The sequence below is a fragment of the Triticum aestivum genome, chromosome 5A, assembly GCF_018294505.1.
Source record: "Triticum aestivum cultivar Chinese Spring chromosome 5A, IWGSC CS RefSeq v2.1, whole genome shotgun sequence".
Classification (NCBI taxonomy): Eukaryota; Viridiplantae; Streptophyta; class Magnoliopsida; order Poales; family Poaceae; genus Triticum; species Triticum aestivum.
In genome coordinates, this window is record NC_057806.1 from 309,541,154 (window position 1) to 309,609,482 (window position 68,329).

The following is a 68,329-nucleotide window of genomic DNA, read 5'->3' on the forward strand; positions in this document are numbered from 1 at the left end:
AGGAGGAGGAGGAGTGGGACTCGGACGTTGCTGAGGATGATGATGACGATGACGACGATGACGGTGATGAAGATGACGCTGAAGACGAGGAAGAAGAGGAGGAGGAGGTCGTACCACCGCGCTCAGAAAGGCGGTCGAAGCTTGTCCACGACCCTTCGACTGAACGTGGCAAGGGAGTTGCGACCGTTGCACAGTCGACCAAGCGCCCTCGGACCACCTCTCCGGCGCCGACTGAAAAGGCGTCGAAGCAGCCCAGGGCGGCTTCGTCAAAGCCGACCAAGCTCCTGCCGAAGATGAAGGTGTCCATCCCCACCATATCAGGGTAATCATGCTGCTTAAGGCTTCCTATTTTGTGTGAACTTTGTCTCTGGTTGGCGCTGGAGTTAGTCGACTGATTCTTTGGAGTTGCAGTGCTGCTACTTCTGAGACCTCAGCACGGGCTGATGACCATGAGATGGAGGACGCAGCAACCTCAAAACCAGGTACTATACTCTTAACGCCGTTTTTAGTCGACTGACTCATGATCTCTAATCCTGATTCTTTTCTGTAGCTCCACCGAATGTTGTTATCACTCTCCCTGATGATGAAGATGAGGAACCGCTGAAGCACAGAAGGAGTAGGAAAGCGTCTGCCAGTAGGGTGCCCCGGGATGTGACGGTGCCTGAGACTCTGGTTGTGGAGGAGGAGAACACCACTCGACACACTGTGTCCTTCGCAGATCCACTGACGAGTGCTCAGCAGCCATCCCTCTTCACGACGCACCATGTCCCAGAGGACCAAGCTGGCGCCGCGAAGGAGGCGATACGCCAGGCAGGGATCATGATGAAGCAGTTAAGGACCATCCGGGATGCGAGCTAGGCAGCTTACGATGCTAGTTCCGCCCTTCAAAGCAATGTTCAGGTCAGTCGACCACCGCCTGTTGTGTTAAGATATGCTATCAAAAACTTTTCTTTCCAGAATTTATAGTAGTCACCTAGTGGGTGTGTCGACTTAGACTCCGTGTTAGCGGGGGCACGCTGAGTGCACCCGCTGGGTGTAGTCCCCAAGGCTAAGGTCGACTGCTGGCAGTCGGCCTTAGGCTTTATAATTTCAGTCTTTGCGTCATTCGACTATGTCGACTGGATTTCGCAAACTGGTCGACTGGTCGACTCTGTCTTCAATAGGATTAGTGGGGGCACGCTGAGTGCACCCACTGGGTGTAGTCCCCAAGGCTAAGGTCGACTGCTGGCAGTCGGCTTTAGGTTTTATAATTTAAGTCTTTGCGTCATTCGACTATGTCGAATGGATTTCGCAAACCGGTGGGGGCACGCTGAGTGCACCCACTGGGTGTAGTCCCCGAGACTGTGGTCGACTGCTTGCAGTCGATTACAGTCTTAAAGAATACATCTCTCTCTTTTTTTTTGAGGTCGACTGGTCGACTCTATCTTCGATAGGATTAGTGGGGGCACGCTGAGTGCACCCACTGGGTGTAGTCCCCGAGACTACGGTCGAATGCTTGTATTCGGCTGTAGTCTTAGAAATGTGTGATTTTTCCTTTTTCACTTGGAAGTGAATTATATTTGACATTTAGTCGATTGGTTCTTCGCAGAACTCCTGTGATCTTGTGGCTCGCTACTCTGAGCTGGAAAACAAGCACGTTCAGCTCGAGCTGAATTTGAAGCTGGTTCAGGAGAAACTGACGAAGGCAAAGGAGGAGACCGAAGGTATGTTTGGTGAGACCTTGACGACTGATCTTCCCCTTCGTTTGTTTCAAAATCTGATCTTGCTGTAACTTGCAGGTAAGGTAAGGGAGGCCCAACAGAAAAAAGACCTTGAACTAGCTGAGAAGATCAAGCTCACTGACGAGAAGCTAGCTTCAGTCACCAAGCTTGAACAAGACAATACCAATCTGAAAGATGCTCTTGGGATCGCCAACAAGGAGGTCAGTCGACTGAAAACTGATAAAGCTGCCCTGACCGACCAAGTCAGTAAGTTGACTGGGAAGAAAAATGATCTGGAGGCCTTCCTGAGTGGTCTTGCCAAGAAGCTGTTTCTTATGCTTGAAGGTAAACCTCTATGCTAGGCAATTATTTCCAATCGTGGTTTTTCCATTCGACCATCGCCTTGACTCGGTGATCGTCCTTGCAGAATTTTGTCAAAACTTTGAAGAAGAAACTAGCCGGCTGGAACCAAACCTCGACCCCGTCAATTCTCCGGTGAACGACGAAGTTGCCATGAATGTTTTCCGACTGGAGTCCCGTGTTGCAGCTGCCGTGGACTATCTTGCAAGGCTGAAGGTCGCCACATCTCGCATCGACTCGACGCTCTGGCTCGGGGAGACACTTCAGAATGACCTTGAGTCGCTGATGGCTCGCTTGAACACGATCCCTGGTCGAGTGCAGGAGTGGAAGAAGTCCTCGGCTCGGTGCGGTGCAGATGTTGCTCTGTGTCTGGCCCGAGTCCACTGCAAAGATGCGCGAGAAGAGAAGCTGGCGGCCCTCCGGGTGGCCAACACCAAGAAACACGACTTCAGGTCCTTTATGGAAACTTTCCTTGCGGCTGCCACTCGGATCACAGACGGAATTGATCTTGATGAGTTTGTTGCACCTTCCAGCCCTCCGCAGGAGGGGTAAAAAACTTCTTCTAAGCTCGACGCTTTAAATTTGCCTCGGTATGCCGAGTGGAATTGTAACCGATAAACCTTAACGGGCTTAGCGCCTGAGCACTTTCGGTTCCTTTAGATATCGATTCGAACTTGAATTTGGTGCTTGAATATGATTGCTTTTGGCTCAAAATGTGTTTTGCAGGTTCAAAGCAGGGCGCCTTTATTGCAATCGACTTATTCCTTAGTCCACTTAGGCGAGCACTGGGCTGCGGCTAAGCCTCCGAGTGGAAGTCTGGCTTACCACTCGGTAGGATTTTTATAACTTAGGCGAGTACTTGGACTGCAGCCAAGCACCCGAGTGAGAGGTTTGCTCTTCACTCGGTAGGATTTTGATAACTTAGGCGAGCACTGGGCTGTAGCTAAGCCCCCGAGTGAGAGGTTTGCTCTTCACTCGGAAGGATTTTGATAACTTAGGCTAGCACTGGGTTGTAGCTAAGCCCCCGAGTGAGAGGTTTGCTCTTCACTCGGAAGGATTTTGATAACTTAGGCTAGCACTGGGCTGCAGCTAAGCCTCCGAGTGAGAGGTTTGCTCTTCACTCGGTAGGATTTTCGATAACTTAGGCGAGTACTCGGACTGCAGCTAAGCCCCCGAGTGAGAGGTTTGCTCTTCACTTGGTAGGATTTTTGATTACTTAGGCGAGTACTTGGACTGCAGCTAAGCCTTCGAGTGAGAGGTTTGCTCTTCACTCGGTAGGATTTTTGTAACTTAGGCGAGAACTCGGACTGCAGCTAAGCCCCCGAGTGAGAGGTTTGCTCTTCACTCGGTAGGATTTTTGATTACTTAGGCGAGTACTTGGACTGCAGCTAAGCCTCCGAGTGAGAGGTTTGCTCTTCACTCGGTAGGATTTTTGATTACTTAGGCGAGTACTTGGACTGCAGCTAAGCCTCCGAGTGAGAGGTTTGCTCTTCACTCGGTAGGATTTTTGATTACTTAGGCGAGTACTTGGACTGCAGCTAAGCCCCCGAGTGAGAGGTTTGTTCTTCACTCGGTAGGATTTTTATAACTTAGGCGAAACGGATTCGCAGCTAAGCCTCCGAGTGGGAGTCTGGCTCACCACTCGGTAGGATTTTTTACAAACTTAGGCGAGTACTTGGACTGCAGCTAAGACCCCGAGTGAGAGGTTTGCTCTTCACTCGGTAGGATTTTTTTACAAACTTAGGCGAGCACAGGGCTGCAGCTAAGCCCCCGAGTGGAAGTCTGGCTTACCACTCGGTAGGATTTCGATAACTTAGGCAAAACGGATTCGCAGCTAAGCCTCCGAGTGGGAGTCTGGCTCACCACTCGGTAGGATTTTTACAAACTTAGGCGAAACGGATTCGCGGCTAAGTCACCCACTGAGGGGGAATTTTATTGGACAAAAATAAAAAGTGACAAAAATTATGGAGGAACTATGACACTATTATTTTGAGGTCCATGAACTACAGAAGTACTTTATTGCAACTCATCCGAGTGATAAACCTTAAGTGTAAAATGGGCGGAGTAGTTCCGCGTTCCAAGCTCGGGGCTCGTCGATATTATGCTCGACGTTGTAAAGACGGTACGCCCCGTTGTGGAGAACCTTGGTGACGATGAAGGGACCTTCCCAAGAAGGAGCAAGCTTGTGTGGTTTGTGCTGATCCACTCGGAGAACCAAATCTCCTTCCTGGAAGGCTCGACCTCTCACATTTCTGGCGTGGAAACGACGCAAATCTTGTTGGTAGATGGTCGACCGGATCAGAGCCATCTCTCTTTCTTCCTCTAAAAGGTCGACTGCGTCCTGCTGCGCTTGTTCAGCTTCTGCTTCGTTGTAGATTTCAACTCGAGGAGCATTGTGGAGAAGATCACTCGGCAAGACTGCTTCAGCTCCGTAGACCAAGAAGAATGGAGTTCTTCCGGTCGATCGATTAGGTGTGGTCCGCAGTTCCCAAAGCACTGAGGGAAGTTCGTCGACCCAAGCTCCAGCTGCATGCTTGAGATCACGCATCAGTCGGGGTTTCAATCCCTTGAGAATCAGGCCATTGGCTCGCTCCGCCTGTCCATTCGACTGCGGATGGGCGACTGAAGCGTAGTCGACCCGTGTGCCTTGAGAGTTACAGAAATCTCTGAATTCCTCCGAGTCAAAGTTTGACCCATTATCTGTAATGATGCTGTGCGGGACTCCATATCTGAATATTAGTTCCTTGATGAAGCTAACAGCAGTACCGGTGTCAAGGTTCTTGATTGGTTTAGCCTCGATCCACTTGGTGAACTTGTCGACTGCCACCAGTACATGCGTAAAGCCGCTTCGCCCTGTTCTCAAAGGACCGACCATGTCCAACCCCCATACCGCGAAAGGCCAGACGAGTGGGATGGTCTTTAGAGCCGATGCAGGCTTGTGCAACATATTCGAGTAGAACTGACATCCTTCGCACTTATCCACTATCTCCTTTGCCATCTCATTCGCCTTTGGCCAGTAAAATCCGGCTCGGTATGCTTTGGCCACGATGGTCCGAGAGGACGCATGATGACCACAGTGTTGGAAATATGCCCTAGAGGCAATAATAAATTGATTATTATTATATTTCCTTGTTCATGATAATCGTTTATTATCCATGCTAGAATTGTATTGATAGGAAACTCAGATACATGTGTGGATACATAGACAACACCATGTCCCTAGTAAGCCTCTAGTTGACTAGCTCGTTAATCAATAGATGGTTACGGTTTCCTGACCATGGACATTGGATGTCGTTGATAACGGGATCACATCATTAGGAGAATGATGTGATGGACAAGACCCAATCCTAAGCCTAGCACAAGATCATGTAGTTCGTATGCTAAAGCTTTTCTAATGTCAAGTATCATTTCCTTAGACCATGAGATTGTGCAACTCCCGGATACCGTAGGAGTGCTTTGGGTGTGCCAAACGTCACAACGTAACTGGGTGGCTATAAAGGTACACTACGGGTATCTCTGAAAGTGTCTGTTGGGTTGGCACGAATCGAGATTGGGATTTTGTCACTCCGTGTAAACGGAGAGGTATCTCTGGGCCCACTCGGTAGGACATCATCATAATGTGCACAATGTGACCAAGGGGTTGATCACGGGATGATGTGTTACGGAACGAGTAAAGAGACTTGCCGGTAACGAGATTGAACAAGGTATCGGTATACCGATGATCGAATCTCGGGCAAGTACCATACCGCTAGACAAAGGGAATTGTATACGGGATCGATTGAGTCCTTGACATGGTGGTTCATCCGATGAGATCATCGTGGAACATGTGGGAGCCAACATGGGTATCCAGATCCCGCTGTTGGTTATTGACCGGAGAACATCTCGGTCATGTCTGCATGTCTCCCGAACCCGTAGGGTCTACACACTTAAGGTTCGATGACGCTAGGGTTATAAAGGAAGTTTGTATGTGGTTACCGAATGTTGTTCGGAGTCCCGGATGAGATCCCGGACATCACGAGGAGTTCCGGAATGGTCCGGAGGTAAAGATTTATATATAGGAAGTCCTGTTTCGGCCATCGGGACAAGTTTCGGGGTCATCGGTATTGTACCGGGACCACCGGAAGGGTCCCGGGGGCCCACCGGGTGGGGCCACCTGCCCCGGGGGGGCACATGGGCTGTAGGGGGTGCGCCTTGGCCTACATGGGCCAAGGGCACCAGCCCCTAGAGGCCCATGCGCCAAGATATAGGAAAAAGGGGAGAGTCCTAAAGGGGGAAGGCACCTCCGAGGTGCCTTGGGGAGGATGGACTCCTCCCCCCCCCTCTTAGCCGCACCCCTTCCTTGGAGGAAGGGGCAAGGCTGCACCTCCCCCCTCTCCCCTGCCCCTATATATAGTGGAGGGGAGGGAGGGCATCCATACGTGAGCCCTTGGCGCCTCCCTCCCTCCCGTGACACCTCCTCCTCTCCCGTAGGTGCTTGGCGAAGCCCTGCAGGATTGCCACGCTCCTCCATCACCACCACGCCGTTGTGCTGCTGCTGGATGGAGTCTTCCTCAACCTCTCCCTCTCTCCTTGCTGGATCAAGGCATGGGAGACATCGTCGAGCTGTACGTGTGTTGAACGCGGAGGTGCCGTCCGTTCGGCACTAGGATCATCGGTGATCTGAATCACGACGAGTACGACTCCATCAACCCCGTTCACTTGAACGCTTCCGCTTAGCGATCTACAAGGGTATGTAGATGCACTCCCCTTTCTACTCGTTGCTGGTCTCTCCATAGATAGATCTTGGTGCTACGTAGGAAATTTTTTGAATTTCTGCTACGTTCCCAACAGTGGCATCATGAGCTAGGTCTATTGCGTAGATTCTTTGCACGAGTAGAACACAAAGTAGTTGTGGGCGTCGATATTGTTCAATATGCTTGCCATTACTAGTCTTATCTTGATTCGGCGGCATCGTGGGATGAAGCGGCCCGGACCAACCTTACACGTACGCTTACGTGAGACCGGTTCCACCGACAAACATGCACTAGTTGCATAAGGTGGCTGGCGGGTGTCTGTCTCTCCCACTTTAGTCGGATCGGATTCGATGAAAAGGGTCCTTATGAAGGGTAAATAGCAATTGGCATATCACGTTGTGGTTCATGCGTAGGTAAGAAACGTTCTTGCTAGAAACCCATAGCAGCCACGTAAAACATGCAAACAACAATTAGAGGACGTCTAACTTGTTTTTGCAGGGTATGCTATGTGATGTGATATGGCCAAAAAGGATGTGATGAATGATATATGTGATGTATGAGATTGATCATGTTCTTGTAATAGGAATCACGACTTGCATGTCGATGAGTATGACAACCGGCAGGAGCCATAGGAGTTGTCTTTATTTATTTGTGACCTGCGTGTCAACTTAAACGTCATGTAATTACTTTACTTTATTGCTAACCGTTAGCCATAGTAGTAGAAGTAATAGTTGGCGAGGCAACTTCATGAAGACACGATGATGGAGATCATGATGATGGAGATCATGGTGTCATGCCGGTGACGATGATGATCATGGAGCCCCGAAGATGGAGATCGAAAGGAGCAAAGTGATGATGGCCATATCATGTCACTATTTGATTGCATGTGATGTTTATCATGTTTATACATCTTATTTGCTTAGAATGACGGTAGTAAATAAGATGATCCCTTACAACAATTTCAAGAAGTGTTCTCCCCTAACTGTGCACCGTTGCGACAGTTCGCTGTTTCAAAACATCACGTGATGATCGGGTGTTTTATTCAGACGTTCAAATACAACGGGTGTTGACGAGCCTAGCATGTACAGACATGGCCTCGGAACACACGCGAAACACTTAGGGTTAACTTGACGAGCCTAGCATGTACAGACATGGCCTCGGAACACGGAGACCGAAAGGTCGAGCATGAGTCGTATAGAAGATACGATCAACATGAAGATGTTCACCGATGATGACTAGTCCGTCTCACGTGATGATCGGACACGGCCTAGTTTGACTCGGATCATGTAATCACTTAGATGACTAGAGGGATGTCTATCTGAGTGGGAGTTCATAAGATGAACTTAATTATCCTGAACATAGTCAAAAGGATTTTGCAAATTATGTCGTAGCTCACGCTATAGTTCTACTGTTTAGATATGTTCCTAGAGAAAAATTAGTTGAAAGTTGATAGTAGCAATTATGCGGACTAGGTCCGTAAACTGAGGATTGTCCTCATTGCTTCATAGAAGGCTTATGTCCTTAATGCACCGCTCAGTGTGCTGAACCTCGAACGTTGTTTGTGGTTGTTGCGAACATCTGACATACACGTTTTGATAACTACGTGATAGTTCAGTTAAACGGTTTAGAGTTGAGGCACCAAAGACGTTTTTGAAACATCGCGAAACATATGAGATGTTTTGAGGGCTGAAATTGGGATTTCAGGCTCGTGCCCATGTCAAGAGGTATAAGACCTCCGATGACTTTCTTAACCTGCAAACTAAGGAGAAAAGCTCAATTGTTGAGCTTGTGCTCAGATTGTCTGAGTACAACAATCATTTGAATCGAGTGGGAGTTGATCTTCCAGATAAGACAGTGATGGTTCTCCAAAGTCATTGCCACCAAGCTGTTAGAACTTCGTGATGAACTATAACATATCAGGGATAGATATGATGATCCTTGAGGTATTCGCGATGTTTGACACCGCGAAAGTAGAAATCAAGAAGGAGCATCAATTGTTGATGGTTGGTGAAACCACTAGTTTCAAGAAGGGCAAGGGCAAGAAGGGATACTTCATGAAACGGCAAATCAGCTGCTGCTCTAGTGAAGAAACCCAAGGTAAAACCCAAACCCGAGACTAAGTGCTTCTGTAATAAGGGGAACAACCACTAGAGCAGAATTACCCTAGATACTTGGTAGATAAGAAGGCTGGCAAGGTCGATAGAAGTATATTGGATATACATTGTGTTAATGTGTACTTTGCTAGTACTCCTAGTAGCACCAGGGTATTAGATACCGGTTCGGTTGCTAAGTGTTAGTAACTCGAAACAAAAGGCTACGGAATAAACGGAGACTAGCTAAAGGTGAGCTGACGATATGTGTTGGAAGTTTTTCCAAGCTTGATATGATCAAGCATCGCACGCTCCCTCTACCAAAGAGATTGGTGTTAAACCTAAATAATTGTTATTTGGTGTTTGCGTTGAGCATAGACATGATTGGATTACGTCTATCGCAATACGGTTATTCATTTAAGGAGAATAATGGTTACTCTGTTTATTTGAATAATACCTTCAATGGTCTTACACCTAAAATGAATGGTTTATTGAATCTCGATCGTAGTGATACACATGTTCATGCCAAAAGATAGTAATGATAGTACCACCTACTTGTGGCACTGCCACGTAAGTCATATCGGTATAAAACGCATGAAGAAGCTCCATATTGATGGATCTTTGGGCTCACTCGTTTTTGAAAAGTTTGAGACATGTGAACCATGTCTATTGGTGTATATGCATGAAGAAACTCCATGCAAATGGACCGTTTTGACTCACTTGATTTTGAATCACTTGGGACATGCAAATCATACCACATGGGCAAGATGACTGAAAAGCCTCGTTTTCAGTAAGATGGAACAAGATAGCAACTTGTTGGAAGTAATACATTTTGATGTGTACAGTCCAATGAGTGCTGAGGCATGTAGTGGATATTGTTATGTTCTTACTTCACAGATAATTTGAGTGGATGTTGAGTACATTTACTTGATGAATCATGAGTCTGAATTATTGAAAGGTTCAAGTAATTTCAGGGTGAAGTTGAAAGATCGTCGAGACTAGAGGATAAAATATCTATGATATGATCATAGAGATGAATATCTGAATTACGAGTTTGGCACAGAATTAAGACATTGTGGAAATAGTTTCACAACTAATACAGCCTGGAACACCATAGTGTGATGGTGTGTCCGAACATCATAACTGCACCCTATTGGATATGATGCATACCATGATGTCTCTTATCGAAGTACCACTATAGTTTATGGGTTAGGCATTAGAGACAACCACATTCACTTTAAATAGGGCACCACGTAATTCCGTTGAGATGACACCGTATGAATTATGGTTTAGAGAAACCTAAGCTGTCATTTCTTAGAAGTTTGGGGCTGCGATGCTTATGTGGAAAGGTTTCAGGCTGATAAGCTCGAACCCAAAGCGGATAAATGCATCTTCATAGGACACCCAAAACAGTTGGGTATACCTCCTGTCTCATATTCGAAAGCAATAAGGGATTGTTTCTAGAATCGGGTCCTTTCTCGAGGAAAAGTTTCTCTCGAAAGAGTTGAGTGGGAGGATGGTGGAGACTTGATGAGGTTATTGAACCGTCACTTCAACAAGTGTGTAGCAGGGCACAGGAAGTTGTTCCTGTGGCACGTACACCAATTGAAGTGGAAGCTTATGATAGTGATCATGAAACTTCAGATCAAGTCACTACCAAACCTCGTGGGATGACAAGGATGCGTACTACTTCAGAGTGGTACGTGATCCTGTCTTGAAGGTCATGTTGCTAGACAACAATGAACCTACGAGCTATGGAGAAGCGATGGTGGGCCCAAATTCCGACAAATGGTTAGAAACCATAAAATCCGAGATAGGATCCATGTATGAAAACAAAGTGTAGACTTTGGAAGAACTACTTGATGGTCGTAAGGCTGTTAGGTACATACGGATTTTGAAAGGAAGACAGACAATGATGGTAAGTGTCACCATTGAGAAAGCTCGACTTGTCGTTAAGATGTTTTTCGACAAGCTCAAGGAGTTGACTACGATGAGACTTTCTCACTCGTAGCGATGCTAAGAGTCTGTTGGAATTATATTAGCAATTACTGCATTATTTATGAAATCTTGCAGATAGGATGTCAAAACATTGTTTCCTCGATGATTCTTGAGGAAAGGTTGTATGTGATACAACCGGAAGGTTTTGTCTATCCTGAAATATGCTAATAAGTATGCAAAGCTCCAGCAATCCTTCTGAGGACTGGAGTGAGCATCTCGGAGTTGGAATGTATGCTTTGATAATGATCAAAGATTTTGGGTGTATACAAAGTTTATGAGAAACTTGTATTTCCAAAGAAGTGAGTGGGAGCACTATAGAATTTCTGATGAGTATATGTTGTTGACATATTAATGATCGGAAATGACGTAGAATTTCTGGAAAGCATAAAGGGTTATTTGGAAAGTATTTTTCAATGGAAAAGCCTGGATTAAGCTGCTTGAGCATTAAGCATCAAGATCTATAAGGATAGATTAAAACGCTTAATGGTACTTTCAAATGAGCACATACCTTGACATGATCTTGAAGGTGTTCAAGATGGATCAGTCAAAGAAGGAGTTCTTGCCTGAGTTGTAAGGTATGAAGTTAAGACTTAAAGCTCGACCATGGCAGAATAGAGAGAAAGGACTAAGGTCGTCCCCTATGCATAAGACATAGGCTCTACAGTATGCTATGCTGTGTACCGCACCTGAAGTGTGCCTTGCCATGAGTCAGTCAAGGGGTACAAGAGTGATCCAAGAATGGATCACAGGACAGCGGTCAAAGTTATCCTTAGTAAATAGTGGACTAAGGAATTTTCTCAATTATGGAGGTGGTAAAAGAGTTCGTCGTAAAGGGTTACGTCGATGCAAGCTTAACACCTATCCGGATAGCTCTGAGTAGAGATACCGGATACGTATAATGGAGCAACAATTTAGAATAGCTCCAAGTAGAACAGTTATTTGGAATAGCTCCAAATAGAACGTGGTAGCTGCATCTAGGAGATGACATAGAGATTTGTAAAGCACACACGGATCTGAAAGGTTCAGACCCGTTGACTATAACCTCTCTCACAAGCATTACATGATCAAACCCAGAACTCATCGAGTGTTAATCACATGGTAAATGTGAACTAGATTATTGACTCTAGTAAACTCTTTGGGTGTTAGTCACATGGGGATGTGACCTTGAGTGTTAATCACATATCGATGTGAACTAGATTATTGACTCTAGTGCAAGTGGGAGACTGTTGGAAATATGCCCTAGAGGCAATAATAAATTGATTATTATTATATTTCCTTGTTCATGATAATCGTTTATTATCCATGCTAGAATTGTATTGATAGGAAACTCAGATACATGTGTGGATACATAGACAACACCATGTCCCTAGTAAGCCTCTAGTTGACTAGCTCGTTAATCAATAGATGGTTACGGTTTCCTGACCATGGACATTGGATGTCGTTGATAACGGGATCACATCATTAGGAGAATGATGTGATGGACAAGACCCAATCCTAAGCCTAGCACAAGATCATGTAGTTCGTATGCTAAAGCTTTTCTAATGTCAAGTATCATTTCCTTAGACCATGAGATTGTGCAACTCCCGGATACCGTAGGAGTGCTTTGGGTGTGCCAAACGTCACAACATAACTGGGTGGCTATAAAGGTACACTACGGGTATCTGTGAAAGTGTCTGTTGGGTTGGCACGAATCGAGATTGGGATTTTGTCACTCCGTGTAAACGGAGAGGTATCTCTGGGCCCACTCGGTAGGACATCATCATAATGTGCACAATGTGACCAAGGGGTTGATCACGGGATGATGTGTTACGGAACGAGTAAAGAGACTTGACGGTAATGAGATTGAACAAGGTATCGGTATACCGACGATCGAATCTCGGGCAAGTACCATACCGCTAGACAAAGGGAATTGTATACGGGATCGATTGAGTCCTTGACATCATGGTTCATCCGATGAGATCATCGTGGAACATGTGGGAGCCAACATGGGTATCCAGATCCCGCTGTTGGTTATTGACCGGAGAACATCTCGGTCATGTCTGCATGTCTCCCGAACCCGTAGGGTCTACACACTTAAGGTTCAATGACGCTAGGGTTATAAAGGAAGTTTGTATGTGGTTACCGAATGTTGTTCGGAGTCCCGGATGAGATCCCGGACGTCACGAGGAGTTCCGGAATGGCCCGGAGGTAAAGATTTATATATAGGAAGTCCTGTTTCGGCCATCGGGACAAGTTTCGGGGTCATCGGTATTGTACCGGGACCACCGGAAGGGTCCCGGGGGCCCACCGGGTGGGGCCACCTGCCCCGGGGGGGCACATGGGCTGTAGGGGGTGCGCCTTGGCCTACATGGGCCAAGGGCACCAGCCCCTAGAGGCCCATGCGCCAATATATAGGAAAAAGGGGAGAGTCCTAAAGGGGGAAGGCACCTCCGAGGTGCCTTGGGGAGGATGGACTCCTCCCCCCCCCTCTTAGCCGCGCCCCTTCCTTGGAGGAAGGGGCAAGGCCGCGCCTCCCCCCTCTCCCCTGCCCCTATATATAGTGGAGGGGAGGGAGGGCATCCATACCTGAGCCCTTGGCGCCTCCCTCCCTCCCGTGACACCTCCTCCTCTCCCGTAGGTGCTTGGCGAAGCCCTGCAGGATTGCCACGCTCCTCCATCACCACCACGCCGTTGTGCTGCTGCTGGATGGAGTCTTCCTCAACCTCTCCCTCTCTCCTTGCTGGATCAAGGCGTGGGAGACATCGTCGAGCTGTACGTGTGTTGAACGCGGAGGTGCCGTCCGTTCGGCACTAGGATCATCGGTGATCTGAATCACGACGAGTACGACTCCATCAACCCCGTTCACTTGAATGCTTCCGCTTAGCGATCTACAAGGGTATGTAGATGCACTCCCCTTTCTACTCGTTGCTGGTCTCTCCATAGATAGATCTTGGTGTTACGTAGGAAATTTTTTGAATTTCTGCTACGTTCCCCAACACACAGGTCCCCGAGTGGATATCATTGAGGATGAGTCGACCTTCTTCTGGTGTTATGCACTTCTGACCAACTCCAGTCGCGCTTTCTCTATATAATTGTCCTTTGATTACGGTAAAGGCCTTAGATCGACGGACGATCTGTTGAGCCTCTTCCTCATCCTCCGGAAGCTCTTTTCTCAGGATATACGCGATATATGGAACTGTCCAGTCGGGAATGACCACCAAGACTTCCATGATCAAGTCGACCACCGCTGGGACTTCAACCTCAGTCGGATCTGTGGCACTCTTGGGCTGTGGAGCTTCTTCGGTGAAAGGATCTTCTTTGACTGACGGAGTGTGTATATGCTCCAAGAACACACCACTCGGAATGGCTTCTCTCTTGGAACCTATCTTTGCTAGATCATCAGCTGCTTGATTTTTCAGTCGGGGTATATGATGGAGCTCCAACCCCTCGAACTTCTTTTCCAGCTTCCTCACTGCACTGCAGTATCCAGTCATGGCTGGGCTTCTCACGTCCCACTCCTTTATCACTTGGTTGACCACTAAATCCGAGTCGCCATAGACCATCAGGCGACGGACGCCGAGTGAAATGGCCATGCGCAACCCATATAAGAGGGCCTCATATTCTGCCTCATTGTTGGAGGAATCAAAGTGAATCTGGAGCACATATCTGAGCTTATCTCCTCTGGGGGAAACCAGGACAACCCCAGCACCGGAACCATTCAACATCTTAGAGCCATCAAAGAACATGGTCCAATGCTCCGAGTGAACTTCAGTCGGCTGCTGCTGTTCAATCCACTCGGCGAGGAAATCGGCTATTGCCTGGGACTTAATGGCTTTCTTTGACTCAAACTTGATATCAAGGGGAAGAAGTTCAATCGCCCATTTAGCCACTCGACCAGTTGCATCTCTGTTGTGCAAAATCTCTGATAGTGGAGCGTCGCTGACGACTGTGATGGAATGATCAGAGAAATAATGAGCAACCTTCTTTGTGGTCATGTATATTCCATACACAAGCTTCTGATAATGAGGATATCTCTGCTTGGATGGAGTCAAGACTTCAGACAAATAATACACTGGGCGCTGAACTTTGAGAGCTTTTCCTTCTTCTTCTCGCTCGACCGTAAGCACAGTACTGACGACTTGTCCTGTGGCTGCGATATAGAGCAACAGAGGCTCTTGCTGATTGGAGCAGCAAGCACCGGCTGGGTGGAGAGCAGAGCTTTTAGCTCGGCAAACGCTGCATCAGCTTCTGGAGTCCACTCGAACTTGTCTGCCTTCTTCATCAGTCGGTAAAGAGGCAATGCCTTTTCACCGAGTCGTGAGATGAATCGACTTAATGCGGCCAAGCATCCAGTAAGCTTCTGGACATCGTGCACTCGCACAGGGCGTTTCATTCGGAGAATAGTGCCGATCTTCTCTGGATTAGCGTCGATTCCTCGTTCAGAAACGAGAAAACCGAGTAACTTGCCACCAGGAACTCCAAATGTGCACTTTGATGGATTGAGCTTGATATCATACCTTCTGAGGTTGGCAAATGTTTCGGCGAGATCAGCGAGCAGGTCGGAACCTTTTCGTGACTTGACAACGATATCATCCATATATGCTTCCACATTCCGACTGATTTGAGTGAGTAGACACTTCTGAATCATTCGCATAAATGTGGCTCCGGCATTCTTGAGGCCGAATGGCATGGTGATATAGCAGAAGCACCCGAATGGAGTGATGAAAGCTGTTTTTATCTCGTCGGGTCCGTACAGACGGATCTGGTGGTACCCGGAGTAGGCGTCTAGAAAAGACAGTCTCTCGCATCCCGCGGTCGAGTCAACAATTTGATCTATGCGAGGGAGAGGAAAATGATCTTTCGGGCAGGCCCGGTTGATGTGCTTGAAATCAATGCACATTCGGAGCGATTTGTCCTTCTTAGGAACCATGACGACATTAGCGAGCCACTCGGAGTGGTATATCTCTCGGATAAATCCTGCCGCCAACAGTCGAGCCACTTCCTCACCAATGGCTTTTCTCTTCTGGACGGCGGACCGCCGAAGATGCTCTTTGACTGGTTTTGCAGATGAGTCGACTCTTAGGCGATGCTCAGCCAGTCCCCTGGGAACACCTGGCATGTCAGCGGGCTTCCATGCAAAAATGTCCCAGTTCTCACGGAGGAACTGGATGAGCGCTTCTTCCTATTTCGGGTCGAGTGTTGTGGAGATGTGGGTCGGAGCTGCATCGGGGTCGGTCGGGTGAATGTGAACAGGCTTCGTCTCACCGGACGACTGAAATGCAGACTCTGTGGCGGGTTTCTTGGATCGCAGCAAATCACTCGGATCTGCATTTTGCTTGTATTCTTCGAATTCGACCGCTGTCACCTGGGAATCGGCAATCTTTGAGCCCTTCTGAAAGCACTCTTCTGCCTTTTTCCGATCACCGGTGACAGTGATCACTCCTTTGGGGCCGGGCATCTTCAATTTGAGGTACACGTAACATGGTCGAGCCATGAACCGTGCGTAAGCTGGTCTCCCCAAAATGGCATGATATGCACTCTGAAAATCCACGACCTCAAACGTCAACTTTTCTTTGCGAAAATGTTTCGAATCACCAAACACCACGTCCAGAGCTATTTGGCCGAGTGACTCGGCTTTCTTCCCTGGTATAACTCCATGAAAGCTCATGTTACTGGTGCTCAGTCGGGACATCGGAATGCCCATTCCTTTCAGTGTGTCTGCATACAACAAATTCAGCCCGCTTCCACCGTCCATCAGCACTTTTGTCAGTCGAGTGCCTTCGACAACTGGATCGACCACCAAAGCTTGCCTCCCAGGGGTGGCAATATGAGTCGGGTGATCAGATTGGTCGAATGTGATGGGTATTTGGGACCATTTCAGATAATTTGCTTTTGCTGGGGCAACCATGTTCACTTCTCGGTTAATGACTTTCAATCGACTCTTGCTTTCCACATCTGCAAAGATCATCAGAGTGGAGTTGATATGCGGATATCCTTCCTCACTGTCCTCCTTGTCTTCGGCCTTGTCCGACTCCTTCTCCTTGTCCTTAGACTGTTTTCCCTGAAACTGCTGGATCAGGAGTCGACATTGGCGAGTGGTATGCTTCGGGTAGATGATATTCCCCTCTTCGTCTTTCTTCGTGTGGATGTGACACGGCATATCCATCACGTCGTTCCCTTCTTTATCCTTCACCTTCTTAGGGTTCCAGGATCCTTTTGGTTTCCCTTTAAACTTTCCTTGAGTCACGGCCAGAGCCTCTCCAGGAGCTGCCGGTTCAGCCTTCCGCTTCTGTTTCCGACTGGTGTTTCCTTTTTCCGACTGACTCGGCTTGTGCTTGCCGCTTCGGAGTCGGTCTTCTTCTTCGCCGTTGGCGTACTTGGTAGCAATCTCCATCATCCGACTCAAGGTCATGTCACCGGTTCGACCAAACTTCAAACTCAATTCTCTGTTCTTGACGCCATCTTTAAAGGCGCAGACTGCCTGATGATCAGACACATTCTCCACAGTATGGTGCAAAGTGATCCATCTCTGAATATACTCTCTGAGAGTCTCATTGGTCTTCTGCACGCAGACTTGCAACTCTGTCAGTCCAGCTGGTCGCTTGCAAGTTCCTTCAAACGTTCTGATGAACACTCGGGACAGATCTTCCCAAGTGTAAATGCTGCTAGGAGGTAATTGAGTCAACCATGCCCTGGCAGAACCTTCCAGCATGAGGGGCAAATGCTTCATGGCCACCTCGTCGTTCCCACCACCAATCTGAACTGCCACTCGGTAGTCCTCAAGCCAAGTTTCAGGCTTAGACTCACCAGTGAACTTGCTGACTCCTGTTGCCAACCTGAAATTGGGAGGGATAACTGCGGCTCTGATAGCTCTGCTGAAACATTCAGGACCAGAAACATGCACTCGACTGCTTGTGGGCGCATCTCTGTCGAGTCCGCCTCGATGGGCTCTGTTCCGGTCGACCAAACCTTGCACGATAATGGATCGCGCGTCGAAGCCTGGTTCTCTGGGGTCGACTGGAACTCTTCGCCCCGTACTGAACTGACGTCTGTCATCTTGCTGCCGAGGAGCGTAAGACCCACCCCTCGGAGGGGAATTGGGCACTCGACGCCTATCATCTCGGTCGAGTCGGTCACCATATTGGTCTCGCCGATTCTCGCGCCCTTCACGCCGCGGAGGCGATCTGGGACTGTGAGCCGACTGAACCGTATTCGCAGCGACGGATCGACTGTGAATTCTGTTGCGCGACTGCGACACGGCCGAATTCTGGTCTCCTGCTGCCCGGAGCAGATCCCTGATCTGCATCAAGCCTCTGCCAGCTTCCGACTGAGAGGGCTGGATGGACTCTGCTATACGGGTCGCAGCTGCTAAATTCTGGATTGGGGTTCGATATACCTGAGTCGGCGGGAAGAGTTGACGTCGACTGGTGTCGGGAACTCGTTGCCGCGCACGCTCGTCGAGTGCTCGCTGAAGATTCTCCAGTCGAGTGCGTTCGGCCAAATTGGCCAAACGTGCCTCCTCCAAGGCGCGAGCCTCGGGGGTTTCTCCTGCGATGGGAGTACGCAGGACATCCACGTTCCTGCGGCGAAGTTCTTCTCTTTGCAGAGAGTCGAGTGGCTCGGGCTGGTACTCTTCGTGATCTCGTGCGGGGTCGCCTCCGTCGCCTGCTCCACCATCACGGGCGAAGCCAGGGGGACTGCGGGGCCCGTCGACCATCAGGATTTCCGCCGCTGGATCACTGCTATCGCACTCGGATGCGGTCTCTACGGAGCCAGTCGACAGATCGAACAGGCCGTAGAGAGATTCGTCGGGCTCGATTGCTGCAACTTGGGTGGTGGCCATTTGGCGAGCCACCGCGTGCCTCACCCACCGCTGAATCCTCGACCGGCCCGAGCGCTTGCGCTGGCGGGAGACCGGGAAGGTGGTCGATGGGGATGTCGACCGATACGGGGTCGACGGTTGCCGCAGCAGAACGCCGCGGACACATGCGCGAAAATGCGTCTCACCGCGGATGGGGAGCGCATCAACGTCAAGTGGAGCCTCCTGGAGCCAGGCGGAGTCGTCGGCGATGAAGATGAGAGCGCCGAGACGGATCTCTCGACCCTCGACCAAAACTCCAGCAGCCACCATGATGAAAGTACTCGGAAGAATCGCAACTTCCCCACAAAATCGCTAAAACACCTGCCCCACGGTGGGCGCCAACTGTCGTGGTTCTAAGCCTGACAGTAGAGTGGGGGGTAGGTATGGAGAGGCAAGGTCCTAGCTATGGAGAGGTTGTAAACACAGGGGATGTACGAGTTCAGGCCCTTCTCGGAAGAAGTAAAAGCCCTACGTCTCGGAGCCCAGAGGCGGTCGAGTGGATTATATGTATACAAGTTACAGGGTGCCGAACCCTCCTGCCTGTGGAGGGGGGTGGCTTATATAGAGTGCGCCAGGACCCCAGCCAGCCCACGTAGGAGAGGGTTTAAGATGAGTTAAGTCCGGGGCGTTACTGGTAACGCCCCACATAAAGTGTCTTTACTATCATAAAGTCTACTTAATTACAGGCCGTTGCAGTGCAGAGTGCCTCTTGACCTTCTTGTGGTCGAGTGAGTCTTTGTGGTCGAGTCCTTCAAGTCAGTCGAGTGAGTCCCTCATTGGTCGACTGGAAGGTGACCTCTTCTAAGGGTGTCCTTGGGCAGGGTACTTAGATCAGGTTTGTGACCCTACCCTAGGTACATGACCCCATCACCGCCCACCCACCCTTTTTCTTCAGGGACTCAGATTTCTCAATCAAGTATCATTTTATTGATGGAAGTCTCTCCATTCTTTTCCTTCAATGTTCTTATCCGGTGATTCTCATGAAGATTCTAACGGAACCTCAAGTTCATCATTATTCATTCTTTTTCTTCTCCGGTGGATTCAATTCAAGCTTTGTATTGAGCATAGTTCTTTCATTTTGCCCAATGCTTTTCTTAAACCGGTGCACATCATAATCATTCACTTTTCACTATTCTTTGTTCTGGAGTGTTCAAGATATCTCATAAGGCTCGTCTTGTCATCCAAGATCCATTCAACCTATTTCGAGGTTATTATCCCATTCAAGCCATTTAATTCAACTGGTGCAATCTCTCCTTCAAATCGTTCAACGGTGTATCTTTTGAGTGGGCCCTAACCCATAGGTCTTTCTCCAGGATCTTACCTGACTCTTCTATTTTTCCCCGGAGCTACCATCAAATTCTTTTCGAAGTTTGACGTAAGAATGATTTATCATCAGTCAAATGCCTTTCTCCAAGATAGGTTAAATTATTTTCATCGTTGGCTCAATCTCTTCATTTTTGATTCTTTCGGAGTATCTCAACAATTCACGGTGGTGTTTCTCGTCGTCACTCTCAACATTTGAAGCCCGAAGAAGAGTTTTACCTCCATATCTTATCCGTTCTCTCAGAGATTCGTGGTTCTAGTTCGAGGCCATCCTCTCATAATTGTTTGATTGTGAGAATTCTTTTCACCTATCCGGAGCAATTCAAGAGTCTTCTCAGTTTGATTATCCGGAGTCCATCAATTCAGGTGTATTCATTCTCAGCTTTCAGTTGTCATTCTCCAATCTTACCGGTGCATCAAGTGATCTCTAATCAGTTCGTGATCCCTTCGTTCTCATGTATCTAAATTCTCTCAAGCATCTTCATTCATTTGCTAAATTCTTCCCGGTGTCTTCCTTATCTTTTCTTTGTTCATTTTTAATTCTTACGGTGGTTCACTCAAGATTCTTCTTCCTTCATTTATCATATCAATTTATTCGTTGTTTCAATTCTTACGGTGGTTCGTTGAAGATCTTCCGAAGTTTGTGCTATATCTATCTTAATCTTTTTGACGAGAATAAGTAATATGCCAAATCCGTTGATTGTCATCAATTTAAATTGGTGAAGGATAAGCATAATGTAATTCTTATTCTTGTTTCATCTAAGTGATTTAATTCCTTATTCCGGAGGTTCAAAAAAATTCTTGATTTCTTTTGTTCATCTTTCTTTTCTGGAGCTCCAAGTTATTTCAATTATATCACCACGGAGATTCATCTAAATCGTCACAAGGATTCACCTTGTGTTTTCTACTTCTCTTTCCTTTCGTTTGAACATTCTTTTATTACCGAAGTTCTTCATGGAGGTTCTACATGATGGTTCATCAAAGATTTAATTCCTTCTCGAAGTGTTCATCAAGATTCTTTTCAAAGGAGCTCAAGCATTCTTCATCTTGCATTTCGAAGTGTAATTCCTTCTACCGTATCATTTGAGGTGGTGCTATGTCATTCTTCATAACTTGAGTTCATGTTCATGATTCACATGTTGTCAAGTATGAGGTATCTTAAATCCATCAATCTCTTCATTGGATTTACCTTGGGTTATATTTCACCTAAAGCCTTCCGTAAGGATGTTACTATTTGTGGTGCTTATAAATGATGCAAGTTCTTCTTTATCCTCCCGGTGAAATATTTTCTCGTCTCCTTGTTCATACCAATCCAATTCTTTTTCCCGTGAGTGGCAGGTTGTCACCTCATAATTTGAGATGTATTCCATAAGACCATATCAAGCTTATCCTTTTTCGTTGTTGGTTTTCCAACAACTCCATCCGAACCTTATCCTAAGTATGCCTTTTCAAGCTCTGTTGTGGCAGAAATTGACATTTTCTTCTCCATTCTCCTATTTCAATTATCTATCTTCTATTCTTTCGTTCCGAAGGCATTGCGATGTTGTTCTTTTCACCCATCATCTCGTTTTGTCAAAGATCATGTTCTTTTCATGCCTATCCATTTAACCGGAGTGTTGTGCCCTTTTGCTCAAGTTCTTTTCGCCTTATCAAGTCTTGCATCTCTTTTAACCGAAGTGCCATACGAATTTGTTCTTCATTGTTCCTCTTTTCTAACGGAGTGTTTTCAACTTCGTTCATCTCCGTTGTATTCTTTTCTCGAGATGGCTTAACCTTTGCAAGGTTCTTTGGTTTCACTCATTGGTCAAAGAAGCAACTTAGTTTTACCTCTTCTCTTTCTCCTCCGTTTGTCCCTCCGGTGCCATTCTAGATCTTGGGACAAGATCTTCTCGTAGTGGTGGAGTGCTGTGACGCCCCGAGACCGATGTGCCAGGTGTCTTCCAGTTATTTGCTGTTGTTGCCTTGTCATTGCTTGCGTGTCACGCATTGCATATCATGTCATCATGTGCATTTCATTTGCATACGTGTTCGTCTCATGCATCCGAGCATTTTCCCCGATGTCCGTTTTGCAATCCGGCGCTCCTATGTCACCCGATGCCCCTTTCTACCTCTTTTCGTGTGCGGGTGTTAAACGTTTTCGGATTGGACCTAGACTTGTCATGCGGCCTTGGTTTACTACCGGTAGACCGCCTGTCAAGTTTTGTATCATTTGGACTTCGTTTGATACTCCAACGGTTAACCGAGGGACCGAAAAGGCCTCGTGTGTGTTGCAGCCCAACACCCTTCCAAAGTGGCCCAAAAGCCCACCTAAACCTCCTCCATCATCTCGGTCGTTCGATCACGATCGCGTGGCCGAAAACCGCACCTCATTTGGAGCTTCCTAACTCCCTCTACCTATAAATATGTGTCTCCCTCCGAAATTCTCGCGTAGATGAAACCCTAAAAACTCCTCCGCGCGTCGCCGGACACTTCCTCCCGCGCCGGCCGGACATGTCCGCTGCCGCCGCCACGTCGCTCCAACCAATCAGCGCTCGCCACATCACCTGCGCCGCCGCCTCGAGCCACTCACGGCGCGCCACCTGGCCCGCCGGCTCCCCTCCCACCGCGCCAGGCCCGCGGGCCCGGATCCGACCCTCCGGGCCCAAGCCGCGCCTCCGCTCCTCGCCTCCCGTGCGCCCGCGACCACCGCCGCCCTTCTCGCTCGTCGTGTCATCCGCGCATCGCCGCCGCCGGCCGCCGCCATGTCTCCCGCGCCGCCGCTCGCCGTGCCCCGCCGCCTTGCTTGCTGCGCGCCGCTGCCTCGATTGCCGTGCGCCGCCGCCTCGGCTTCCGCGTTCCTCGGCGGAGTTCATCCTCGCCCTCACCGGAGTCAACTCCGGCCAGATCTGGTGAGGGTGGATCAGATCCACCCATCCCTCCAACCAAACGGCTCCTTCCCTACGTCCCGAATATCCTCATCCCGCGTTGACTTTTCACAGAGGTTAAATTCCACTAAGTCCCCGAAGTTTTCAGATTCATATGCCCATATTCAACGCATCGTAACTCTGCATCCGTAGCTCCGATTCATGCGTGTAGCATATAAAAATGTTCTTCTCGACGAGTAAATCATTTCATCTCATTGCATCATTTTCATTTGAGCTCATCTTGATGCCTGAAATGCTGTTGGAAGAGGGCTATGTAATGTATTTATCGGATCTGTTTCAGCAAATGACATTTTGTCATTTTTGCCATGATTAATATGTGCATGCTATGATCCTGAGCTCTACATGTGTTTTGTTATATGCCATGCCATATTTAAAGTGGTGCTTGCCATGCATTTTTGTGATATGTGTGGTGACTAGCACAAGCTTGCAAAGTAGCGTAATCGGTAATGCTGATTTCAGGGACTTAGAATTTCACCAAGTCATTGCCCTGATTTTGTCGTTATGTCATATGTTCATGTGGTTTCCTAGTGATCCGTGCCTCTTTTGAGGATGATCAGTAAGGATGTTTTGTTAATATTGTGGTGCTCTATCCATCCATATCTTTATTTGAAATTATGGAGCATCCTAACTTGAGTCAATCGAGCTCTACTTTTACTATTTAATGTTCCTGGAAGATCGTTGACATGATAAGCAATTTTGCCGAGGATGTTGCTATTGATCCGTGCATGCTATGTTGTTGTTCTTGTCATGTCTAGCTTCTATGCCATGTCTTCTTGATGGGTGTATGCTTAGTTTGTCATGCCATGCTCTGTAGTAAGTGCATCGAGCTCGTAAACATGCCTACTCGTTAACTGATTTGCATGCTTCAGTTTTTCACTAAGTCTGAATCTGTTTATGTTTTTGCCATGTTCACAAGCTTGCCATTGTATTTTATGATCCCTTTTGGCTCAAGGTCACTAAGGGACTTTTGTTAAGTGCTTTGAGTAGCTTCATGCCATGCCTTGCCTTGCCATGTTAAGTTCCTGTAGCATGTAGTTTTCATGCTCTAAAGTGTGCTTCTTGATAATAAATTCCAGAATTGTGTTAATTTCACTAAGTCTGAAACATGTTATCATTTGCACTTTTGCCATGCTTGTTTGAATCTGTTAATGAGTGAATTAGCTGTAGCTCAGTGTTCATCTTTTGTCAAGCATCTTGAGTGGATCCTTGCCATGTATTTTATTGTCATGTTTGAGTGTTGTAGCATATTTAACTTGTTGCATTTAGATGGCTACTTACTGTTTATCGCAGACAGGTGCCATATTTGTTTTGCTTGCCATTTCCAAACCGTGCATCCGATTCCGGTGAACTTTATATCGATTTCAACCGAAATCATCTCACCTTTCCAGTGGCACTCTTGGATTTCCGACTTGAGGCCAGGTTCAAGCATTCCTTTGCAAATCATGCATATGCATCGCATACCGCATCCCGCATATCATACCATGTTCATGTGTTGGTTGTTTACTATGTTGTGTGCTTCTTTCCGGTGTTTCTTCTTCAGGTTGGTTCCGGTAACGTCGTGATTGTGAGGACCTGTTCGACTACGTCCGTTTGTCTTCTTCATGGACTCGTTCTTCTTCCTTGCGGGATTTCAGGCAAGATGGTCATACCCTCGAAATCACTTCTATCTTTGCTTGCTAGTTGCTCGCTCTTTTGCTATGCCTATGCTGCGATACCTACCACTTGCTTATCATGCCTCCTATATTGTTGAACCAAGCCTCTAACCCACCTTGTCCTAGCAAACCGTTGTTTGGCTATGTTACCGCTTTGCTCAGCCCCTCTTATAGCGTTGTTAGTTGCAGGTGAAGATTGAAGTTTGTTCCTTGTTGGAACATGGAGATGTTGTTCCTTGTTGGAACATGTTTACTTGTTGGGATATCACATTATCTCTTATTTAATTAATGCATCTATATACTTGGTAAAGGGTGGAAGGCTCGGCCTTATGCCTAGTGTTTTGTTCCACTCTTGCCGCCCTAGTTTCCGTCATATCAGTGTTATGTTCCCGGATTTTGCGTTCCTTACGCGGTTGGGTTATAATGGGAACCCCTTGACAGTTCGCTTTGAATAAAACTCCTCCAGCAAGGCCCAATATTGGTTTTACCATTTGCCACCTAGCCTTTTTTCCCTTGGGTTGGGCCAGCCCAAGGGTCATCTTTATTTTAAACCCCCGGGCCAATGCTTGTCTAAGTGTTGGTCTAAACTAGAGCCCCTTGCAGCGCCACCTCGGGGAAACTCGAGGGCTGGTTTTAGTTGTACGAATTGCTTATCCGGTGTTGCCTTGAGAACGAAATATGTGCAGCTCCTATCAGGATGTCGGCGCATCGGGCGGTCTTGCTGGACTTGTTTTACCATTGTCGAGAATGTCTTGTAACCGGGATTCCGAGTCTGATCGGGTCTTCCCGCTAGAAGGAATATCCTTCGTTGACCGTGAGAGCTTGTGATGGGCTAAGTTGGGACACCCCTGCAGGGATTTGAACTTTCGAAAGCCGTGCCCATGGTTATGGGCAGATGGAAATTTGTTAACGTCCGGTTGTAGAAAACCTGAAGTTGACCTTAATTAAAATGCACCAAACGCGTGTGTTACCGTGATGGTCTCTTCTTGGCGGGGTCCGGGAAGTGAACACGGTGTTGGAGTTATGCTTGATGTAGGTTGTTTTAGGATCACTTCTTGATCATAGTTCATCGACCGTGCTTTTGCCTTCTCTTCTCGCTCTCTTTTATGAATATGTTAGCCATCATATATGCTAGTCGTTTGCTGCAGCTCCTCCTCATACTTTTACCTTACCCATAAGCTTAAATAGTCTTGATCACGAGGGTGTGAGATTGATGAGTCCCCGTGACTCACAGATACTTCCAAAACCAGCTTGCAGGTGCCGTTGAACCATGCAGATGATGCAACCAAGCTCAGGAGGAGCTCGATGAAGATCTTGTCCTTTATGTTGTTTTCGTTTCCAGTTGATCAGTAGCGGAGCCCAGTTGGGGTCGATCGGGGATCTGTATAGTATTTGGGGTAGTCTTCTTTTATTTTGGTTCCGTAGTCGGACCTTGTATGTATTTGGTTGATGTAATGCTTTATTCATGTAATTGTGTGAAGTGGCGATTGTAAGCCAACCATGTATCCCTTTCCCTTTTGTACTACATGGGTTGTGTGAAGATTACCTCACTTGCGATATTGCTTTCAATGCAGTTATGTCTCTAAGTCGTGCTTCGACACGTGGGAGATATAGCTGCATCGAAGGCGTTACAAGGACCAGCACAACAGAATATCAAGTGCCACTGAAGAGTAGTGTAGATTGAAAAGATCCAACCTAAAATGACACAAACATAGAAGTACAACCAGATTCGAGAAAATCCACCAAGGACAGATCCACCGAAGACACACCTCCACACGTCCACCGATGATGCTAGACACACCACCGAGACAAGGGCTAGCCGGAAGAACCTTATTCCATCTTAAGGTAGCCGCCGTCGTCTCGTCTTCGGGAGCAGGACACGGATCCTAACAAAATTCGAAGGAACATCCGAAAACAGAGTCTTCCCGCCGGCAAGGGCTGGTATCCACCGCGCCGCCATCGTCCTAAAGCCACCGAAGACAAGGCGGACTGGTGGAGGTGGGGCGCCGGCAGGAGGCAAAGGAACCCTAGGCTTTTCTTAGAGGTGTGTGGACTCAAGTGCTAATTGACTTTTCATCCTCCATGTAAGAACATCGTAATGCAACGTTAGCTTAAATCAATGTAAGCATTTGATTATTTGGTTGGTGTAACAACAAGAAGAAGAAAAAGAAGAAAAGATATAGAGGCAGACAATACAATATGGGTGACCTATGTGGGTTGCTCTAACAGTCCTCGCACAACAGACGGTGGGAAGGCGTCAAACTCGAGTCGCTTCATACATGGCCACGACCCATAACGATGGCCCCGGCTAGTTTGGAAAACTGAATACGACGCCAAATTTCGGCATCAATAGTGAAGAACTGTACTCGAATAAACCAGCCTCCGCCCAATAACAATACACGAAAATGTAGCATCAAGTCAAATCAAATCAAACAAACCCAGTGTTTACTTGCACACCATGTGAAACCCACCGAACAGGCACAAATGTCAGTGGCCCACGCTGTCAGCACTCGACGCCCGCACAGGCGGCTCGCCGGAACCCGGGTGGCAGGTCCGGCGCGCGGCTCCACTTGCCGCCGGCGATGTCGTACGCCAGCACCATCCCTTCGAACGGGCCGGCCCCCGCCGCATTGTGGCCCCGGACTGCCGCCGCGCTCATTACGGCTGTCACTGTCTCACGCCCGATGCCCGCCATCGTCACGCGCACCGCCATGCCCAGCCCCACCGACCCCCTCGGCATGGGCGGGGCCTCGAGCGCCACCCACCCGCCACCAGCTCTGAGATCGCTGCCTCGACCTGCACCGCCGTGCCACCTCCAGAAGGAGAGCTCCACCGCGTGGCTGGCCACCACGTAGAGATGGTCGCCGACGCCGCAGGCGCCCACGACGCAGCCGCCGCCGGGCAGCGCCCGCGGCCGCGCCCAACTGCCGGACGCGACGTGCAGCGCGTCCACCGACCCGGCGCACACGTGCGGCCCGAGCGCCCGCGCACCGTCGCCGGACACCGCGACCCCGCCGGCCACGTAGAACACACCTCCTGCCCCGGCCCCGGCGCACCCGTACCTCCTCCGCGGAGCCTCGGAGACCACGCGCCACGCGTCCGCCACCGGGTCGTACTCCTCGACCGCCGCGGTCCGCGCGGACCCGCCGGCGACGTAGATCCGCCCTCCCACGGCGGCCGCCGCGAACTTCTTCCGCTGGAACAGCGTGGGCGCGCACGCGCGCGCGGCGCCCGTGAGCGCGTCCACCCGCAGCGTCGCGCCGCGGCCGACGAGGAAGATGTCGCGGCCCAGCGCGACGGCGCGCGCGTGCGCGAACACGGAGCGGCCGCAATGCAGCAGAGCCAGCGGCAGCGGCAGCGCGGTGACCTGGAGCTGCTGCTGCTCCGGCCGGAACTGGAGCAGGGCCTGGGCGAAGGCGCCGCCGTGGTCGGGGACGGAGACGGCGAGCAGGGAGGGCTGGAGCTGGCCGCGCGCGCGGCGGAGCTGGAGGAAGGCGTGGGACGCGAGGAGGTCGGCGAAGCGGCGGCAGACGGCGGGGAGCGGCGGGAGGGAGACCCTGGGCACGCGGACAAGGCACTCGAGGATGAGGTCGTCGGGCAGCGCGGAGATGGGCGGTGGTGGTTGGGCGGGGAAGCAGAGGCTGGTGGTGGATGAAGCAGCGACAGGAGCGGGGACTGAGACGGGGACGGAGATGTGGCGGTCGGGGTCGGCAGGGATGCAGGACTTGACGAACCACGACATGCTGCGGGAGTGGTAGCTGTTCGCGGCCATGACAGTGGCCTCGGGAGCTCGCCGGAGTGGATCGGGGTCGCGGTGCTGCATTCGCCGATGGTGAGTACTTCTACGAGTCCATGGCCGTACCGTCAGAGTTGGGCCGTGGATTTGGGTTAGATTTTGAGTGCGATTTAGATTAGGAGATGGGTTGTGATTGCGATTGGGCGTGAAGAGAAAAAAGGGGCCAGCCGTTGGGTTCTGTGCCGGTGCGGCGGTGCCCCCACCAGCAAAGGGCGGAGTTGATTGCTTGTTTGAAATTCAAGTCAGAATTTTTATTAAATAAAATAAAACGATTTGGCTATTTTCTATGTAATTTTGACTCCGACCTGATTTATTGGTCCTTTTTCTAATTTGTGTCAAATTTTGACCAAAGGTTTCACTAATAAAATATTAATGCATGTCAACAAAAATTATATAATTGGATTCGTATTTGAACATAGTTTTAATAATATAATTTTTTATGACATGCATGAACATTTTATTAGTTAAATATTTTTATCAAAATTTAGATTAGCAGATGGGTTGTGATTGTGATTGGGCATTGAGAAGGTGGGGGGCCAGCCGTTGGGCACTGTGCTGGTGCGGTGGTGCCCCCACCGGCAAAGGGCGGAGTTGATTGCTTGTTTGAAATTCAAGTGATCTCCATTAAACAAAACAAAATGATTTGGTTATTTTTTATCAGAATAGCTACATTTCAGTCGATTGATCCGACTTTGGGTCAGTCGATTTTCATGGGGGGCTCGCCGGAGGGAAGGAAGAACCAGCCGTAGTGGAGGGGCTCGCCGGAGAGGCTACCCCAGTATCTATCTTAGGGTTCATGATGGGGGCGATGGTGGGGCGCAGTGGTAGGGCGGTGGCGTGGGGATTCGCCGGAGAAAAAGCTTAGCGTGGCGGGCCTAGAGGGATGGCCGAGGCGGCGGAGGACCGGCGATGAGAAGTGGTTTCGGGGAGGACGGGACGGTGAGGCGGCGGGGGCCGGTGATGGCTGGCGGCTGAAGGGGAGATGGAGGTTGAAGAAGCATTGTGGGCCTTTGATCTCGCATCCAACGTTTGAGAAATCGATTGACCACACATGAAAAATTCAGCTGACTAATTTTTAGTCATTCCCATTTTGTACGTAGTTTTGACAAAACAACGCCATGTATTGTCAAGTACTGTAAATACTCCAATTTCATGTCATATAAACGTGGGTGATTTCAAGTTGCCTATGTTCTGGTAAGAGGGTCGGATTTTGTGTGTGTGTGTGAAATATAGACGCCGACGCTTACAAATATGTGAGACATTTCTAGGAGTTCGGTTGCTAACGATTTAGCTATTAGTGATGTGAAATTGGTATAATTTTGGGTTGACCAAATATTTTACTTCTCCCCCACAGCAACTCTTAGGCATCGAAGGTTTCCCCGCCTTCCGTCGGTGCCATCGTTGATCTGCCTCGTCTTCTGTGGTCTTAGGCCATGAAGGCACGGTGGATTCCGGCCCTTGCCGAGGGGAGGGCTTCTCCTTCGTTTTAGGTGTTCTTTTCAGTTTGTTTATGGTTTGTGTCCTATTTAGGAAGACGAGGCCGCAGCGTCGAAAGTGGAGTAAGGTTCTCCCTGCCTAATCCTTACCCTGGCTATGTGTCTTGTGTCATCGGAGAGCGTGTGGGGTATGTCTTTGACGGATTTCATGGGATTCAGCCGGTGTTTGCGGTGGATCCGGTCTTCGTTCGCCTGCGTTTGTGTATCTACAGGTTGGATCATTTCGATCTATACACTTCTTTTCATCAACGACGGTTGTTGTCTTGGTGCGCTGGTGCTTTGAGGCTTTAGCACGATGAGTTTCCGACTAATTACTACAATAAGGTTTGCCCCGCTCCTGTGAGGGAGGGGCGATGATGATCGCGCTTTCGGCTTGCTCCAATGCTTGTAATCATCGTTAGTTGGTTTATTGGCATTCATGTATTTTTTGTTACTTTTGATGTTTTTTATACGACCGTGATATTTGATGAATAGATTAGAAGTTTTTTTTTAAATAAAAGTTGGTGTAACCTTAAGTGTTGGAGACTGAACCAAACTACTTAAGTAGGTGGAGGCTAGTTGTGTCAAGAAAGAAAGTTAATGGAGGCTACTTGCTGATAGACCGTTTGATTCTCCATAATTTTCTAGTGGAGGCAGATGGTTGTTAAATATTGTCCATTTTCATATGCGAACCACGTGATTTGTGAAAGGAAGACACCAAACAACAAAACAAAAAAGTTGCTCGCATCTTGAACTTGAAGCAGGCGTAAATGCAAACCATTGACCAAATGGTGCGTCGTGAGTTAATCAGTGCGTATGTTGACAAATATGGCCACAGTAGGACAAGAAGATCTCGACGTTGATTCGGTAACCACATGCCAGCAAAGGAGAGCCCACTCACCTCTCGGCTTGGTGGGGGGTGCCTGGCTTTACCAATACGGCATTAGTCCGGCCAGCCGGAGCGGGAGACGACGTCAGGTGGCACTCCCTCGCGGGTGTTGCCGGCCGGCCACCACGGCCCAGCTGAGCCATGCCACCAACCACGCCGCAGCACGGCGGCGATGACGGCGAGCGGTTCGCGGAGGTGGTGGTGGTCCGGCACGGGGAGACGTCGTGGAACGCCCCCCGCATCGTTCAGGTCCTATCCGCCGATCCTAGTATAGATATATCCTCAGTTCTGCATTCAGATGTGGAAGCTCAAGCATCTTTTATTCTGGACCGTTTCTCCTTAGTGCGATTCCCGTATGAACTATGAACAGCCGTAATTATGTGGTCATTTTCTCTCTAATAACTGACACAACACACGTTGTAATCAATCTTGCAACACGGACAAATGAATCCAGAACTAAATGAGACCGGCAGGCAGCAAGCTGTTGTGGTATGTACTATAGTTCATTTGCTCATTAGCATTGAGCCACTGACATTTTCTTAAATTCGTCTAAATATGATGCGGACTCGACCATTAGGTGGCCCGTCGTCTGTCGGCAGAGGCCAAGCCGGCTGATGTATACTCCTCCGACCTCAAGCGTGCTGCCGAGACTGCACAAGCCATAGCTAAAGCTTGTGATGTATCAAACGTAAGAACATACCGATCGAAGTTTCGAAGTCATCACGACACTAAGCTCCATGGCACATTTTTGCTGCTTGCTTCATCATGGTTCCATATCTCACCGATACATGTATGCTCTCTCTTTTGGGATTTTCAATTAGTGTTGACTGAAGAACTAAGAGAGAGGCACATGGGACATCTCCAAGGTATGAAGTGGGACGATGCGTTTGTTCAAAACCCAGGGGCTTTCAAAGGTTTCAATATCTTTGAGCCTAAAGGGGGCTTGAATTTCAACGACAGAGACCAAGAAATCCCGGTAAGAAGCGCGATTCTTTAGAAAAATTTAGATATATTAAAATTGAGCACCCTCCCAATCCTCTCAGACCATCAGCATTTCTAACTATTAGATCGTCACTTTTAGTCGTTTTTGGCCATCGGATTCGCTGTTAGTCCCACCTGAATCTCGTCCGCGGGACTAACTCGCGCGTCAGGCAGCGCTGGCCTTTTCGGGCCGCTGCTCCGGTGGCTTTTTTGGGTGTCTCACGTTCAATTGGCCTACTGGCCTACTTGTAACGCCCTCGATGCGGCTATATCTCACACGTATCGAAGCACGACTTAGAGGCATAACCGCATTGAAAGCAATGTCGCAAGTGAGGTAATCTTCACAAATAACCCATGTAATACAATAAGGGAAAAGAAATACATAGCTGGCTTACAATCGCCACTTCACACAATACATGAATAAAGCATTACATCATCCAGTTACACACAAGGTCCGACTACGGAACCAAAATAAAAAAAGACTACCCCAAAAGCTACACAGATCCCCGATCAACCCCAACTGGGCTCCACTACTGATCAACTAGAACGAAACAACACAAAGGACAAGATCTTTATTGAGCTCCTCCTTGAACTCGGTTGTGTCACCTACTCGGTTACATCGGCACCTGCAAACTGGTTTTGGAAGTATCTGTGAGTCACGGGGACTCAGCAATCTCACACCCTCGCGATCAAGACTATTTAAGCTTATAGGTAGGGTAAAAGGTATGAGGTGGAGCTGCAGCAAGCGACTAGCATATATGGTGGCTAACATACGCAAATGAGAGCGAGAAGAGAAGGCGAAGCACGGTCGAGAAACTATGATCAAGAAGTGATCCTAGAACAACCTACGTCAAACATAACTCCAACACCGTGTTCACTTCCCGAACTCCGCCGAGAAGAGACCATCACGGCTACACACGCGGTTGATGCATTTTAATTAAGGTTAACTTCAGGTTTTCTACAACCGGACATTAACAAATTCTCATCTGCCCATAACTACGGGCACGGCTTTCGAAAGTTCAAATCCCTGCAGGGGTGTCCCAACTTAGCCCATGACAAGCTCTCACGGTCAACGAAGGATATACCTTCTAGCAGGAAGACTCGATCAGACTCGGAATCCCGGTTACAAGACATTTCGACAAGGTAAAACTAAACCAGCAAAGCCACCCAGATGTGCCGACAAATCCCGATAGGAGCTGCACATATCTCGTTCTCAGGGCACACCGGATGAGCCAGACGTCGGGTGGGCCAGCCCAGAGTTGCCCCTGGTAGCTCCGGACATCGCTCAGTTTGGACCAACACTCAGAGGAGCACTGGCCCGGGGGTTTAAAATAATGATGACCCTTGGGCGCGCGACCCCAAGGGAAAAGAAAAGGCTAGGTGGCGAATGGTAAAACCAATGTTGGGCATTGCCGGAAGAGTTTTACTCAAGACGAACTGTCAAGGGGTTTCCATTATTACCCAACCGCGTAAGGAACGCAAAATCCGAGAACATAACACCGATATGATGGAAACTAGGACGGCAAGAGTGGAACAAAACACCAGGCATAAGGCCGAGCCTTCCACCCTTTACCAAGTATATGGATGCATTAATTAAATAAGATATATAGTGATATCCCAACAAGTAAACATGTTCCAATAAGGAACAACATCTCCATGTTCCAACAAGTAACAAACTTCAATCTTCACCTGCAACTAACAACGCTATAAGAGGGGCTGAGCAAAGCGGTAACATAGCCAAACAATGGTTTGCTAGGACAAGGTGGGTTAGGGGTTTGGCTCAACAATATGGGAGGCATGATAAGCAAGTGGTAGGTATCGCAGCATAGGCATAGCAAAAGAGCGAGCAACTAGCAAGCAAAGATAGAAGTGATTTCTAGGGTATGATCATCTTGCCTGAAATCCCGCAAAGAAGAAGAACGAGTCCATGAAGAAGACAAACGGACGTAGACGAACGGGTCCTCACAAACGCGACGTTACCGGAATCAACCCAAAGAAGCAAACACCGGAAAGAAGCACACAACATAGTAAACAAACCACACATGAACATGATATGATATGCGGGGTGCGGTATGCGATGCATATGCATGATTTGCAAGGGAATGAAAGAACCTGGCCTCAACTTGAAATTTCAAGTGTGCCACTGGAAAGGTGAGGTGAAATCGCTTGAAAACGATATAAAGAACGCCGGAATCGGAGTTACGGTTTGCAAATGGCAAGCAATTCAAATATGGCACCGGTCTGCGATATACAGCAAGTAGCCATCTAAATGCAACAAGATGAACATGCTACAGCACCCAAACATGGCATCAAAATACATGGAAGGGATCCATTCATGATGCTTAACAAAAAGGAACACTGAGCTACGGCCAATTCATCCATTAACAGGTTCAAACAAGCATGGCAAAAGTGCAATTGGTAAACAGGTTTCAGACTTAGTGAAATTAACACAAGCCTGGAATTTCAGATCATGTAGCACACTTTGGAGCATGAAAACTATATGCTACAGGGTCTGAACATGGCAAAGTAAAACATGACATGGAGCTACTCAAAGAGATTAACAAAAATCCCTTAGTGACCTTGAGCCAAAAGGGATCAGAAAATACAATTGCAACCATGTGAACAAGGCAAAAACATAATCAGTTCTCAGACTTAGTGAAAACTGGAGCATGCTGAAATAGATATCAAGTAGGCATATTTACGAGCTCGATGCACTCACTACAGAGCAAGTCATGACAATCTAAGCATACACCCATCAAGAATACACATTATACAAGCTAGACATGGCAAGAACATTAACATAGCATGCATGTATCAACTTTAACATCCTCGGCAAAATCGCTAACAAGTAGACAATCTGCCCACATTCACGAAATAGCAAAAGTAGAGCTCGATTGACTCAAGCTAGGGTGCTCCATAATTGCAAACAAGGACATGGATGAATAGAGCACTACAAGATTAACAAAACATCCTTACTGATCATTCTCAAAAGAGGTACGGATCACTAGGAAACAACATGAACATATGGCATATTGAGATAAACAGATCAAGGACTTAGTGGAATTGCTAAGTCCCTGAAATCAGTATTAACGAATGCTCCACTTTGCAAGCTTGTGCTAGTCACCACACACATCACAAAAATACATGTATAGCACCTCTGGAAAGATGGCATGGCATATAACAAAACTCATGAAGAGCTCAGGGGCATATCATGCACACATTAATCATGGCAAAAATGACAAATATCTAATTGGAGCAGCAGATCTGGCAACTATCTCAAATAGCACTCTTCCAACATCATTTCGGGCATCAAGATGAACTCAAATGAAAATGATGCAATGAGATGAAATGATGATCTCTCTGAGATGAACATTTTAATATGCTATACGCGCAAAACGGAGTTACGGGTGCAAAGTTACGACATGATGAATATGGGCATATGAAACATGGAAATCTCGGGGACTTAGTGAAATTCTCACCCCACGGTAAAGTCAACGCGGCGCGGAGAACGAGGATGGCGGCGGATCTGGCCGGAACTCCGCCGGAGGAGGAGAGGACGGCGGCGGGGCTCGAGGTCGCCGGATCCGGTCCAGCCCGACCGGATCCGCGACGAGCGGCGACGGGGGCGAGGCACATGGCGGCGGCGGAGGCGGCCCAAGGTGGCCGGAGCAGCGGCGAGGTGCGGGCCGCCAGTGGAGTGGCTCGGCGGCACGGTGGGCTTGGACGGCGGCGCGGGAGAGGCGCAGCATCGGCGGCGGCGGCGGGCGCTGCCAGGCGCGGGGCGGCGGACGATGGGCCGGGCGGGCCCGCGATGGGCTCCGCGGGCCGGCGCGGTGGAGACGGCGGCAGAGGACAGGTGGCAGCTGCGGATAGGGCGCGGGAGGCGGCGGACGTGTCCGGCCACCGGGCGGACATGTCCGGCGGCGGGGGGAGGAGTGGATCTAGGGTTCATCCGTGAAATGATCCGAAATTTCGGGGAGGGGTGCTCTTTTATAGGTAGAGGGAGCTAAGAGAGTCCAAATGAGATGCGGTTTTCGGCCACGCGATCGTGATCGAACGACCGAGATGATGGAGGAGGTTTAGGTGGGTTTTGAGCCAAATTGGAGGGATTTTGGGCTGCAACACAAACGAGACCTTTTCGGTCCCTCGGTTAACCGTTGGAGTATCAAACGAAGTCCAAATGGTACGAAACTTGACAGGAGGTCTACCGGTAGTAAACCAAGGCCGCTTGGCAAGTCTCGGTACAATCCGAAATGTTTACTCCACACACACGAGAAGAAGGTAGAAATGACCACTGGAGGAGATAGGAGCGCCGGAATGCAAAACGGACAACGGGGAAAAGCTCAGATGTATGAGACGAACACGTATGCAAATGAAATGCACATGATGACATGATATGCAATGCATGACACGCAAGCAATGACAAGGCAACAACAGCGAATAACTGGAGGACACCTGGCACATCGGTCTCGGGGTGTTACACTACTGGGCCTCAAACCCTAGCGAAGGGTCTCTCCACCCCCGTCCCCGTGTTCGCTCTAACCTCGCCAAAGCCGTCGCTCCTGCAGTCCTTCGGCGCCATCCAATCTCACGCCAGACTCCTGCGGTAGGAGAGGAGAGTATGAACGACGTTCCTTGCAGCGACAGCGACGACCGACGAGGAGCCCTTTCTGTTTCCACCTCCTTTCTTTCATGGATGCCGTGTCTTCTTTGCCCGTCAGAGCCCAGATCTGTCTATTGTTTGTGCTGGTGAGTCCATTTTGAACGCCCCCTCCCCCTCCTTTCCATCTCTTTTATGGGATGTTCAAGCGCTCATATTTCTTAGATCATCGTTCGAGAGAAGAGATGGGAAGAGATTGATTCCTGCATTAAGAATCTGTCCAAAGACACTAAGGTTTGTTTCTGTATTGAGATCTTTTCTTTAGTTATGACTGAATTTTCCCAAGAGCTCCTTTTGTAATTTATGATGTCAATATCCAAGAAATTTGAACCTGAGTTTTCATACTTTAGTAACTGAATTTCATTGATCCAAATGATAATATTGTAATCTGTACAAACTTCCTGTGATTTCTGACCCAACTCATCTCTATACAGACGTCCTGACTGGTGGTGATTCTGTTCAGGGAGAAGAAAATATACAATTCATTGTGGCACTATTAACGCTAGCATCAGGAGGTTGTTCATGTCATCAAAATGTGCAACCAGAATGAAAGTGCAACTACACTGCAGCTTCTTCGAGGTATGCAGAGTATGTCCTCTCATACACCCTGTTCTTAATGTGTCAATTATATCCTAAAGATATGGGTTCACCAGGTACAAAGAACATCTTAGTGGGATTTCAAAAAAAAAGTTCAACTTATTAGTGTTAGCTTCCTATGTTATTCTCCATGGAACCCTCTCCTTAATTAAGACAGGGTGTCCTTAAAAAGAAATGTAAGACGAAGGAGGGTAGAGGAGATCGAGGAGGGAGGGGGCCGTTGCGAGGAGATAGTTGGAGGTCAAGCATCGGCACTGGAGACGAGGACCCGCGAGCGGGAGAGGCGACGCTGGGCTGGCCATTTCCACTGCGTCGGCAGAAGCCAGCGGAGTGAGCTCGTCAGCGTGGCATCAAACTATACAATGAAGTTAGAGTCCGGCCAGATCGTTTGCAAGGTGTGCATCCCGAAATCCATCTCCTTCTTTACTCCCTTTGATTTCAATTTCCAGCAAGAGCTTTTCGGCCAACTAGCAGCGAACTATCCGTCCAAGTCAACATGATAAACCCCCTTTCCTTCTTGAGATTGTTATATGTATTGTTTGATTATTTTTATTCACTGCGTCTGGACATGATGTTGGCAAATACAGTAGAGATCATGGGCTGAGACAATACAATAGAGATCATGTCGAGGCTGGAAATTTTGCTTTTTATAAAAGTAGGACAGTTAAAAAAACTGCTTACATTTTATTCTTCATTTATATATCAGTTAAAGAAACTTTATACATTGGTTCCTAATTTGATGCAAATAACCAAACTGAATGAACATTATTTAGCATCCAAGCACGGTGCGCAGCGCACCAGATCTGAGGCGACACCGCCACCTGCAACTTGTCCTCCTTTGTCCGATTCTCCACCCTGCATCCCCCAAAACCTCATGAGATGCATTTATGTAATGATAAGAGCAATACAATGAAAGTCCCAAATTTGTATAGAAACAAACTGAAAAGGGACAACGTACTGCACCCGTAATGTTCAGGCAAGTCTCTCAAAAGAAAACAATTCAATCCTAAACTGTATATTTGGTGAAGCGGTTAATATAGACTTGAAATTACAAGTTTAGAATTCGCTTTGGACTTTCTAATTTAGAAGTATTGAAGTTTAAATTCAATAAGAATTCTGAACTGCACACACTGTAGAATGTTGTTCAAGAAAGGATTACTTACATCTAAGCAGACCACTTTGATGCAATATGGGTTGTAAATAACCTGTCAGCAACATTATCTGTTATTACCTTCTTGAAGCTAGCAACATGGTGTTCCTTTTATTGGCCCATATTTATTATTATAGCCTTTGGTTCTTCACTTGTGCCAACCGGTTTCTTATCTTCAACCTCTGCTTATTTGCATATGTCGTTAATGTTGCTTCCTTTTCCTGGAGAGGCTAGACTTCTTTTTTTTGCCACTACAACAATGTATTTTTTTACTATGCAGTGAAATAAGGGACCGACAACTGAACATTTTTATGCCAACACACTTCTTGCTGGTGTGTCCTTTTATCAATAACATGCCTGCTTCTCAGGAGACGCAAACTGTACCCGATTAAGAATGAGAAGAACAACCTTTGCTTCTACTAGGTACTTTCATTTATTGACATTCACCTGTTTGTGTTGTTAACATTTAGTTCCATCTATCCATCAATTAGTTATTAGTTTTTGTATATTTCAATTAAGCGTTGGGGAAGAGTAGCAAATCATAAATTTGAAACATGTATCCTCGCATCCGTGACTGTCTTATAGTCCATGAATAAATAGTTACTACTTCATTGGCGCAGTATTATTTGCCGAAATCCCTTTGGGCCAATATTTGACATGTCTTTATTTCCTCCTTTCCCTTATACAATATTAAATTTTGGCCTGGGCTTATGTTTTTACTACCCCTATCAGATCATTATTTATTGTAATTTTTGTGCAATTTTCTATATCGCCTGTTCTGATTGCACTAAAACTTTCTTCTGCTAACATAATTTTTTAATGTTATGAGGTTTATCTATCCATTTTTTTGCATGTGACGATATAAATGAATTTTTTAGATAAAAGGCTGAGCTCAACATGCCTTGAAAAGGTTCGTGCATAGTTTGGAAAGCTAATTAGTTGAATGTAGTGTCCGATATTCTTAAGCATCTCCTCGGTTTTATCATTACCAATTTGAGACGATTTTCTTTGTCTCGGTTTAAGGCTATTTAGCCTTCAGTTCGTGACCAATCTCATAATTTGCTCTAAATGATAAGTTTTCACTGCTCCAGTGGTTTGGCCTGTTAGAAACAGTTGTAGTGTACTCATTTGTTGGGAGTGTGAGTGCTCATCGCGCTATGTATTGTAGAAATCTACCGGATTAGTCAACGGTATGCTGCACCGTTTGCTTCAAAACAATCCTGAGATATTTACTGATTATACAATTCTTCGATTTCCATTGGTCATTTTTCTCTTTGTGTTCTCAACTCTATGTGATATCTATTTTTCTTAAATTTTGTGCAGCAAATGAGTAAGAACTATTACATTGTACATGCTACTTATCACCTTCATCGTTGTGTTGTGAACAAAGTTGAACTGTTTGGGCTTGTGAAAAAGGTAGAAATTACTAGATATCGTGTCATGAGATATGGCCCTTTTTAATGGCATACCATATGAAGATTCTTTTAGTCAGTAGAACTTCTATGCATGCCTTCAGCACATTACATCTTCATTCGGTGAAGGATGTCATCAAAAGTGAAGGATGGCATTGGAATTTTCTTCATTATTTAACCAAGTGAAGGATAGCATCACACAATGGTGTAGTCTAGGATAGGGATACCTACATTTTTTTATTTTTGCACAACACATTGCAATATAGTATACATGATTTTAACTTATACTTTTGATGAATTTTATCTCAAGTTCTTCAATGATAATATGTTTCCGCTTGTTGCTTAAAGCTGTTTCTCAAGCAAAAAATCTTCTATCTTTCGGTTTGTTTCCACCAATGTGTATTGTTAAATTATCTATGTTGCTATTATTTTGGAAATGAAGAGACTATATTCTTATGATATTGGTTAAAATACAATTTGCTAGACACTTCTACTTAGATGTATGGTTATTGTTGATACTAACATCTATTTTTTTATATTAGCGGTTCAGAAAAAAAACATCTATTTTTAAATTTTATTTTTGTGCCATGATATACCTGTCATTCTATTGCCATAATGGACAGGTGCGGCAAAGCGCGCCATCGATGATCTAGTTATAGCTTTATGTCAGTGTGGTTCTCAGCTGATCCTGTATTTTTTCTTGTTTACCTCGTGTTAAGGGTGGTGGAGAGAGCCTGTGTGAGGTCTAGGGTTTATATTCCACCATCGACATGGATTTGAGCTACAAGGAGGGATTACAAGAGGATCGCTCACGCAGGAGCACACACCACACACGCCACACTAGCCGTTATCCGTTCACCGCCTTCGTCCGCCTTGAAGCCGGGTATATGTAGCGAAGCGTTCTAGGCCCATTCAGGCCCAGCTAGCCAAGCCGGCAGGCAAGGCTACCTCCTGGGCCTGGTCATCTCTTCCGCTGGCTTCTGCCCCACTTTAGGATTGTTAGGAAATATGCAACTTGTATTCCCATGAGGCCATAGACCAATATATATACATGTACAGGTGTGAAACATATGCAGGAAACCCCTTATACAACGAGATAAATACAAAGGGGTACATGACTTATATTATAACTCTAACACCCCCCCCCCCTTAAACTCATGGTGGATGAACAACACTGAGTTTGGAGAGAGAAAAGCCATGTTGTGCTCTAGTCTGGGCCTTCCTCGGGAAATCCGCCAACTGTAACTCGGAAGGCACATACTGAAGAGTAATAACCTGATCTTGCACACCAGCGCGCACATAGAAAGCATCAACACCAATATGCTTGGTGAGCTCATGCTTCACAGGATCACGCGCAATGCTAATAGCACCTGTACTGTCAGATAAGAGCGGAGTCGGTGTAGTGACAGAAACACCAAAATCCTGAAGTAACCACCGTAACCAAGTCACCTCTGCCGTCAAAAGAGCCATTGCTCGCAACTCAGCCTCGGCACTCGAACGGGAAACTGCAATCTGTTTCTTTGTCTTCCAGGCAATGAGAGAACCACCAAGAAAAACACAGTAAGCAGAAAGTGAACGGCGATCTGAAGGATCACTAGCCCACGTAGCATCCGAATAAGCCTGAAGTTGTAAAGAACTGGAGCGAGGAAAGAATAGACGGTGAGAGATTGTGCCCCGAAGATATCGGAGAACACGAACGAGATGACTATAGTGGACCGATGTGGGAGCGGAGACAAACTGACTCAGAATATGAACCGGATAAGAGATATCCGGACGAGTGACAGCTAGATAGACAAGACTGCCAACAAGATGACGATAACGCGTCGGGTCTGGGAGGGGATCACCATCAGTAGCACGGAGGTGAATATTGAGCTCCATAGGAGTCTCAACAATGCGTTCGTCAGTAAGAGCAGCACGAGAAAGAAGATCCTGGATATACTTTTCTTGGGATATAAAAAAGCCATCAGAGGTAGAAGAGACTTCGATCCCAAGAAAGTAGCGAAGAGGTCCAAGATCAGACATAAGAAACTGCTCACTAAGACGGGCCTTTACAAAGGCAATATACTCGGGGTCATCCCCAGTGATGACCATGTCATCAACATAGAGAAGAAGAAGAGTCCGACCACGAGGAGAAAGATGAATAAACAATGCTGGATCATGAGCACTTGCTGAAAAACCAGCAGCAGTGACCACAGAGGCAAAACGCTCAAACCAGGCACGGGGGGCTTGCTTAAGACCATAGAGAGAGCGACGAAGACGACATACCATGCCATCAGGAACAGAATACCCAGGTGGTGGCTGCATGTACACCTCCTCACGCAGCTCACCGTTAAGAAAGCATTCTTAACATCAAGCTGAGATATAGACCAGTGGCGTGCAGAGGCAACAACAAGAAGTGTACGAACAGTGGTCATATGGGCCACAGGAGCAAAAGTCTCGTCATAATCACGACCATGCTCCTGCTGAAAACCACGAGCCATAAGACGAGCTTTGTGACGCTCAAGAGAACCATCGGAGCGAGTCTTAACCTTGTAGACCCACTTACAAGTGATGGGACGGACTCCGGGAGGAAGAGAAACAAGATCCCAGGTACCAGTGCGTTCAAGAGCAGCAATCTCCTCGGCCATCACAAACTGCCATTCAGGATGAACAACAGCCTGACGATAAGAAGTCGGCTCAAGAACAGCAGCACCAGCAGTGGGAAATCCAAAGCGGTCAACAGGCGGACGAGGACGAGAACACAAGCCATAAGTAGGCCGAGAGGAAGATGACGACACATCCACGGAGGCATCCACAGGACGTGAACGACGAGTGTAATACTGAGGAAAAGATGGAACAATAGAAGGAGGAATCGCCAAGGTAGAATCGAGGGGTGGCGACGAAGAAGTCTCCGGAGATGAAGGTGTAGAATCCGGTGACATGCTAGACGAGGAGACCGTGGAAGATGGTGGCAGCAAATCGACTAGAGGTGGAGAAGCAGAGGGAGCGGAACGAATAGGCACAGGCTCGACGGGGGTGATAGGTGAGTCAGGAAAAGTGAGGAAAGAGATATCCTCCACGGAAAAGGTCGAGGAAGATGGGCGTGGGTAGAAGGGACGAGACTCATCAAAAGTCACGTCTCGAGAGATACGCATCCGACGACCGATAGGATCCCAACAACGATAGCCCTTATGCTCATCACTGTAGCCTAAGAAGACACACTCAATAGACTGAGCGGTCAGTTTGGTGCGTTCGCGAGGGGCAAGAAGAACATAGCAAACACAAACCAAACAAGCGAAGCATCGAATAATCGGGAGAACGATCAAAAAGACGCTCGAAAGGAACACCACCCTGTAGAGCAGAGAAAGGCTGGAGATTGATAAGATAGGTGGAGGTGGAGACAGCCTCGGCCCAAAAATGAGGCGGGAGAGAGGCAGAAATCAGCAATGCACGAGCCGTCTCAAGAAGATGATGGTGCTTTCGCTCAGCCACACCATTCTGAGCATGAGCACCAGGACAAGAGAATTGAGAGAGAGTTCCTTCCTCAGCAAGAACACCACGCAACATCTTAGAGATATACTCGTCAGCAGAGTCAGCACGAAAAACATGAATGGGTGAAGAGAACTAAGTATGAACCATGGCAGCAAAACGCTTATAAATAGACAACACCTCACTACGAGAAGTCATGAAATAAAGCCATGTGTAACGAGAGAAGTCATCTATGAAAATAATATAGTATTTATGACCACCTTTCGAAGCGAAAGGGGCCGGACCCCATACATCAGAATGGACTAAATTGAAAGGACGCTTAGACACTGACTCACTATGTGAATATGGTAACTGAATCTGCTTGCAAGACGACAACCCTGACACTCTAAAGAGACATCTCCTGAGACAGACCCCAAAAGACCTCGATGAACTAAAGACGACAACCGAGAACCACACAGATGACCAAGTCGATGATGCCACTGCTTAAAGGAACTAGTAGCGGAGGCAACTGAAGTGGAGGAACTGGCGATAGTGGTGGCAGCGGAAGGAACATGAAGCCAGTCCAACTCCCAAAGATCCTGAGAATCACGGCGGCGAGGGCCAGCCCCAACCAGAGTGTGCGTGCGACGGTCCTGGACAGAACAAGAGTCAATGTCAAGGATGACGCGACAACCAAAATCAGTAAGTTGACCAGCAGAAAACAGATTCATGGTAAGTCGAGGAACATGAGCAACATCAGGAATAGAGTAAGAAGGAGTGGTAAGATTGCCTCTACTAACGACAGAAAGTGGAGTACCATCAGCAGTGAGTACATGAACAGGAGAATCCAGCGATCGAAGAGAGGACAAAGGGGAAGAATGAGAAGACATATGAAAAGAAGCTCTAGAGTCCAGAACCCATGGTGATGTACCTGACTGTGTAGAGGGTGGTTGCTCAGTGCGGGAAGCATCAGTCACAGAACCAGCAGTACCCGTCGAGGAAGAACCTGAAGCCGCGAGAAGACGCTTAAGTCTCAGAATATCCTGCTCAGTCAAAGCAATGGCGGAAGCTGTCGAGGTAGATGACGAAGTCCCTGAAGATGATGATCGCGCCTTGCGCAGGTCTTTCTTCTTCGTGTAGCACTAGGACTCAACATGACCATCATTATTGCAGTAGTCGCAATGTGGACGGGGGCGACCTGAGCCTCCAGAAGGAGTGGGCAAGAGTGGTGGAGCACTCGAGCGAGAAGGGGTTAGTGCAGCAGGTGGCATAGAAGGAGCCCGAGTAGCAAGCACAAAGGGAACCTCCAGCAAACCAGCACCACGTAAGCGAGTCTCCTCAGCACGAATCTCAAAAAGCGCCTCCATGAGAGAAATACGGCCACAAGCAAACAACTGAGCACGCCGGGGCTCAAACTCCTTACGGAGCCGAGACAGGAACTCGTAGACGCGATGAAACTCCGAATTGGCCTGGACAGCCTGGCAACAGGGGCAAGTACGACAACCAGCACTGCGGAGAGAATCAAGCTGGCGCCAGATAGCAGAACTCTGTGCATAGAAGTCATCAACAGTAGAGTCACCCTGCTGAAGAGCATGCTCCTGACGGACCACAGAAAGGTATAAGGCATCACCAGAGGGCTCATAGCGCTGACGAAGACGGGTCCACATCTCAAAGACAGTAGGAAGACCCAGAAACTCAGAAGCAAACTGAGGCAGAACACTAGCAGTGAGAACAGCTGCAGCACGAGCATCATCATCAAGCCACTGGGTGTAAACAGACAGAGCACCATGATAAGTCTGAAGAGCCTCCTCATAAGCCAAAACCCTCTCATCATAAGCATGATTAGCAGCCTCATCAGCAAGCTTAGCTGCATCCTTGGCGGCCTGATTAGCATCCGTAGGAAGAACCACTGGAGTCGGCAGAGTAGGGGCCACCGGAGAAACTAGACGTGGCGAACAGCGGACCTCGCCAGAAAGAACACCCCAGAGACGGATGCCACACATGTGAATGCGCATAAAGCCAGTGAACTCGGTGTAGTTAGTACCATCGAAAATCAGCGGACAACGAGGAAAAGCAACATAACCTGAGGATTGAGACATCGTCTTTCTTTTCTTTTCTTTTCTTTTTTTTCTTCTTTTTTTACCAACGGAAGGCAGACGGGCAGGAGTCTCGATCTGCAGCAACGGCGGAAGGCTCGATCAGACCGTAGACGAGCCTCGGAAGCAGAATCCCGATCTGGCCGGGAGCGAAACGAGGCAGAACAGGCCGATCCAAATCGGGAGATATGGCACGGGCTGCGATCCGAGTTGGAGCAGTAGTCGGGCAAGAAAATGAACGGGCGGGCAGCGTCGATCCCGGCTGCTTCGCAACGAGAGCCGATCCAATTGGGAGATGGGGCCGCGGGCTTCGATCCAAGTTGGAGCAGTAGTCGGGCAAGAAGCGAGCGGGCCGGCAGCGTCGATCCCGGCTGATTCGCAACAAGGCGAGAGGAGACTGACTTCGCGTCGGCGGCTTCGATCTGGGAAAGAGTAGAGCGGCCGTGGGGGACCAGCAGCAGGAGCGGACGTGGGGAACCGACGGCGGAGAGAGAAGCAGCCGCGGCGTCATGGGAGGATCAATCACACGAGTTGCGGCGTGGGAAAAAATTGACCTGGCTCCAATACCATGTTAGGAAATATGCAACTTGTATTCCCATGAGGCCATAGGCCGATATATATACATGTACAGGTGTGGAACATATGCAGGAAACCCCTTATACAACGAGATAAATACAAAGGGGTACATAACTTATATTATAACTCTAACAAGGATCACTAACAATCCCACCCTCCTTAGAAACGGCTTGCCCCCAAGCCGGTGCTCACGGAAACTTTTGCTGCAAAGTCACCTTGTCTTCCCAGGTAGCCATCTCGGCAGGAGTTGTATTCCATTTAACCAGTACTTGGACAAGAGACCCAGACCCTCGGCAAACCACTTTTTGATCCAAAATCTGCTCAGGGACTTGGAATTGATCATCAGGAGTAGGTAAATGAGGCAATACCTGGTGTTTTGGGTGTAACACCTTGCGAAGAAGCGACACATGAAACACTGGGTGTACTTTACTGCTTCCTGGCAATTCAAGCCGATAAGCTACTGCGCCAATGCGTTCCAAAATTTCAAATGGTCCATAAAACTTGAACACCAGCTTATGGTTGGCCCGAGGAGCAACGGACGACTGCAAGTAAAGTTGAAGCTTCAGGAACACACGCTCACCCACTACAAATTCACGATCACTCCGATGTTTGTCCGCTTGTGTTTTCATACGCTGTTGTGCTCACAGCAAATGCTGTCATACTGACTCCAAAATGGTTTGACAGTGTGCAACCCACTGATGTAAATCTTCAAACTAAATTGCATCTTCCGCAGCCAACCCAAACTGCCGCGGTGCATGACCATAGATGATTTCAAATGGAGTTTTCCCAGTAGCGGAGTGCCCGTTAGTGTTATACCAAAACTCACATAGAGGAATCCATTTGGCCCACCGAGAGGGATGAGCACTGACGAAGCACCGAAGAAAGCATTCGACCTGCTGATTAACTCATTTTGTCTGTCCGTCAGACTGTGGATGACGAGTTGTACTCATTCTGAGAAGAACACCACATTTTTGGAACAGCTCCTTCCAAAACTTGCTGGTAAACACTTGATCCCGATCAGAAACGATCGATAGAGGCATGCCATGTAACCTATAAATTGTATTCAGAAACGCTTCAGCCACAGTTTCTGCAGTAAACGGATGGTGCAGTGGAACAAAGTGACCATACTTTGACAGTTTATCGATAACCACCAGCAGATAATTGTAACGACCGGATGTTGGCAATCCCTCGACAAAGTCCATTGTGACCATCTCCCAAGGTGTGTTTGGAACAGGCAGAGGCTGCAGTAAACCTGGGCAGGGCACTCGCTCGGGCTTCGCTTGCTGACATACTAAGCAGTGTTGTACATATTTTTTCACAAAACCCCTCATACCTTTCCAATGAAACAGCTAATGAATTCTTTTGTAAGTTACTGGAAATCCAGAGTGTCCCCCAATAGGACTGTCATGAAATGCAGCAACAATCTTGGTTTGCAGTTCAGGGCAGTGGCCCACCCAAACACATTTGCCTATCTTGAGGATCCCAGCCCAAAGAGAAAACTTGTCATCAGACTTGAGAGCAGCAGCTAACTTTTGCAACAATTCAGATGCAAACGAATCAGCTTGATAACTATGCCCAATCTCTTGTAACCATGCAGGTTGAACAGAGGTGACAATATGTAACTCAGGCAGTACATCAGAATCAACATGTGGCCTTCTAGACAGAGAGTCAGCTGCACTATTTTCAGTGCCTTTCTTGTAAGCAATGGTATACTACAAACCCAGTAACTTTGTAAGTGCTTTCTGCTGCCATTTAGTGTGTAATCTTTGCTCGGTTAGACTGGCCAAGCTGTGTTGATTAGTCCGGATAATAAACTCAGAAACCTGAAGATATTGGCTCCACTGCTCAACTGCCAACAGGATAGCCAAATACTCTTTCTCATAAACTGAAAGTGTTTGGTTTCTAGGCCCCAGTGCTTTGCTGACATAAGCCAGAGGGTGACCATCCTGCATAAGCACAGCACCCACGCCAACAACACAAGCATCTATTTCCACAACAAAAGTCTTGGAGAAATCAGGAAGAGCCAAAACTGGAGCTGATATTAGATCCTGTTTTAACAAAACAAAAGCTTGTTGCTCTACATCTGTCCAATGATATGGCACACCTTTCTTCAAAAGATTAGATAGTGGCTTGCTCAACATTCCATAATGCAAGATGAATTTTCTATAGTACCCAGCTAGCCCCAAAAATCCCCTGACTTCCTTAGCAGAAACTGGAACTGGCCATTCTTGAATAGTAGAGATCTTGGCAGGATCTGTAGCTACTCCTTCTCCACTAATAACATGCCCCAGATAACTGATTTTTGTCTGAGCAAAAGCACATTTGGAGAGTTTAACATACCACTTATGCTGCTCCAATAAGGACAACACTTGAGCTAGATGTTCCAGATGTTGGGCATAAGTTTTGTTGAATATGAGAATACCATCAAAGAAAACTACTGCACACTCTCTCAACACAGGTGACAGTGTGTCACACATTGCAAAGTTGAAAGTATTGGGCCCTCCAGTCAGACCCATAGAAACCACCAAGAATTCATAATGACCACTGTGTGTCTGAAAAGCAGTTTTATATTCTTCTCCAGGGGCCAATCTTATCTGGTGATGCCCAGCCCTCAAATCCAACTTAGAGAACCAACAAGATCCTGCCAACTCATCCAAAAACTCATCAATGATTGGAATGGGAAATTTACTCTTAACTGTCAAGGTATTTAGATGTCTGTAGTCAATGACATGCCTCCAAGTTTTGTCCTTCTTTTGTACCAAAATCATAGGAGAAGAAAATGGATTGTTGCTGTGTCTGATAATACCAGAGGTCAGCATCTCCTGAACCTGCTTTTCCAGTTCATCCATAAGCACAGTAACCGGCCTGTAGGGTCTGATAGAAAATGGTTGAGCCCCAGGAATTAAGGGAATGGTATGGTCATACTTTCTCCTTGGAGGTAATCCTTTTGGTACCTGAAAAACTGAACTGAATTTTGACAACACGTGTTGAATTTCTGCAGGTAACTCAGATGGAGCTGTCTCAGTGCCAATGAGCAGTGCAGATAACTCAATCAAAGCAAAAACCTGAGGAGCTGCATCCTGTCCAAACAGTGTCACCAGTTCACCATGCAGTTGAAAAGAAAGCCAATGTTCAACCCAGTCCACCTGCATAGGGCTATGACCTCCTAACCAATCCAGGCCCAGTATCCCATCATAAGAGCCAAGAGGAAAAACTTTAAAATCACTTACAAATTCATGTCCTGCACAATACCATTGCCCTTTTTGTAGTTGTTGACTAGAGGGCACCAGTGATCCATTAGCCACCTTGACCATGGATACAGTCATAGGAACAACACCTTGCAATTTACTGGCCACAGTACAATCCACAAATGAATGTGTACTGCCCGAATCCACCAAAAATATCATTGGCTGACCCTGTAATTGCACTTTCAGTTTCATAGTTGTAATTGTAGGTGCAGAATTTTCCCCTAAAGCAGCAGCAGACAGGAAAATTGCATTGGCCTCACGAACAACTTCCTCTTCAGACTCACTGACATCAAATGGCATACTCTAAACATAATCAAGCATCTCCTGCACAACATGTAGCTACACTTCATGCTTGCAATGATGATCGCAAGCCCATCATTCTCCACAGATGAAACAAAGCCCTTTGGACTTGCGGTAAGCTCTAAGCGAAGCCCAACGGTCATCTTCAACTGTTGTTGATCGACTGGTGTCAGGTAGCTTCTTTTCATCAGTGATTCGAGCTACAGTTGGACGAATTGCTGTTGGAGCCATGGAACGCTTACTGCTGGCTGTACTGCTTCCTGTGAACATAGATTGATCACCCAGTTCTTCCGACAAAAGCGCCAGTGCATAAGCAGAGTCCAAATCGACTGGCTGCTGAATCCCAACCAACAGACGCACTGACGGTACCAGCCCTTCCATAAAACGAGTGACATAATGCACATCACTCGGGTTAGATTCATATGCGCAGTCAACTGATCATACAGTTCTGAGAAACGCTCAACATAATCCTCCACTGTACTCGTCTGTCGGATATGAAACATCTGACGGACGAGGTTCTGGTGCTTATTGCGTCCAAAATGAGACTGTAACAACCCACAAAATTCAGACCAATTAACATTAGGTGCACGACGTTGGACTGACTCTAACCAACGAGCTGTGGTTCCCTCAAATTGCGACGAAGCAAAGGAAATCCACTGGTGCTAAGGAGTATTCCAAAACCGAAAGTAATCCTCACAATGAGATTGCCACAGTTTTGGATTCGAACCATCAAATCGCGGAAGTTCAATTCTAGGACCAAAATTCACCGCATCCGGAAGGAAGGCCCGAAAATTTTCAGCAGCAAGAATCAACTGGCGCGACTGAGCTGGATCTGTGTGCATACCTCGAACTGGTGGAGGAACGTAATGGGGGCCCGAACTCCTCTGCTCCAGATCAGCTCGGACTCCGTCGGATCCATGCGAACCACCGCTCGCTGGCGCTGGCGGATGTACTTGACTAGGCTCCCTTGACGAAACGGGCGTCGATGTCGTCGGGGTGGATCCTCGATCGACACCAATTTCACCGTGCAACTCGTCGAGGTCGACGCCGATGGCGAGCTTCATGTCGTCGATACGACCAGACAGCTGATCCAGTTTACTGTCCAGCTTGGCGAAGGCGGTGACCACCTCCTTGCTGCGCTCCGTCGAGGCCTTGGCGAGGGCGGCATCAAAATCTGCACGCAGGAACTCGTAGATCGCGCGGGTCTCCGGGGAAATTTTCTCCATGGCCTTTGCCCGACGGCGTGCGGCGAGACGGGTGTGGCGAGGAAGGGTGGGCGGCTCCAGGATTGAACGGCTTTGATACCAGATTGTGAGGTCTAGGGTTTATATTCCACCATCGCCATGGATTCAAGCTACAAGGAGGGATTACAAGAGGATCGCTCACGCAGGAGCACACATCACACGCCACACTAGCCGTTATTCGTTCGCCTCCTTCATCCGCCATGAAGCCGGGTATATGTAGCAAAGCGTTCTAGGCCCATTCAGGCCCAGCTAGCCGAGCCGGCAGGCGAGGCTGCCTCCTGGGCCTGGTCATCTCTTCCGCTAGCTTCTGGCCCACTTCGGGATCGCTGACAGCCTGAACCAGCTAACCCAGCAGTGTGTCACCTACCTGAACAAAATCGCCCAGCAACACATCGGTAAGCGAGCAGTGATCACCCCATCCTTGCAATTTCATCTCCCGAATATATTCATGTGTGGTTAGCAAACCAGATTCAGCAATGTCCTGTTAGTGTTGTCACATCGCGCTCTAACTGAGCCCTGAGCTCTTTGACGACAGGGGAGCGGGTGATCGTGGTCTCTCACGGCGCGGCGATAGTGGAGCTCTGCCGGCACACCGATCCCCCCGGCAGCTCGGTTCACCGGAACTTCCCCAACACCTCGCTCAACGTCTTCCATGTCTCGGGTGTCACCAGGCAGTGGGCCCTAGCGAGGTTCAGCGACGTCGGCCACCTCGATGGAAAGGGCGCTCTCGAGGATGCCTTCGACGGCAACGGGGTGTCTGCCTAAAGAAACATGCATTTTTTTCAAAAGGAGGAAGACCCCGGCCTCTACATCTGAATGATGCATGCAGTCACTTTATTAATTAATCATACAAGACTTTATAAAGAAATATAACAGTAAGTCTGAATCCACCGTATAGGCAACATCTATCGCTACTCCTATATTCAATTAATGAAGGGATGCTGATAGTCCGGGCTTAATACCACAGACCTCGCAGTCAAGCTTAACATCTAACACCCGAGGCCCCAACCAAGCCATTTGTTGGGTATGGGGCACACACCGGTCCGGCGCGCTCTCAGAGATCGCGGCCGCCAACTGCCACCACTCCAACTTCAGAGCTGTACCGACACATCATCCTTGCCCGGTCTAGCTGTGGTCGATGCCACCACGGCGCCCAACGCCACCACCTCCCTGCGAACGAACTGCTGAGCACGTCGCGGTCATCGCCGGTACACCTCGGCATCATGCCGCCAAGTACCACCAGCTGACACAGCTTGAAGTATCTGAAAGATCTGTCGTGCGTAGCACCTGCCGACCAGGCATGACAAAGCGTAGCACTTGTCGGCCAGGCATGACTTGACATCTCCACCGAAGCTCCGTGCAAGATGAAGCTGCTTCACCTCCTACCTTTGACTTCCAGCACTGCTCCACAAACGATGCTCCCAAGAGAGGAACGATGCCGCAGTGCCGCCATCATCCGATCAGGAAAAACATATCCTAGGGTTTTCCCCGGATCAGCACGGGTGGGTCGACAGTAGTTACACGATGATGCCTTCATCAAGGTAACAACGCAGAACGCCGCCATCGCCTGTCGTCGGCTCGGTTTTCACCGGCAACTCTTTCTCCCCAACTCACAGCCGGGACTAGATGTTGGATCTCGAGATCTGACCACCCCGCCTCTGGCCGGCCACCTTCCACGAAGAAGAAGATCACCACCACCGGCTGCACCATCCAGATTAGATCAGACCGGAGGTGCCGCCAAGCAGTCCACCAGGCCCTCGACGTCGCTGCCGATCCAAAGCCAGATGATGCGCCGCCTCAACATAAACCGCCCGCCGCGAGGCAGGAGTGGCCTTCGGCGCCATCGCCGCAGCCATCGGCGCCACTTCGCTAGATCGATCACGCCTCCACGCGCATAGGGGGCCCGCACCGCCCCTGAGACACAGGAGCGAGGAGAACCCCCGCCACCGCTGTCGGCCACCGGGCGCCGACCAGTGGTGTCCTCCGGCGGCGGTGGGAGGAAGGGAGGGATGAGAGTCGGCCCCGGCGGCGTCTAGGGTTGGAGAACCACCCGTGTTGCCCGAACGGGGGACGACGCGGGGGTCAGGAGCCTTTCACCATTGGCCTTCTCCGACCTTCCCCTGTGCTGTTGCAAGAACGAAAGAGCCTTATGGCAATAGCATTCTTTTTTGTTCCTTTTATCGACATATTCGGTGATTCAAACCTGCAAATGTTTACTCATGAAATCGAAGCACTATACTGCCGCTGCAAAAGAGACACAAAATTTTACCCGTTGATTTTCTAGCCGCGTTCTTCTTTTCTTCTTCCTTGTAGTACACGAATGATCGTATCACTCCGACCTTGCCGCAGAAATATTTTTAGTTGGCTGGTCTTTTGCAAGGATCGGCCGGGACCCAAGCCGTTGGATCGGATAATCGAGTGGTCAATGTTGTGGCTCTCCTTGCAACATGGCCAATGTTGCGCTTGGGAGACTGCAACATGGGACATTGCAAATAATGTTTGCAACGTGACACATGTTACGCTTGTGAATAAAAGATATATTGCAACTTAATCCATGTTGTGCTTGGAGATTTGCAACATGACCCATGTTACATTGATGGTGACCGCCTTGTAGCTTGTCTACAACACCAAGCTTTAGCCTCACGTCGTTGGTGTTCCTGAATTGGCCGCGCATGTCATCTCTCTTCTTCCTCCGTCATGTCGCTATCCGGCTTGTGTGGTTTCTCCTGGCTCCAAACATCGGTCAGAGGCATGATATGTTCCAATAGTCATATTGGGCCGCAATATGCTAGGTGGTCTTCCTGCAGCTGAGCATATTGAATTCATGCTCCAGCCAGTTACTCCAAAAGTCGAAGCTGATGAAGAGAGACATGCAATATATTTCAACACTCTTTCTAATGTCTAGGCTTATTTAGTCCCTAGACGGTGGATCAATGTAGACCATGGAATCATTTAATACTGCTTTGGCAAGGTCTTGAACTCAAGACCTCTTGGTTCTAATATCATATTCGTGCTCCAACTAGTTACTCCAAAAGTCCAAACTGATGAAGAGAGGCCGACAATATATTTCAACAGAGCACTTGCCACCTTTAAGATGGAGAGAGCCCATACAATGCCTTCGGTTCTGCAACCTCCTATCATGCAACAACCAAGGGGCATTTGCCTGATTGGACTGATCATATGAATGACCATTTGAAGGACATACCATTTGGTGAATTGACGCATAGTTTGTTTGCCTAAGGATTGTGGTGGCCTTGGGGGTGCTTGACCTCTAGACCTTGAATCATATTTTGCTTTTCAAGTGGCTCTGGAAACTTGATAATACTAAAGGTGTGTAACAAAAATTGTTCATAGATAAGTATCTTCATTCTCAAACCTTGTCAAGCATGGGACCTGGGTCTAGTGGCTATCATTCTGGCGGGGTCTAATGAAATTCAATAATGTGTATTTTCCAATAGTTTGTTGCGAGGTTTCTAGGCAAAAAAAATTGGGAGGGTGTTTAGATTGGCGATTCCTCTTTGGCTAACAAGCTCCCCATGTTTGTGAAAGTGCTAGTGATCGACTAGAGGGGGGTGAATAGGCGATTTTTATGGAAGTCTTCAAAACATGGAAGTTTCGAAGACAAACGATAGAAATAAACCTATTACCATACGGCGGAAGGTAGACTACACTAGCCAAACCATAGTCAAGTATTCAATGAAGTGAAAGCATAATGACTAATAGCAGCTAGGCAGTAAAGATCAGGTAGGAAGATATTGTGAAGCCAATCAGAACAAGTAGTCACTCAGTGAAGACAAAAGATAATGCAATCATACAATGACTTCACAAGAACCAACAGTAAGCAAAGGGAAGGGAAGGATGAAACCAGTGACTCGTTGAAGACAATGATTTGTTGGACCAGTTCCAATTGCTGTGACAACTGTACGTCTGGTTAGGGAGGCTGAGAGTCAACTCAGAAGACCTCGTCTTCACCTTATTCCCCTTGAGCTAACGACACCCAGTCCTCGCCCAATCACTCTGGTAAGTCTTCAAGGTAGACTTCCAAACTTTCACAGACTTTGTTCACCGGCGATCCACAATGACTCTTGGATGCTCAGAACGCGACGCCTAACCGGCTGGAGGATTCACAGTCCTCAAGTGTAATAAGTCTTCAGATCACACAGACAGGAAGACTTAAGTGATGCCTAACACTCTTTGCCTCTAGGTGTTTAGGGCTTTATCCTCGCAAGGAATTCTCTCTCAAAGGCTTCGAGGTGGGTTGCTCTCAAACGACAAAAGCCGTACTCTAACTCTGAGCAGCCAACCGTTTATGGTTGTAGGGGGTGGGCTATTTATAGCCACTAGGCAACCCGACCTGATTTGTCCGAAATGACCCTGGGTCACTAAGGAACTGACACGTGTTCCAGCGGTCAGATTTCAAACACACACGGCAACTTTACTTGGGCTACAAGCAAGCTGACTTATCCAACTCTGGACAAGATTTGCTCTCATAGTCTTCACTCGAAGACATAGTGTAAGTGCATCTAGTGCCACCCCTAGTTGGTTTTGGAGTATTGACGACAAACCTAGTTGAGGGACTAATGTGTTTGTGAGAATTGCAGGATAACACAGGTAGAAGTCCGTCATTGATTCGATTTTCCTACCAGAGATGACCCCTAAAAATGTATGAAGACATTGATGTCAAAGGTGGTATATGAAGATATTCACATTGAAGACTATGACAAGAGAAGACATTGCATGAAGCCTATGGAGCTCGAAGACTTAGGTCTTTCGTAGTTCTTTTTCTTCTTTGTTGAGTCATAGGAACCACCGTACTGTTAAGTGGGGTCCAAGAGAACCAGTCAGAATGACTGAAGTGATGCTTAACCAAAACCTATGTCTTCGAGTGAAGACTATGAGAGCGAATCTTGTCCAGAGCCGGACAAGTCAGCTTTGCTTGGAGCCCAAGTAAAGTTGCCGTGTGTGTTTGAAATCTGACCGTTGGAACACGTGTTAGTTCCTTAGTGACCTAGGGTCATTTTGGACAAATCAGGTCAGGTTGCCCAGTGGCTATAAATAGCCCACCCCCTACAACCATAAACAGTTGGCTGCTTAGAGTTAGAGTACGACTTTTGTCGTTTGAGAGCAACCCACCTCGAAGCCTTTGAGAGAGAATTCCTTGCGAGGATAAAGCCCTAACCACCCAGAGCCAAAGAGTGTTAGGCATCACTTAAGTCTTCTTGTCTGTGTGATCTGAAGACTTATTACACTTGAGGACTGTGAATCCTCCACCCGGTTAGGTGTCGCTTTCTGAGCATCCAAGAGACATTGTGGATCGCCGGTGAACGAAGGCTGTGAAGGTTTGGGAGTCTACCTTGAAGACTTACCAGAGTGATTGGGCGAGGTCTGTGTGACCTTAGCTCAAGGGGAATACGGTGAGGACTGGGTGTCCTGAGCTGCGTGTTCAGGACTGGGTGTCTGGGACTGTGTGTCCTCAGGTTTAAATACCTAGCCGCCCTAACCAGACGTACAGTTGTCACAGCAACTGGAACTGGTCCAACAAATCATTGTCTTCAACGAGCCACTGGTTTCATCCTTCCCTTCCCTTCACTTACTTTTGGTCCTGGTAAAGTCATTGTATGATTGCACTATCTTTTGTCTTCACTGAGTGACTGCGTGTTCTGTTTGGCTTCATAATATCTTCCTACCCGATCCTTACTACATTGCTGCTATTAATCATTGTGCTTTCACTTCATTGAATACTTGACTATGGTTTGCCTAGTGTAGTCTACCTACCGCTGCATGGTAATAGGTTTATTTCTATCGTTTGTCTTCGAAACTTCCACATTTTGAAGACTTTCATAAAAATCGCCTATTCACCCCCCTCTAGTCGATATAACGCACTTTCAATTGGTATCAGAGCAAGGTACTCCCTTGTTCTGTGTGATTCGGTTTAACCACCTGGAGTTTTAGCTATGTCGACTGCAGGGATAATTAAAGTCTCCGCTGCGTGCCCTGTCTTCGATGGAACTGAATATCCCTACTAGAAGAATAAGATGCGCATGCATCTTGAAGCCATTGACGTCGACCTATGGTATGTCGTCAAGAATGGCGTTCCGAAGGCTGGAGAAGGTGTCACTGCTGTTGATGTCAAGAAGTTCATTCAACTGAACTCTACTGCCAAGAATATCATCTGTGGTCATCTGACCAAAGGACAGTATGGCCGTGTGAGTGCTTTGGAAACATCTAAGCTAGTCTAGGACTGGCTCTCCAAGGTCAACGAAGGCGTCTCAACCTAGAGAGATCAGAGAATCAGTGTCCTTCGCAACCTCTTCAACCGCTTCAAGAGAAATGACAATGAGAATGTCCAGCTCACGTTTGATCGACTCACTGACATCACAAATGAGCTTCAAGCCCTTGGCGCTACTGAGATCACCAAGCATGAAGTCGTCAAGACACTACTGAGATCACTTGACAGTTCGTTTAACACCCTAGCCCTGATGATTCAAGAATGTCCTGATTTCAAGACACTCGATCCGTCTGACATACTTGAGAGGCTCAACACACATGAGTTTCAGCTTTCTGAGAAAAGAGATATCTACGGTCCAAACTATGGGCGAACTCGTGCCTTGAAGGCAAAAGTTGTCTCCTCATCTGAAGAAGAATCTGACTGGGTGTTCAGGACTGGGTGTTCGGGACTGTGTGTCCTTAGGTTTAAATACCTGGCCGCCCTAACCAGACGTACAGTTGTCACAGCAACTGGAACTGGTCCAACAAATTATTGTCTTCAACGAGTCACTGGTTTCATCCTTCCCTTCCCTTCACTTACTATTGGTCCTGGTGAAGTCATTGTATGATTGCACTATCTTTTGTCTTCACTGAGTGACTGCGTGTTCTGTTTGGCTTCATAATATCTTCCTACCTGATCCTTACTACATTGCTGCTATTAGTCATTGTGCTTTCACTTCATTGAATACTTGACTATGGTTTGCCTAGTGTAGTCTACCTTCCGCTGCATGGTAATAGGTTTATTTCTATTGTTTGTCTTCGAAACTTCCACGTTTTGAATACTTTCATAAAAATCACCTATTCACCCCCCTCTAGTCAATATAACGCACTTTCACATAGGATTTTGGTTAAGCATCACTTTAGTCATTCTGACCGGTTCTCTTGGACCCCACTTAACAGTACGATGGTTCCTATTACTCAACAAAGAAAAACACAGAACGACGAAACTGCTAAGTCTTCATGCTCCATAGTCTTCACGTGTTGTCTTCTCTTGTCATAGTCTTCAATGTGAATGTCTTCACATACCACCTCTGACTTCAATGTCTTCATACATTTTTAGGGGTCATCTCTGGTAGGAAAACCGAATCAATGAGGGACTTCTACCTGTGTTATCCTTTCTCACAAACACATTAGTCCCTCAACTAGGTTTGTCGTCAATACTCCAAAACCAACTAGGGGTGGCACTAGATGAACTTACAATCTCCCCCTTTTTGGTGATTGATGACAAACTAGTTGAAATTTTCAACGGGGAATAAAGTATGTGAAATTGTAAAGGATAGGTTATTGTCTTCATAAGTGGCAAAGGCTCCCCCTGAAGATGTGCATATAAGTAATTTGCTTTTGGTATGCAAATGCACATGGCAGGTTGTACTTGTGGAGATCCTCTTCAACTTATGATGACAATTCATCATGCATGAAAAGTATGTGAAGATAATGACATGCATAATGAAAAATGGACGTCTGCAAAATGATCTAAGTGCGGAATTTATCGTCGCACATGCGGAATTTATCATCGCATCACAGTAAAGCAAATAAGTAGCAGACGACCATCGAGTTTGAGTGTTACAACTCAAAGAACCAAATGTATCAAAACGCAAGAGTTGTAAACACTAGGCAAAATATAAAACTACCGCCCATATGAACCCGCTTGAAGACTATCAAACTCATCTGGTTCCCCCCCTTTTTTCAGTAAGGACCAAAAAGGTTTGAAGACATAGAGCACCTACTCGTTCCCATGAGGAGTAGGTGAAGCAGCAGGGTCGTCGGTGTTGTTAGGCGGTGCAGACGAACTTGGGGCAGTGTCGATGCGTGCAGAAGTAGGGGGCGGTGAAGTAGCATCGTCTTCATCATCGATCACTCTGGCATTCACGGTTGCAGCAGAGGAGGAGAACTCAGAGTCTTCAAGAGACGGAGTTCGTCGCAGCACAGTCCTTCTTGGAGGTGTTGAGTCAAACTTGAAGCGTTCAGAGAAGCCGTCCTCTTGAAGATCATCTTCAAAACACATAAGCGTCAGCCCTTTCCATGTATGCCGACAAGTTTCATGGGAAACAAAGGCATTCTTGGTGGCAAGATTGCAAATCCTGTTTACGTCCACCATGAGGCTTTGCATTTGGCGCTTCAGCCAGTCATGATGCTTATCCTATTTCTGATGAAGGGAAACCAGAAGCTCTCGATCATTGAGAACACGGGATCGCTTCTTGGGCCGTTGGGCAATGGTGCTGTCAGTGGCTTCAGTGAGGGCACGGTGAGGTGCACGTGTAGTGCCAGCCAGAGGATAAACATGAGAGACTGGTTGAACTCCTTCAATGTTTTGAGAGAAGCTTTGATTCTCAGCATTCTGAAGACTAAGAGGCTCCTTGGCAGGCTCTGGATAGATGGCTTCAACTGACATATCGATGTCAGGCAGAAAGATCCGATGATTGCGAGCAGAGGGCTGATAGGTGACAGCTGAGTGTAGTTTGATTAGCCGCATTATCCATGGAGCGTAAAACTTCAAGCCAAAAATGTCAGATCCTGATGCAGCAAGCTGGCGAATAAAGAAGTCTTGTGCATTGAAGCTTTTGCCATGAAGAATATGAAAGACCAACGTCTTCATTGCGCCTTCGAGCTTGGCATGGGGAGAATGTCCTTTGATGGGCCAGAGAGTTCACCTTATGATGTGATAGATGGTACGTGGCAGATACTCAAGGTCTTCAACATAGAACTCCTTAGGATATTCAGCATCTGGAGGCAAAGACTTCATCATGCTATGCATCTGACTCATATTGGGCTCAGGCTTGTGGAAGATGCTTTCCATAGCAGCACTATGAAGCTGACAACCAGGTTCATACAGATCTCCTAGAGTGGGCAGGCCAGTAAGCTCAATGATATCAAAGGCTTTGGCTTCATGATGAACATTGCCTGTCATCCACTCAAGGACCCAAGTCTTCGGATCCCTGTTATAGCCACAGATATGAAAAGTGGCATAGAATTGGAGCAACAATCCTTCATTTCAGTGCTCCTTATCAGTGACGAACTGCAGCAAGCCTGACTCTCTGAAGCAATCCAGAGCTTCTTCCAAACAGGGCAGACCAGTTATGGCTTCAGTGTGAAGACGCATATGTGGGAAAATGCGACCTTGATTGTACAGAATGCATGAGTAATAACTTCGCTGCTGATAGCTCCAGAACCGATCAGAAGATATTCTTGCCTTTGAGTAGGGGTTCTTGGCGCTATTGAAGAAGGTGTTGTGTGCCTTGAAGCCATTGATATTGAATGATCCGGGTGCAGATGCAGTGCCTAGAAACCTGGGCAACCTTGGTATTGGCTTCTGAACCTGAGGCCTGTGCTCAACGTGATAGTCAAACTGAGGACCAGCAGCAGGTGGAGGAGTCAGGAAAGGCCATTTGACAGTGACAAGTTGGCCATAGTTGAATGCTTGATCGATAGTGTGTGGCCGAGGTGGCGGAACAGGAGCAGTGGCCTTAACAGAGGTGTTAGGCTGCACAACAGAGGCTTCAGGAGCAGTTGCATCATTGGCTTCATTGACTTCTGGCACATTGGTTGGTGCAGGCTCCACATTTGCTTCAGCCATGACTACGTCATTGGCTTCATTTGTGTTGGTGGTGGCAGCATCAAGATTCTCAACCTCCACTTGACGAGCTGAAGGGTCGGGCATAGACACGTTCTCCTTGAGAACAGCTTCTTCAATAATGGGGGGAGTAGGGACACATTCTTCTTCTTGTCTATCGTCGGCTGATGCAGCCGGAATGTCTTCAGCAGCTTTAGCCTCAGACTCGGAGACATTCACAGTAGGAGTGGCATATGGAAACACTTGACGTGCAACAGATTGGTGGGGCACTTCTCCTTCTGGAACGCTCGAAAGAGGGACTTGAGGCCTTGGTCCTTTGCGAAGCCTGCGTAGCGCTGGCGATGCCTGTGGAGATGGAGTTGGCTGGGCCTCAAAGTCATCTTCTTCTTGCACTTATGGGGTTGCTTGCGGTTGGGGAGAGCATGGAGTGTCTTGTCTCTGTGGGTGATCAGCCCACGATGCATCCTGAGCAGTTGGCGTCAGAGGACGGCCAATGCTGATGAGTTTGTTGTGCGTGAGCACAGGAGATGATACCAGTTGGTGCTTGATCTGAGGAAGGACTTCATCATCTTCAACATTGTCATGGTGACCAATGTCTTCAGCAGCAGTGGGATCAACTGCTGGAATGTCTTCAGCATCACGAGCCTCTGTGGAAGCAGGCTCATGAACAACCAGTTGGCGCTCGTGGTGTTCAGATGCAGGGAGAACCATTGAGATGGGTTCAACAACTAAGGGCTTTGTGGGAGCAGCCCGATCCTTTTTGGTCTTGAGCTTCTTCATAGAGGGAGCGACATTAGAAGCTTCAGGATTTTTCCTTTTTCTGGCTTCAGCCTCGGCAGTCCTCGTCTTCTTCAGTTCTGAAGCGGTTGACCTGACCTTGGGCTTCGAGCCAGTCATGCTGCTTGGGAAGACTATGCGAGGTTCTTCCTGCCTTGAAGGTGCAGATTGGTCAGTTGAGGGCTTCTTGTTCTTTGCAGCTATTCTTGGGTCGATGCCAGGACGACCAAGAGCCTTGCGCTTCTCAGCCTCATTGTAGGCTTGCACACACTTGTCAGCCAGGCTCTTCATGTGTTCACGAGAACCTTGAGCTTCTTCACGCTTTTTGAGAAAGGCTTCCTTGAGCTCGTGCAGCATAATCTTGAAGTTTTTCACATCTTGCACGCTAAGCTTGGCCATGTGCTTCTTGAACTGAGCTTTCTCATAGTCGATCTTTTGCTTCAGTTCAACGATGCGCTGAGCTAGAGATAGCTCAGAAGCAATGGCGCCAGTGAAGGAGACACTGAGGCCAATTGGAAGTTGCAGATCTTCAAAGCTGAGGTTGGGCGTGTCAAACCACTCATCAATGAAGTTATGGAGGATTGCCACATCAAAGAGAGGCAGATCATTGAATATCTCTGCTTCTTCCTTGCTCTTGGTCAGTTGCTCAAGAGCGTCATCTGCAAGATCTTCATCGCTGGAGAGATCAATGGCGTCATTGCGCAGAATAGCAGCAGCAGTCAGTGCCTGATAAGTACTCCTTCTCATCTCAGTCTTCTTGGAGATATGTGATAGATCTTCAGACTGCACACTGTCTTCAGGAGGTGCAGTAGCCAGTGGCTTCGCATGTAAGACCTTTGGTGCAGGAGCAGGCTTTGAAGCTTTAGGCTTCTTCAGTTTCTTTGGCTTTGGTGGTACTGGCGCTTCATCAGATTCAGCGTCATCTGCAGGCTCATCCACGGCTGTCCCTTGAACCATGATATGAGTGATGAGACCTTCCAGGTTGTAGAAGGCCCAACAAGATTGGGTTCAGCTTCGCGGGTGCCATCGGCACGGGGAGCAGAAGGACCAGGGTTGAAGTCTAGTCCCAATGTCTTCTTGTTTTGCTTAGCCGAGTTCTTGGCAAACTGGAAGTTGCGCTTGAACAGATTGTCGTCACGACACCATAGCAATGACGATGGATCAGCATCTGCAGGTTGTGGTCCATGGACCATGCAGGGATAGAAGCCTTGTTCAATGGCTTCATCTCTGGACCTGGGTTGAAGATTTCTGTATAGGATGTCTCCCCATGGTCGCTTGATGGCATTCTTCTCTGCATATTCCTGGGTCACAAATCTGTACTTGAACCATTGCTCAGCCCGGTACCTTCGAATCCATTGGATTCGTGTCTTGCGCTGATTGTAATCCTCTTCTAGGTCTGTCTTGTACAGCTCTGAGAGGTCATCAGGCAAATCTCTTGATGTTCCCCCTCGATTGTCAGGACCCCGATTCCAAGTCACATCGATCTAGCAGGTAACACTTCATATCACTTTGCAGCCTCACGCACGGTATTCCCACGGGTGTCGCCTTACCATGGCCCGGGACCGTTTGCGCCTTTTGGCTCACGTATATGATAGTGTCGCTAGCATCCATATGACAGGGAACCCGGGCCGACATGGCTAGTCGTGAACCCAAAGCGGCACTAACCTATGGGGACAGGCATACATGAATCACATCGAGCGTGTCGGTCAGCAGCGTGTGAATCCGGGCTGTAGCACTGGTCTAACAGGACTCCGGGAACCCAGGCTCTAGCAGGCTAGGCAGGACTCCGGATGTCACCGCGTGACATTTCCCCGAAGGGACAGACACAGGAACGAAGTGAAACCCATGCCGGCCAGTCAAGTGTCCTGAGCAGTAGTGCTGGGCTAACAGGACTCCGGTGAACCGGGCTGCAGCAGACTACTATGGCTCATGGAAGCACTAGACTACATTTCCCCATAAGAGAGACTGCCAAGGATAAACAACTAGATTGTTGTACCCCACACATACCAAGCATTTCAATCATACACAGAATATGCTCGATATGTGTAAATACAACATGGCATCACAACATAACCCTACAACTCAAGTATTTATCCATTAGGCTCCGAGGAGCGAGATATTACAAACATGGGTCTCATGACCCAACAATCATAGCATACAAGTCAAAGCACATGTGGAAGCTTAACATGTCTGAGTATAGACATCTACAAATGAAAAAGGCTGAGAAGCCTGACTATCTACCAGATCCTGCCGAGGGAACAAGATCGTAGCTGAGGTATCAAGCTAAACTCGAAGTCCACGCGGAACTACTAGCGAGACTGACGTCTCTCTGCAAAACATAAAATAGGCAAACGTGAGTACAAATGTACCTAGCAAGACTTACATCAGAACTAACTACATATGCATCGGTATCAACAAAGGGGTGGTGGAGTTTAACTGCAGCAAGCCAACTTTGACTCGGTGGCTATCCTGAACTACGACAGCAAGCAACTCTTTTGAGGTGGCGCACATGAGTCCACATGTTCACCATTCAATACACCACTATGGATCCGCTCTCGTCTCCCTACGAGAAGGCCATCCATATCACTCACACTTATCTTGCGAGTTTTAGAGTATCCACTTTCACTCGTCTATGAACTATTATAGGCAACCCAGAAGTCCGTTACCGCAGACACGGCTATTCGAATAGATGATGTTAACCCTGCAGGGGTGTACTTCTTCACACATGCTCTCACCACTTACCCCGTTTACACGACATGTACTCGGCAACCTTCAAGCGGAAGCCCAATGAGGGTGTCGGCCACAGCCTACCTAAACACTCAAGTCTCTAGTCCAGGTTTATCGCCTATCCAGGTTCCATCCGCAGGGAGTCCGGCCGAGGTTTCCACATACGGCCCCGGACGATGTGTACAGGGTTCCGAGACACCAAACGGGCGCCCGGCATGCCCGGCCATGGTGTATCTACCGCATCATAGCCCACCCCTAGGGTCAGCGCTACGCACGGCCGCCAACACATATCCTATAAACAACACCAGAAACTAGTTGCAACTCCTGGACAGAGGACAAGGGTGATCAAGAAGCCGAGAGGGTCCATTGGTTTCGGGCCCAATGCGTGGTAGTAACTGTTTCATGGATCACAAACACAGAACTCATTTCCTAAGGACGGTTTCAATGAGACAACCCACCATGTACTCCTACATGGCCTCTCACTGCTACCTTTACCAAATCGTGTTCACACACTTAGCTCACACACAGTAGGACATGTTCATCACTGTTCCAATTCATCCCCGATGAATCAGACCTGACTCAACTCTAAGCAGTAGCAGGCATGACAACAAGCATGAATGAGTAGGCACATCAGGGCTCAAACAACTCCTACTCATGCTAGTGGGTTTCATCTATTTACTGTGGCAATGACAGGTCATGCAAAGGATAAAGGGGTTCAGCTACCGCAACAAGTAACAGATGAATCGTTGTTGTCCTAATGCAGTAAAAGAGAGCAGGAGCGAGAGAGTGGGATTGTATCGGAATGAACAAGGGGGTTTTGCTTGCCTGGCACTTCTGAAGATAACATTGAGTCTTCATCAGTGTCAACGATCACAGCGTCGGAGCAGCGTCTACCGACAGGGGACAATCACCGACAAACAAGGAAGAACACAATCAATGCGATGCAACAATATGATGCATGATCATGACATGGCAATATGCTGTTGATTGAGCTAATGCAACTAGAAACAAGTTAAATGGAGTTGGTTTGAACACTAGGTTCAAAATCAAATTCAAACTATGAATTCAAATAGTGCATTATCATGTTTTGGACTAAACAGTGAGGTTAAGTTGTTCAAACATGCATGAAAATGCCATAATCAGATTCCTTGGATTTTTCTGATAATTTTACATATATAATTTATTGCATTTGGAGTTATAGATTATTTTCTATGATTTTTAGAAGTTTTAGCTATTTTCTGAAATAAATAAATCATTTCTGATTTATTTAAAATCCCAAAAAAGCTTTACTGCGTCAGCATTGCGCAAGGGTGATGTCAACGGGTCAACTGGTCGGCCAGGTCAAACCTGACCAGTGGGACCCACTGGTCAGTGACCCAGTCGACTAACCAAGTTAGTTAGCCCTAACTAACTGGGTTGGGCCCACTGGTCAGCGACTAACCTAACTAACCTAAATAGGATTAGCTCTAACTAACTTAGTTAGCCGGGCGGGGCCCGCATGTCAGTGGCTCATCTAATTAGCTATGTTAATTAACACTAACTAAACCTAACACTAATTAAGCAGGCGCCTGGGCCCACACGTCAGGGGAGGTCAAACACCTGGTCAACCGGGGCTAAACAACCGGCGTTTAGCCGCCGGCGATGACCAGACGCGGCAGAGGGCCGCGGGAACGGGCTCTAGGGCCCCGTTCACAGCGTGGTTGGGCTCGTTCGAGAGCCCAAACCAGCGCGCGTCGGATGGTGGCGCCAGCCGGGCCTGGGGCGGCCGGAGGCGACGGCGGGGAGCTCGGCCGTGGCGGCCGGAGCTCGGGCGTGCTCGGGTTCGGTGCTGGGATACACAACAGGGGCGTGGAGAGGGGCTACGGCCTCCTGGGAGTGTGGCAAACGCGGTGACGCGCTTGGTTTCGAGCCCGGGTGGCTGTGGCCACGACGACGGCATCGCCGGCGGAGCCGAGTGCTCGGCCTCGGTGGAGATGGCGGCTAGGGGGCGCAACCGAGGCGTAGAGGAGGGGGGTTAGGGGCAGGGGCTTACGTTGAGTCTTCCGGTGCAGACGGCGGGGCCGGGGAGGTGTCGGAGCGAGCAGGGCGGCGAGGCGAATCTCCGGCTACCCGAGGAGGATGAAGGGGTCGGGGATGGTGCTTCGAGGCGTCCGGCGTCATGTGGCTCAGCGGAAAGGACCGGGGCGTCACGGCGGAGCTCGGGGACGCGTCGGAGAGGCTCGGAGGTGGCTCTGGCCGTGGGGGAGCTCGTCAGCGGCGATGGCTGCGTTCGGTCGCGCGCGTGAGAGAGAGAGACAGAGGAGGGGATGAGGGCGAGGGAGAGTGCGAGAGAGGTCGGGGGATGCGTGGCGTCGCGAGGGAGGGCCAGAGCGACGAGGAGGCAGGCAGCGAGGCAGGAGGTGGCCGGCGCGTGGCCGGCGCGCGGCGAGCACGCGCCCCTGCCTTCTGGCGCGAGGTAGGGGCTGACTCGCGCTGGCCAGTCAGCTGGGCCGGCACAGTGTCGGGCCAGCAGTGGCCCAGGTAAGCTCTCTCTCTTCTTTGTTTTCTAAATTGTTTCTGTTTTCTATTTTTCTGCAATTGTTTTGGGTTTAGTTTTAACACCAAACCATTTTATGAAATCCTGAAAATAATTATGTGGCTAGAACTAAAATATCCAAAACCACATAAAATGTTCCAGAATTATTGGACATATATTAATTATATAAAGAATATATATCCAATGCAAATAGTTATTGAATTAATTCAAAGGCCCAAAATAAATGTTTCTGAGATACCAAAAACATTGGTTTGAATTTTACCTCTTGCCAATATTTTCAGAGACTAAGAGGAACATTTTCTTGGACTTCTTTGAAGACAATTTAATGTTGATTATTTTTGAACTGGTTTCTGAGGGTTTCAACAAACCTCAATTCAACTTTCAGAAATTTTAGACATGATGCATGAGTGCAGATGCAACAATTTCACTCAGGTACTCTAGGGCTGTGACAACTCACCCCTACTAAACAAGAATCTCGTCCCGAGATTCAAGCGTAGGGTAAGGTGAAGGGGGAAACACAAGCTAACAAAATCTTCATGATCCAGATGTCTTCTCGAGGATGTTGATTTATTGCATCATCTTGATCTCGACGTCTTGCTTTGAGAACTACATCCAACATGACAACGAGTAGAAAGGGAGAATTTAAGAAGAAACAATCTTCTTGAGGTTCGAGCAACATATTAATGATCACAAGATCAACTCATGGAATGAGACATGGAAACATCTCTGGAGCTGAGAGGCAAAACATGCATCGGAGATGATGGAAGAGAAACATATGACAAAGGTTCAAATTGGTAGGCGATAATTCCATGCTGGAGTAGGATGGTGCATGGTTTTCAAGGTAGTGAGGAGATAATTGCCATGATACCATAACGAGACATCTTAAGGAAGGTGACTCGCAGAAATATTCCCTTAAGTGGCAAAAAGAATTACTTTTGATTCAGAGATCATTGAAACTCTTCATACTGGCTTAAGGAAATTTACAATTGATCGTTTGAGATAGCTCGAAGAGATGGCATACTTGGACTAGGATGGATGATGTGGACTACCTTGTTGAAGACAACGCAATGGATGATTTTTGCTTATCACCGGAAATGGATGGAACCCGTGGTAGGACCACTTTGAAGATGATCCTGATCAGTAATTACTGAGAAGGGTAGTCCGTAGTAGGAGGACACAATGGAGGTGCAAGCTGGGAACAAAATGCAAATGCTGGGAATGATTCTAGTAACTGGGGAGGAACCCAACAGTAGAGAGAGATTCCACTGTTTGAAAGGTTATGGCATAATCGAAGAAACTGAGAACGGATCCCAATTAATGCCGAAGATAAATCCTAGTGCTTGCACGTGCTCTCAAGAACTTGAGCATTTCCATATTCATCAAGGTTTTACCAATATCCGTGACAAGGATCCTGGCAACACAACATACTACCATGATGGATATTGGTGGAGGATGCGGATGCAAAGGAAGATAACACTTTCTCAGATTTCACCTTAGCGAGGCCAAGGGGATAAAATCTGGATAATCGACCGAGAGACATTTAGCACTCCGCTTCTAATGTTCCCCTTGATGTACTGGTTACCATGGTCATGCTTTAAAGCATCAACATAGCCATCAAGTAGTGGTCGGACTTCGGAATACAAAGGATCCATAAGGAACAACTTCTGGAGAAAATCCTACGAAATCCTTATAGAGAGGTGGCCAACTTCTTCAATCAAGATACTACAATAATAGATCTTCCGACTGGGTGTGTTGGCCACGACATCCACTTTACCGGTTATCGAGAGACCGATATTATAGTTCTTGGAAAATGCTCCAACCATCATATCTGCCTGAGATTCAGATCTGGTTGGTGTCAGGATATTCCAGACTCATCGAGTCTAGAAAGGAAAATGAAGGTTTGCAACACAACTTGACGAGATGACGTTGCGAGATTCTCGGGGAATGAACTGCGATAGCA

The 68,329-nt window shown here is 47.8% G+C and overlaps 2 protein-coding genes and 1 long non-coding RNA gene across 5 annotated transcripts; 2 read left to right on the top strand and 1 right to left on the bottom strand.

Annotated features, from left to right (window-relative positions):
• Positions 1 to 26,973: 26,973 nt before the first annotated feature.
• LOC123103072 (F-box/kelch-repeat protein At5g26960) lies at positions 26,974 to 28,548 on the bottom strand. The gene has a single exon (XM_044524563.1). The coding sequence runs from the start codon at positions 28,441 to 28,443 to the stop codon at positions 27,124 to 27,126; it is 1,320 nt and encodes a 439-aa protein (XP_044380498.1). The 5' UTR covers positions 28,444 to 28,548; the 3' UTR covers positions 26,974 to 27,123.
• Positions 28,549 to 30,743: 2,195 nt separating this feature from the next.
• Positions 30,744 to 51,256, top strand: LOC123101297 (phosphoglycerate mutase-like protein 4). Its single transcript, XM_044522809.1, has 7 exons — positions 30,744 to 31,029; positions 31,219 to 31,269; positions 31,358 to 31,469; positions 31,599 to 31,756; positions 40,300 to 40,316; positions 50,825 to 50,886; positions 51,027 to 51,256. Exons 1-7 carry the CDS (start codon positions 30,922 to 30,924, stop codon positions 51,254 to 51,256), a joined length of 738 nt encoding a protein of 245 aa, XP_044378744.1. The 5' UTR covers positions 30,744 to 30,921.
• On the top strand, positions 36,238 to 40,018 carry LOC123103073 (uncharacterized). Of its 3 annotated transcripts, XR_006449610.1 has the most exons (5): positions 36,238 to 36,510; positions 36,587 to 36,655; positions 36,885 to 37,000; positions 37,075 to 37,413; positions 38,449 to 40,018. It is a non-coding gene; the product is annotated as an uncharacterized lncRNA (long non-coding RNA). The 3 variants fall into 3 exon arrangements; XR_006449608.1 differs by having other exon boundaries at positions 36,856 to 37,413; positions 38,449 to 40,013; XR_006449609.1 differs by having other exon boundaries at positions 36,885 to 37,413; positions 38,449 to 40,013.
• Positions 51,257 to 68,329: the final 17,073 nt, after the last annotated feature.

What these genes read in the sequence shown, in the direction of transcription:
- LOC123103072 (XM_044524563.1), bottom strand. Translation starts at nt 28,443, where the DNA reads ATGCAGCACCGCGACCCCGATCCACTCCGGCGAGCTCCCGAGGCCACT.
- LOC123101297 (XM_044522809.1), top strand. Translation starts at nt 30,922, where the DNA reads ATGCCACCAACCACGCCGCAGCACGGCGGCGATGACGGCGAGCGGTTC. An exon ending in ACGCCCCCCGCATCGTTCAG is followed by an intron (nt 31,030 to 31,218) that starts GTCCTATCCGCC and finishes ATCTTGCAACAC; the next exon opens with GGACAAATGAATCCAGAACT. An exon ending in GCAGGCAGCAAGCTGTTGTG is followed by an intron (nt 31,270 to 31,357) that starts GTATGTACTATA and finishes CTCGACCATTAG; the next exon opens with GTGGCCCGTCGTCTGTCGGC.